Raw genomic sequence first — 72,089 nt, forward strand, 5'->3', positions numbered from 1 at the left:
CACTTTCCCCTGCCAGGGCAGCATCGGGAGAGGTCAGAGGCTGGGCAAGCACAGTGTTGCCTTCATCAGAGCAGAGCCAGTGATGGGTCTTCGGGGAGCTCGGGCACAGCCAGGCCATGCTGCTGAAGTCAGGCCTGGTCAGGGCACAAAGCAGGGGTCTCCCAGGAGTGCAAGGGAGCAGTGAAGAGATGATGTAGCTCCCATCTGTGGTGGATGTCTACATGGGGTCCCTCAGACTGTGGGTTTCCCCGTTTTCATTATTTTTCTTATGACAGTAAGACTGTCTCTTGGTTAAGAAGTTTGGGCAGCCCCATGGTGACATAGAGACCATGGCGTAAATACACGGCGTTCTCATCCATCGGGGACCGTGCCTCTCCACCTAACAGCAGAAGGTGGCCAGTGCCAGCTCTCCAGCAGGGGTGGGCTTTGGGCCCCAGCTTTCCAGGCTCCTGTCCTGCAAAGGGGGTGCTGGGGCCTACGGCCCCCAGCTGCTCTGGGCCCCGTCAGGTCTTCTTGGGTCCCGCTAAGCTGCTGGGGAGCGTGGCATTTTAGAATTCTGTGTCGCAGTCTCATGGAGGACCCCCCACCCCTTCTATGGAGAATTCCCCACCTACAGAGAAAGGAAGCCTTGCCCCAGAGATAAAGCCTCCCCTTTCTCAAGTCAGGACTGAGTGCAGATTTCCCCAGCTTGAGAGAAAACTACTCACTGCGGCCTTCTCGCTGGGGGCCTGGGACGGGCAGTCCGCAGAACTCACATCCTGGCCCTCTGCGGCAGGGCAGCGGCTGACATCACTGACGGGGACAGTGCCTGTCTAGAGCCGGTGCTCCTGGGTTCTTTAAATCAAAGGTAAACCAAAGTGCTTCCTTAGACCAAACCATGCCAAGTCGACGCGTACGTGTTTGCTTCCTCTGTTTGCAAGCCAGGACTTTGGTCCCATGGAGATCAAAGTGCTTCCTCGCCAGACCCCTGCCCCAGTCCTGGTGTTGGAGGAGAGAGCCTCGACCTGCACCACCTGCCCGGCTGCTTCTCCTTGGGTTTGTGTCCTCCCCCGCCCCCCGCCCCAGGTCGCTGCAGGCGGAGGGAGGGAGCCCTGAACCAGCCTTCCCCCAGCATGGGGCAGCGGGGCCTCCAGCCCATCTGCACAGCTGTGTCCCACCACCCAGGGTTCCACCTAAACTCGGCCTCAGCTGCGTCACCCAAAATCCGGCCTCCGAGAACCTGGACTCCTCCATGGAGCAGAACGCTATGTATCCGACTAGAGCAGCAGGTGTCCCGGGATGCGGTCACGGCTGCCCAGCCACGCACCCGAACAGCCCGAAGGAGAGGATCCCGCCGCGATGCTGAGCCTGGCGCTGTGCCGGCCGCTGGCAGGCCTTCCCTGGCTGTGCCAGCCGCTGGCAGCCCCGACATGGGTGTTCCCAGGAGGACGGATGCATCTGTCCGGACACGGTGAAAGAGGACAGGGCAGCGGCACAATGCCCTTCGTGAAGTGGACACAGGTAGGAGCCCTCCCCCGTGAGGAAGAGTATACCTGTCTGTCCACCACGCTGCCAACTTCGTGGCCTAGAGACAGCCAGTGCAGGCTGCTGACAGGACAGGCTGTGCTCCCACAGCAGCACGTAGTGGTCTCGGCCTCCGTGGGCTGGCCACGCACTCGGGCAGATGCTGCTCCATCTTGGGCCCAGAAAGGTACTTGAATGGATGAAGCCACAGCCGCTACTGTGGGCCAAGCCCGGGCCACTCCTGAGGCAGCTGAACAATGCTCGGGTCTGGTGCCCACGCCTGCCAGGGGCCAGCTCCTCTGTCGTTCTCGGTGTCGTTCATGGCTGCACCCCCAGGTGCACCTGCTGGCTGCCCACCGGCCAGCCCAGCCCCACGCTCCCCGCGGCCACCCCTGCCCAGCGCCCCGTTCCCGCTGTGGGCACAGCACCCCGAGGGCACTGGCCCTGTCCCGTGGCACAGCTGTTCCCGCCACTGCCTGTCGCGTAAACCAGTGTTACCGCCTCTGCTCGGAGAGGCAAAGAGCTGAGGCTCAGAGGTCAAATGACGAATTCCAAGTCACTCACTTCCCCGAGAAGGGAGCAGGCGTGGCGGGCACCTCCCGACACGGCGGACAGTTTCCTGGGTTCGAGAAGCCGCTTGCAGGCAGAGCCGTCACACGTGTCTGGGGGTCCGCAGCGGCTTTGTGGTCAACGCAGTGTTTGCAAGAGGACATTCCAGGGGAGCCCGGGCCCCTGAGGGAGCGGCAACGCACGCGGAGAGCCCTGCGTTCACGGCGCGCGATCCTTCGTGTACGTCGTTACATGCACTTTGCTAACGCTTCGTTGAGAATATTTGCCTCTAAATTTACGAGGGATATTGGTTTGTTCTTTTCTTTTCTTTGCCTGTCTTCATCTGGCTTTGCGGTCAGGGTGATCCCGTACCGAATGAGCTGGAAAGCGCTCTTTCCTCCCCTGTTTTCTGGAAGACTTCGGGGAACGTCGGCACTTTCTCGTCTTCAAGTGTTTGATGGAATTCACCAGGGAGGTTATGTGGGCCTGGCATTTCTCTGTGAAAAGAGTTTTAATTGCTCATTCAATTTTTTAACTTCTTAGGGATCCTTTCAGATTTTCTATTTCTTCCGAGGTTTCTGTAATTAGTGTTTTTCTAGGGATTTGTTGGCGTAAACTTGTTCACACTCTTCCCTTGTAATCTTTTTATTTAATTACTGAGCTGTCAGTGATTTCCTCTCTTTCATTCATGGTTTTAGTGATCTGTGTCTTTTCTCACTTGCTCTTCTTTAATCTAGCTTGGAGTGTGCCAATTTTGTTGGTTTTCAGACAAATGACTTTTAATTTCATTGATTTTCTCTTGTTTTTCTGTTCCAATGTCAGACTCTCACTGCAGTATTTATGATTTAATTTCTTCCTCTTGCCTCTGATTTAGCTTTCTCTTATTTTCCAAGATTTTCTTGGTGAAAACTTATTGACTTGTTTCTCCTTTTCTAAGATAAGCATTTAAAGATGTAAACACCCTTCTCAGCTTTGCTGTTGCATATCCCATACATTCTGACACGTTCTCTTTTCATTTTCACGTACAGATCCTCTCCTGAGCTTGTGATGGGGTTACATCCTGATAAACCTATCGTAAGCTGACAATACTGTTAAGTCACGGGTGTGTTTCATATACCTAACCTAACATCCTAGCTTAGCCGAGCCGCCCTCAGACGTGCTCAGAACGCTTCCATTAACCCACAGGCGGGCAGAACCATCTCACACAAAGCCCATCTTATAAGAAAGCCTCGAACACCTGGTGTGATTTACTGAGTACTGTGCTGAAAGTGAACCACAGCCTGGTCCTTGGATACAGGATGGTTGTCAGAGTGTCGCTTGGTTTCCCTCGTGATCGCCTGGCTGATGGGAGCTAAGGCCCCGGGGTCACTGGCCAGCATCATGAGAGAGGTGCGGACCGCATGTCGCTAGCCCGGGACAAGATCCAAATTCAAGATTCCAGTACAGTTTGTACTGAAAATATCGGTTTTGCACCATTATGAAGTCAAAAAATCATAAGTCAAAATGTCCAAGTTGGAGACCATCTTATGTAGTCCAAAGTTCCCCATAAATGAAATTCTACTTTGGGGAAAAGGGGGCCAGTAGACTTTTCTGTAGGGCGTTCCTCCTTAGATAACGTCATAAATACAAACCGATACTGGGAGATCCCAGAGGCGCTGATGTTACCGAGGAATTCCACCTCAGGGGTAATTGGGATCTTCCCTCACTTTACCAATACCCGCACCCCACCTCCCTGCACACCCCATCCCCAGATTCTGGTGGAAGACAAAGTGCCCGGCACCAGTTAAGGCCCAGAACTGGGACAAACCACTTGTAAGGAGACCAACTACCCTGGTTGAGAGGTGAGTAGAATAGGAGGTCAGTGTCTCACCTGGGGTCCCACCGCTACCAAGCAGCAGAAGACAGATTCGAACCCACATCTGTTTCAGAGTCTGAAACCCACGCTCAACACCGTGACTTCAACCTGCTCCCACACACGGTGAGCGCCAGGGGAGTGGGAGGATCCCAGGCTTCGTCACATGGGGAAGGAGCGCCAGCCCACGGCCCTGCTGAAAGTCCACACGTGTCAGCTCGGGGAGACGCATGGGCTCGGGGCGGCTCTGAGCTGGGGTGACCCAAGCAGCGGGATCTGTTGTGCCCTCCTTTCCTGGTGCAGACTGTTGAGAAATGCCCTTCGCCTGCCACCGCGTCCCAGCAGACCACGAAGTGTCTCAGGGAAGCACGACCGCTTCCAGGCTCCTGCGGCACAGCCGGCGGCCCACGGCGGTCACGAGGACGGCTGTGCTCTCCCGGGAAGGCTTGCTGGCCACGTTTCCTGTCCCCGTCACTGGCCTTGTCTGTGACATTCAGACACGTCTTGCTGGCTCACGATGAGCTCTTCTGGGAGGGTGCGTGTGGTCTGATCAGAGTTCACCAATGATTCATAGTTCATCCGAAAAGAAAGAAAAAATGCTTTTGCAAGTGTATTTGTGCTGTGATTAATTGTAACAATATATCTTTTGAAATGACCGAAATAAAATTATAACACAGAGACGCACAGCTCGTGGGCACACGGATTCTAGTCAGCATCATGAATCAGTTGGGCGTCTGCCCTCGGGGCAAGTCACGTTACCGTAGCTTTGGCTAAAGACACGGTGAGTTCTGGCTTCTGCCAATTTTTTAGGATGGCATCCTGCCTCAGGGGTTCCAATCTGAATAAGGGGTGAAGCTAGGAAATCAGAAGAGGTTAATTCAGAGACCTGAATCTGCAGAAAAGCAGGGAGAAGGAAGGCAAGCCCTCTCCACAGGCCTTGGTCCCATGGATGGAGGGGAACCGGATAGGGTCCTGCAAGGTCCTAGCTGGAGAGAATCCGAGATGCACAGTGACGCAAGAACGGACCTAAGGGGTACATTCTAGGCAGGAACCTTTCTGGCCCAGCCTCCCCTGCCCCATCACGGTGGCCAGCCTGGGTCAGCCTGAGCCAGCAGGTGGCCATTGGGCACACTTCGTGGAGAGGAGGAGGACAGACAATGAAGTCACTTTCAGGCTCACGTTTGGGTGAATACTTGCAGGAAGAATGCGCCAGAAAGTCTGTGCCCTGCCTTTTCCACCCGCCCTTCGTTCAGAGACTGCTCTCGCTCCCTGCTTCTCTAGGGCCCTTCAGGGTTTTGGCTCTGAGTGGACAAACCTCTCCAGCTTGACCTCTTGGCACAGCTGCGGACTTCCTCCTGCACACCCACACGACACGGCCACTGCTGACAACCTCCCGTGCGCACCTGCCCTGGGACCAGGGGGGCTAGAATTAGGGGTTACACCCTGTGGAGCCTCACTAGTGCTGTAAGAGGACAACGTTGACAAATGGCGGCTGCCCGGAGCCTGGGGAGTGAGACCTCCCCACGCCTGCCACCCTCACCCCTCCAGCCCTGGCCTCCCACCATCCACCAGCTGCAGGCTAATGCCCGCACGGCTGGAGGCCCCCTGCTTTGGCCATCCCGCCAGAGTGAGTCTGGGGGTCAGTTACCAGGATGGAGCGGCTGTTGATCATTTAGGGTCTTACCTGTTCAGCAGTCCAGGCCCCCCAGGAGGTGGGGAGACAGGGGGACCTGGGGAGACTGGCCAGTAGACAGTGGGCATTTGTGGATAAAATGGCAGGAAAGAGCAGGTGCTGGGGGTGACAAGGAGGCCAGGGGCTGCGAGGGCCGTGGGGGTATGCAGGAAACGGAAAATGTTCTCAAATATTACCTGATGCACTGGAGGATTCCTGCTCTCTCCTTCTCCTCCTCCTCTTTGTCACCCTCCTCCTCCAGCCCCCATCTCCCTATCCTCCTCTTCTCTGTCCTCCTCCTCTCCCTCCTCTTCCCCCCCTTCTCCATCATTACTGTTTGTGCGTCTGAGGCTTTGCCTCAGGGAAGAGAAAGTCATTTTCTTGACTTCTGAGATCTTGAATACTTTTGTACTTGTATGACTAAGGCATTAGTCTGAAAGCTAAAACGCTTTTGATTTATAAGATCCAGGCCCTGTTGAGCGAGAAAAGGTTTTTCTTGGAATTCTGAGAGCCGTACTTTGAATATAAATAGTGAGGTCAGGGCAATGAGGTTGCAACAGGAGGCAGAGCAGTGGGAATGAAGGAGGGCACCATGTCAACAGCGCTCCTTCCTCAAGAGACCTGGGGAAGGAAGCTGGCACACAGAGCTCTGAGGGGTGCCTGGGACGCTCCTGCTACTGACCCTTCTAGGACCAAAGCCCTGGGGACAGGGACAGAGGCTCCAGGGAACAGGACACCCACCCAGCTCCATAGGCTGGGGTCCCAGAGACTGTGAGCCTCAGGGAGAAGTGTGGATCCAGCACGGCCCCTGAGTAGGAGATGAACCAGGGTCCAGGTGGGCCGCAGTGGAGCACCCCCAGGGCATCAGCAGGGAAGGGGGGGAAAAGCCGACAGTTCTCACTTCCTAGGATGCCTCCAGAAGGTGGCAGAGGTTCCAAGTCCAGATGAGAAGCAGACAGTGGCAGGAGCGGGGGTAGGGCCATACAGGAGCAACGGGGCCCTCCCCCCGCCACCAGTGATGGAGACCCAGTAGTGGGATGGCTCGGGCCCCGAACGTGGACTTGTATGCTAACCACCCTTGAACACATTTCATCAGTGCTCTCCGCAGAGTCCGCCCAAGCCCCCCGAGAGCTGGGGTGCCCCTGCACCACACAGAGCAGGGTGGGGTCCCAGAGCAGCCCCTGACTGGGCACCAGCGGCCCCTCCCCGGCCTCCCACGTCTTCGTCCACAGGCCTGTGGGTCAAACGCCCTCCTTCCCTCTGGCTGTTGTTAGAACTCGCTCCAGCTCCCGCGCCGTGTTTTGCAATAACAAAACCCACAGCCATTCCAACAATACCGAGGTTCTCGTGTCCCCAGCCAGGGCCTTTCCTTGACCCCGTGTTCTTTGCTGGGTTTTCTTTCATACATTTTTTGGTAACTGGAGGCAAATCTCAGTGAAGACAAACGATGGACACTGCACCATCTAACACTAGCGTCTGTGAAGGTCATGCCAGCCCTGCTTACGGACCTTCGGCACAGCCCTCTCTGCTCGCTGTTCTTCTGGCTTCTCGTTGCCCTGAACTCTCCTTTCCCTTTATGCCTGAAAAGAGAAAAGTTTTCCGTACCCTCCCCCGGGATGAGAGCAACACAGGGCCATTTATATTAAAAGTAGATTTACTTCGCCTTCCTAGCTCTTCAGAAATGACTGTGCCCACGATGGGCTGCGGAGTGATTCCACGTTGCTCAGTTTCTACGAGTTCAGGTGACAGAACACAGGCTGAAGACGGTCCAGGCATGTGTGTGACTTATCTATTGTGCAGTGAATCACCCCAAAACTTCGTGGCCTCAAACGATAATAAACACGTGTTAGCTTTCCCAGTTTCTGGGGTTCGGGGACCTGGGAGCAGCTTGATTGGGTGGCCCTCGCCTGGAGTTTCTCATGAGGTTTGGAGGCTGTTGTCATGGGATGGGTTGCCTGGGACTGAAAGCCCCACTTCCGAGGTGGCACCATAAAGGGTTCTGGACCTGATTCCAACGGGTGCGTGGTGGGGGGACCCCACACCATCACCAACAAACAAGTCTCCAACACCAGCTGGGAGTCCCACAATTCAACCCAATTCTAGCACGACCCAGAGAGAGCATCAGAAGACGCAGCTAAGGGCTCAGCCCCACAAGAGCGTCCCCTGCCTTCAGACCCCAGCCCCAGGGCAGATGCTCACCTGTGTTTCTGACAGGCCGGCTGCAGAGTGGAGGCTCCCGCGACCCCTACCGTGGGTTTGATTAACTTGCTTGAGCAGCTCACAGGACTCGGAAACGTTTACTTGCATTTCCCAGTTTAGGAAAGGGTACGACAAAGGTACAGATGAACATCGAGACGGAAGATATGTGTAGGGTGAGGTCTATGGGAGGGCTGTGGGCTTCCATGCCTTCTCGGTGCACCACTCTCCCCGAATCTGCGTGTGTTCACTCGCCCAGAGCTCTCCAGACCCCACGCTGCTGGTGCTTTACAGAGGCCTCCTCATGCAGGCTTCATGGGCCATCAACCCCATTCCTGCCCCCGTCTTCTCTGTAACTATGGCGGCTCTTTCTGGTGACCAGGCCGCGTCCAGGAGCCATCCAGAATCGCCTCAATAGAACAAGAGATGCTTCTAGTGCTCTGGCCCCTTAGGAGATTCCAAAGGTTTCAGGTCCCTCTGCCAGGGATCAGGGGCAGAGACCAATACGCATGTTTTTACTGTCTCACACTCACTCTTGTGGCTGGCAAGTGGGACTGGCTGTTGGCAGTAGGCCTCGCCACGCTGGCATCTCCCCAGCATTACTCGGGAGCCCTCACTCATGGCAGCTGCTTCTCCCCGGGCACCCGATCCAAGAGATTGAGGTGGGGGCTCAGCATTCTGCATGATTCCAAAGGCACACGCCTCACCTGCTGCCCTGTGTGGGTCACACAGAACATCCTCGATTCCGCATGAGAGGAGGCTGTTCTGGGCGTGGATTCCAGAAGACAGAGCCACCGGGGACCACCCTGGAGGCTGCCTCCCACAGGATTCAGGGACGTGGTGCGTGGATAGAAGATAGTTTGTAAATGGCTACCATCACTTTTCATTCGTGATAGCCACAGGTTCAAGTCTCGCTTTGTGCTTTCATTTCCCACCTGCCCACTATAACAACAAAAACAACCTTCTCTTCCCTTCTGGACTGAACCATCATTTGGGAATTAAAAATTCTGGTGTCTTGCTGGGATCTGGGATCTCAGATTTACACCAAATGGTGTCATAGCTTTATATTAATCCACAGAATCCAGTGTAGCCAGGAAAATGCGGAAGGATCCTCCATGGCACCGGTGGGTCATTGCTGGGTGGGGAAGGAGGGGCATGAGAATGGGAGAGAGTTGATTCAATTACCAGAAAGGGATCTGGGATTTCAGAGAAGCTGAGCTTGGCTCAGGTGGTGGTCCAAGTCTGCGAAGCAGCAAGAACCACGATTCCGACTCATATAATCATAGTTAACACCAAACACCCACTCCACACCAGGCACCGTGTCGAGGACTTCGGGTAGATTGACTCACTGAATCCTTACAGTGACCTTGAAGTAGATGCCATTATCAATCCCACTTTACAGATGGGGAGACTCGGGCACAGACAGGTCAAAAGTCTCATGGAAAGTGTGTGCTAGCAAATGGCAAATTTAGGGTTTGGATTCAGGCTGCCTAAGTCCAGTAGCTTACACACCCACAACACTAGGTCTTTCAGCTTGTCCCACCTGAAACCTGAAAATACGGAATGCAGAGGATATCCATGACATCAACAGTAGGTGAGGTCATTAGTGCATGGGGCTCCCTGTGCCTCCCTCAGTCTTAACAATGTGTGCACCCAGAAATTCGAACATCCCAGTTGGACAGGTCCAGCCCAGAGCAGGAGAGGAGATGCAGGGGTAGGTCCCAGTCATCACCATGGAAACTTCCTTCTTATCTTAGAGAGAACCCAAGCATACAGTAATGGCCTATCATCAAATTCTGATAAAGCAAATTCTCATAAAGTTTTGCTGCACTTCTGGTCCACAATCTAGCTACATCACACGTATGAAACGTCTCATTTTATCCAGGCTACAACGGCATTCTATTTCAGGGTTGAGCCTGTGGAACACCTGTGAGGTGGGTGAGGCCATGACACAACAAGGTGAAGTTGTTTTGCTCAAAACAACTATTTAAGGCGTGGGATCTGAGGACGGACAGCCGAGGGCCAAATCCCCACTCTGACATGTCCCAGTCTGGTGACACAGCAAAGAAGTTCCTTATCCTTCCCAGCCTGGGACTTGATCATCTGTAAAGGAGGGGTAATAATAGAATCCAGTGTGTAGGCTTGTCGTGAGGATTCAGTCCGTTAGAACACTCAGAACGATGCCTGACGCATAATAACACCCCACAAGTGTGAGCAACGACAGCATTTCATCGAATCTCAAGCAGCCATCATTCCCATGACACACATTACCGTGGGTGCCATCACGAGAGAAGAAATACTGGCAATTAAGCAACACCGCTCCATCAACTGAAAGACACATCCCAGTTCGGGAGATAACAGATCGGGAGAAAGTGTGAGTGTTCGCCCTGCAAGATGCAGCGTTGTTGTGCTCTGAAGCCATCTGCCAGAAAGACGAGGGCGGCAGATGCTGGCCCCACAGCCTCGGCCGCTGAACCATGGCGCACGAGGTGTTGGGAGCAACACCCGGGAACGTAACAGGAGAGTGGTGCTGGGCGTGAGATGGTGGGATGGCAACTGGAAAATACAGTCTCACCTTCACGTGGTCACATGCTTGCTGAGGTTGGAATGTCTGACGACGGGAGCAGAATCAAGAACCACAGTCAATGGTCTAGATGCGGACCTTCATTCCATTTACTCTAATAAAAACTATTAGTCACAGTCTATATACAAGGTCAAGCTCTCTGGATGAGAATGAGACTCCATTTCTGCCCTCAACGAATTTTCTATCCAGCAAGAGATAAACACATAAATAACTAACTTGCAAGACCCCAGTAATAGCAATCTCTGGGATGCAAGAGTGATTTTATCTAGTGTGGGAATTCCCAGAAGAACTCACACATAAGACAGGTTTATTATTATTAAAAAGTTGGATTGGCTACTTGCTGTGTTTTACAGTGATCCAGGCCCTGGCCTTGTCTTATTTCTCCATCCCTATGTGTCCTTTGTCTGAGTTTCCCCAAATAATTTATTTTTGTCTTATTATAGTCCATGTATTTTGGTAAGCCTCTTTGAGTCTTCCCCAGAACAATGTGGAGTATTACTACATAAGAAAACAAAATAACATACCACATTCATTCTGCTAAGGTTTTTAAGGTTAGAAAAATTGTTTCTATCTTCCTAATGCTTCTATCTGTAAGAGCAAAGTGGTGGGGGAAGGGGATGAGGTAGAAAAACCTAGAAGTGACATGCGCACATAGAAATGAGGAGAAGGAAAAGCTCTGTGCATTTCAGTTATGTATTGCTCACTAACAAGCCGTGACAATTGATTACTTCCCAGGCCTCTGTGGTCAGCGCTGACCTCTTGCCCCCATGGGCTGTCCTGTCATGGCATTCTGCTGGGGGGACTGCAGGGTCAACTGAGAAGGCTGACCCCCTTCTCTTAGGCTTCACGACACAGTGGCCCTGGCTCCAAGACATGCGTGACATCATTTTGCCACAATCTGCTGGCAAACAAATTGCAAGGCCAGCCCGGCCCGACCAAGTGGGGCAGAAAAGACCCCTCAGTAGGGGACAGCAAAATACTGCTGTCATATTTGTCATCTGCCATGGGAGACAAGGAGAGGGCCTGTCAGTGGGCTAGAATCAGTGAAAACAGAGGATGAATATAATAGTGTTTCTCCTCTTAACATTCCCTTCAATACTCTGAGAAATCATTTTTCTTAAAAAAAAAATGCTTTCCCCCAAGTTGTAGTCAATTGAAGTACTGTGTTCCTGGCACTCAGGCTTCTGGCCAAGGATGTGCTGGTGAGTAGATGGTGGGGAGTGGAAGGGGTACAAGGGACAGGGGCATGGAGGAGAGCTGAGGGAGAGAAGGAATCAGGGCTGCCCATGGTGTGGGGTTGCATGGTGGACCGAGGAAGGAGGTAAGGGTTCACTCGTCACTGGTGTAGTGCAAAACCAATGTGACTTTCGTGATGGACCAGTTTGCACACTGCTTTAATAGAGATCGTTTTTAAGGAGCCTCAGTCAACTGCAATAAGAAGGACACAAACAGGGGATCGCAGACAATGAGGGGTCAAAACTCCTTAACCATTCATCAAGAAAGGGATAGCTTCTGAAAACAGTGAGTCACATATGGGTGATGCAGACTGTCTCCAAAGGAACTCTCCTCTTCCACTTCCTCTATGGGGTCACTGAATATATATGAATAACCCCCTAAAATGGCCCAAGCTCAGGACTATCTTTAGAGACTCTGGCTTGATAGGATTGAGAAAAATGAGAAAAAACAAGGGGCCTAAGGAAAATAGGGTTACAGTCAGAGTGCTGAAGTCTTTAACAAATGACGACTATTCTGTGCTAGCTATATGCTGTGTGCAGTGGAGGTACACAAATACACCTGCAAAGGCGGCTGATCCTCAAATCACTAGTTGGAAAGATAGAACTTATACTGATAAAACATTAGAAATCAATCACCACTATCATCACCATCACCATCACCATCATCATCACCATCACCATCATCACCATCTTCACCATCATCACCGTCACCATCATCACCATCACCACCATCATCACTATCATCACCATCATCACCATCACCATCACCATCATCACCATCTTCACCATCATCACCATCATCACCGTCACCATCATCACCATCACCACCATCATCACTATCATCACCATCATCACCATCACCATCACCATCATCACCATCTTCACCATCATCACCATCATCACCATCACCATCATCACCATCATATCATCATCACCATCACCACTATCATCACCATCACCATAATCACCACCATCTTCACCACCATCATCACCATCACCATCACCACCATCACCATCTTCACCGTCATCACCGTCACCATCATCACCATCACCACCATCATCACTATCATCACCATCACCATCATCACCATCATCACCGTCACCATCATCACCATCACCACCATCATCACTATCATCACCATCACCATCATCACCATCTTCACCATCATCACCGTCACCATCATCACCATCACCACCATCATCACTATCATCACCATCACCATCATTATCACCATCACCATCATCACCATCTTCACCATCATCACCGTCACCATCGTCACCATCACCACCATCATCACTATCATCACCATCACCATCATCACCATCTTCACCATCATCACCGTCACCATCATCACCATCACCACCATCATCACTATCATCACCATCATCACCATCACCATCACCATCATCACCATCTTCACCATCATCACCATCATCACCGTCACCATCATCACCATCACCACCATCATCACTATCATCACCATCATCACCATCACCATCACCATCATCACCATCTTCACCATCATCACCATCATCACCGTCACCATCATCACCATCACCACCATCATCACTATCATCACCATCATCACCATCACCATCACCATCATCACCATCTTCACCATCATCACCATCATCACCATCACCATCATCACCATCATATCATCATCACCATCACCACTATCATCACCATCACCATAATCACCACCATCTTCACCACCATCATCACCATCACCATCACCACCATCACCATCTTCACCGTCATCATCGTCACCATCATCACCATCACCACCATCATCACTATCATCACCATCACCATCATCACCATCATCACCGTCACCATCATCACCATCACCACCATCATCACTATCATCACCATCACCATCATCACCATCTTCACCATCATCACCGTCACCATCATCACCATCACCACCATCATCACTATCATCACCATCACCATCATTATCACCATCACCATCATCACCATCTTCACCATCATCACCGTCACCATCGTCACCATCACCACCATCATCACTATCATCACCATCACCATCATCACCATCTTCACCATCATCACCGTCACCATCATCACCATCACCATCATCACCATCACCACCATCATCACTATCATCACCATCACCATCATCACCATCTTCACCATCATCACCGCCACCATCATCACCATCATCACCATCATCACTATCATCACCATCACCATCATCACCATCTTCACCATCATCACCGTCACCATCATCACCATCACCACCATCATCACTATCATCACCATCATCACCATCACCATCATCGCCATCTTCACCATCATCACCATCATCACCGTCACCATCATCACCATCACCACCATCATCACTATCATCACCATCATCACCATCACCATCACCATCATCACCATCTTCACCATCATCACCATCATCACCGTCACCATCATCACCATCACCACCATCATCACTATCATCACCATCATCACCATCACCATCACCATCATCACCATCTTCACCATCATCACCATCATCACCATCACCATCATCACCATCATATCATCATCACCATCACCACTATCATCACCATCACCATAATCACCACCATCTTCACCACCATCATCACCATCACCATCACCACCATCACCATCATCACCATCATCACCGTCACCATCATCACCATCACCACCATCATCACCATCACCACCATCATCACTATCATCACCATCACCATCATCACCATCTTCACCATCATCACCGTCACCATCATCACCATCACCACCATCATCACTATCATCACCATCACCATCATTATCACCATCACCATCATCACCATCTTCACCATCATCACCGTCACCATCGTCACCATCACCACCATCATCACTATCATCACCATCACCATCATCACCATCTTCACCATCATCACCGTCACCATCATCACCATCACCATCATCACCATCACCACCATCATCACTATCATCACCATCACCATCATCACCATCATCACCGCCACCATCATCACCATCATCACCATCATCACTATCATCACCATCACCATCATCACCATCTTCACCATCATCACCGTCACCATCATCACCATCACCACCATCATCACTATCATCACCATCATCACCATCACCATCATGACCATCTTCACCATCATCACCATCATCACCGTCACCATCATCACCAACACCACCATAATCACTATCATCACCATCACCATCATCACCATCATCACCATCATCACCATCATATCATCATCACCATCACCACTATCATCACCATCACCATAATCACCACCATCTTCACCACCATCATCACCATCACCATCACCACCATCATTATGACATCATCATCACTACCACCACCAGCACCCCACTATGGCTGAGCACCTCCTGTCGCCAGGCACTGTAGCATCTGAGCTTTACATGCACTGTGGCCTCTGGGCTTCACAAAGACCCTACACCTTCAACCAGGCCTTTTATAGATAAGATGACAAAGACAAAGGGAGTTCACTACTGGACCAAGATCACCAGCTGGTCGACATTAGATCTAGGAGCTGAGCCAGGCTTGGCCTGACTCCAGAGCCTGTATTCCTAACCACTCTGCTTCCCTTCTTTCCAGCATGCAATGACCCCAGGAGAGCTCCTTGCTCAGAGCTGACGAAAAAAAAGCAAACGTAACAGTAGAAGAACTTTTTCTCCAAATATGTAAATGGTGCACACTTGCACTTTTTCTTTTTATTCTACCAACTCTTTAATTTTTGCAAAAAAAAAATATCAATTTGCACCTAAACGATTTATTTTAAAAAATCCTATCTTCTGATTTCATAAGTGGCATGCACAAAGTTGAAACTAAAATCAAGGTGAAACAATTCGTAAAATACTTGAGAAAGATGAAAACAATCAGCTCTGACAAGCCTGGAATTCAAGATGCATTTGCCTGGGTCACCAGCATAACACCACCCCCACATAAATCATCTTCCTCTTCTGCCATCCTGGGTTTATCAGGGACATCCTTGCCCTGTAATTCATCCTGAACCCACCAGGTTTACCTTTGGAAAAGTAATTAAGCACCACCCAGCTAAAAGAGATAAAGATTTAGAATGCATTAGACATGGAGATTAGAATGTAAACACAGAAATCTCCATTAACCTTCTAATCTGCGGGTCAGAAGGAGGGATTTCTGAGCTACAAGGAAAATGCAATGCCCATTTCCTGGAGACCCCAGCCAGCTGGTGACAGAATTCAGGTCACAGAGATTAGTTATAATAACAGAAGGAAACAAAAGGTGCAGTGCATCTCTGAAAGGCCAGTGCCCTGCGGCTGCTCATTGAGAATGCCGAGCCTGAGATGCGCCCAGAGAGAGCCCTCCAGCCAGCTGCAGAACTGACTCTGTCTGGGAGTAACTGCGTCTAGATGGAAGGATGCACGGGGGGAGGGGGGAGAGTGCAGGGGTGGGGCGGGGGGGAGGATGACGTAAACAAGCAGTGGCACAAAGCCCTGGATCGCGCACGATGGCGTGCTGCAGGTGCATCCCGAGCTGCATGCCCGCCTGGCAGGGGCCACGGGACTACGGACGGTTGGCGGGAGTTTGACTTCCAGGCCGCTCATGTACCCCGGGCAGCAAGGGTCCTGTGCAGGCAGCAGGGGAGGTCAGGGGGGTCACAGCAGCTTCCTCAAGGTCGCTGGGGACGCAGGAGGACACACCACCTCCTGACTGCGTTCAGGGCAGCTTGGCGTGCGACTCCCTCTCCTTGCTGCTTCTGCTCCCTCCCCCCAGACCCAGACCTTGCCAATCTTCTGAACAAAAGGTGAAAATTGTGGTCAGCACCTGATGTTGGGTTGGAAACTTAGAGTCAAAAAAACTTATGTTTCCAGCTGTTTTTATGAAAATATGACCTATTTTTGTTCCCCTGTCCTTGAGGTGACTTCCCCCAGAAGAGCTCAGCAGGAGGCAGCCATGTCTGTCTCCATTGCTCGCTCCTGTGGCCTCAGCCCAGCTGGGGGGTATCTTTTCCGGGACCATGGCCTGAGCTCTTGCCCCCCATCACCCTGACCCCCCACACAGACATGGATCCGCACGGCCTTCTCTCGGCCAGATCCGTAGAAGGCAGAACTGAATCTTCTACCATGTTCTGAAGCTTCAGTGACACCATATACACCACACGCCCTTCCAACATTCATGTCCCTCCTGGAACCTCAGCACGTGGCCTATCTGTACTGGGGTCATTCCAGATTTAACTGGTCATAGTGGAGCGTGGAGACCTCGGATTCCACATGACTCGTGTTTTCACTAGAGGGAGAGACACAGACTCAGCGTGCCGAGGCAGAGCGCCAAGCCCCGGCAGCCGCCGCCAGAAGCAGGAAGGGGCGAGGAAGGCCCCCCTGAGCCGAGGCACGCTGCCATCCGCTGCATTCAGTGAGTTTGTGCTGGTCCTGCCACCCGGGCTCCAAGACGGCCACGGGCACCGCGTCTCTCCCCGCGTCTCTCCCCCAGCAAGGTCACTGTTTCCGCCCCACCGTCCGCCTGGGTACCTGTGTGGGTTAGATACGGAAGAGATGGAAAGGTGGCCCAGACCGTTAGCATCACCCCGGGGCCACCACAGGCCGGGGGGAACGTGTGTGTGTCGTTGGCGTGACAACAGGAGGAGGAAGTGCTGTGTAATAAATACCACTCGTGAGGGACGCTCAGCCCGGAGCCGTGGGGTCCAACCGCACGATCGTTGTGGATTTCCACATTATCCATGGAGCGGCGGAAGGTCCCCCAATTCCAGCACACGTGTCGCACTGGCCGAGAGGCCCCTGTGAGCCTCGCTCCTAGAAGGTGACTCCGTAGAGCGGGGAGCTCTGTGTTGGAGAAGGAGGCCTGTCGCGCCCAGCGTTCATCTGACGGCTCTTGTGCGGCGCGTGTCTCAAAAGGTGGCCAGGCCCCCATGGGAGGGAACACGCCGAGGGCTGCAGGTGGAGACATCAGGGTGCTTCCCTGTGGGGCAGCAAACTGAGGGCTCGGCTTGTGAGGACAAGCTCACGCGCGTGCACACACATACGCACACACTCACGCACACCCACACGCACACGGGTTGGTTCTGTTTCTCTGGAGAGCCCTGGCTGATACAGTCTCCCAGCACTCACTTCCCCACAGCCCTGGCTCAGCTGGATGGTTTGGGCTGCGACTACTTAGCCCTGACTCTCAATTCGCTCACCTGTGAAACGGGAACAGCTGCCTCACAGGCTAAATAGATGGAGGGTATGGACGCGCTCTGCCATAAGCCCCCTCTGCAAAGCTGCTATTTCCAGCCTAGGACTTCCCAGAACACACTAAGGGCTGTGTCGCCTTCCTTCGGGCTTGGGCCCCGTGACCTGTGGCCACCTCTGGCAGCCTGGCGGCTCTCTGCCCCGCTCCCCACCTCCTCCAGACCCAACATGCTCACATCCCATTGTTACCTCCACCCCCTCCCCCAACTCTGATGAAATCACGGTGCCTTGTACCCTGGACAGCGAATCAGGACACAGTGACCCGTGGGAAAGGTCAGAACTGTGGGTGTATTCAAGCCAGCCGTTGACTCTGGCACCAGAAACAGACGCTGTTGTCTGCTTGCCACATGCCAAGTCTGCTGGGCCCCTGCGGGGCTGTGACACCAGCCGCCGGGGCTGTGACACCGGCCGCCAGCTCTGGCCGGGTTACAAGCAGGTAGCTGAGGACAGCTGACGCGTGCGGATCTGTTCCCAGCACTCTGAGATGGCCGTCTCAGTCCCAAGCCCCTCCCGTGCCAGCAGCTTCCAGGCTAGAACGCACTCTGTGTACGCACCTCCAGCCCCCAGCGGTCTGAACCAGTTGGAGAACGTGCTCCCCGCACCCTGCTGTCCTAGGGCCCTGGGAGCAGGCGCAGACGCAGTCACTGCGGCAGAGGCCACAGCAGAACACCTGTGCACAGAACCCCCTGCCAGTACCCCCCACCAGGACATCGGCTCTCTGACTTGGGGGTGGTTACAGAACAACAGCCAAGCCCGTTACAAATGCCTATTCCCGGGCCTCTGGCGTGGCCTGCAAGCCCTCCGGTGGTGCGTGCCATGTCTGCAAGGATGGGATCCTTCTCTCTCTGGCCGACTTGCCTGGTCCTGCTCAGGAGGATCCGTCAGCACGAGCAACAGACGTCAGATCCGGACAGTCTGGAAGCACCAGGCATAGCTCATTTCAAATTTGGAGAGACTGCACAAAGTCTTGTGTTCAAATAAACACCTCTCATAATATGTGAATAAATAAAGCTCAGAACAGTCCTTGGAACGTGCTGGTCAGAAGGGCTGGTTGGGGAGAGGAGGAAGGAAAGCAGGAACCCCATGGGCCTTGCCCCAAACTCCAGGGCAGCCCCACGGGTTCCACGGCACTGCCTTTGAGGAGCACGGTCTGAGAACCAGCAACCAGACCCCCGGATGGAGGACGAGGAGCCTGAGGCCCTACGGCTAGCACCGGGTCACAGTGCACACCGGCCGGGGCCACAGCTGGCTCCTCAACGCGGGAGCAAAGGTCGGCAGGACCGAAACGTCGGAGGCGCCACGCGGAAGACAAACACCGGTGCCCTCCCCCCGCGGCTCCCCCACCTCCTTCTGGAGGGTGCCCAGCCTGTCGTGCCAACCGGAAGGTACTCTGACCACACTTGAAACCAGCACCATCAGGAAGTGATCGGTTTGCCGTTTCCGAAGCCACCCCTCCCTCCGATTTTCCGTGCGGAGCGTGCTTGCGGGAAGTGTCCTGTGCTAGCCAAGGCCACGAGGTCTCTATCACCACAGTCTTGGCGCCACTACTTACCGGCACTGTGAGTGCTGACGCGTCACCCCACGTCCCCGTCCTCAGCTACAAAGTGCACTCGTGAGCGGTGTCCACGGTGTCACGATCAGGGTACCCTCCAGTCTCTGGCGGCGGCCTGCACGCGCGCGGGGTGATTCTTCGTGCGGTCCCTTCATTGTCTCTCTGCGGCCCCCAGGTTCATCCTCTCTTCCTCCGCCCCCGCCGCTCCTTATTCTCCGATATCCGGGCGGCCTGTTCATCTAGCCTCCCGCGGCTCCACGATAGAGGCCCTGGCTTCTAGCCGCCCTCTTGCCATCACACCCTTCACCGTTTTAAACTTTCAAATGGCTCCTCATCAGCTACCAATCTAAAGACCAGCGCCCCCCCCCCCCCAACCAGGAGTTCAAGAACTTCTGGAATTGGATTTCACCTTGGACACCAAACCTACTTTTCCTTCTCCCCAACATTAACTCTGCCCCCTTGCCAGCCTGTTTCCTCTGGAGCAGCCCCCTCCCCGGGCCTGCCCCCCGCTGTGCCCGTGCCTCCGGAATCCGCTCTCGCTGGTACCCCTCTGACTGTTGACCACTCTCGAGGCCTCACCTGCCTTGTTTCAGAACAGCGAGTCAGTCCAAATACGGTCCAACCTCCAAATTCAAAGTTGCTTCCTGTCAACAGCTCTCAAAGAACAGGAAAGGAATTCCAGTTCACTCTCCCGACAAGTTCCCTTTTCTGTCCTGGTCGTCCCCTCTCATCCTGAAGCCTCCCAGGCCGCCTGCCTCCAAACCCCCTCCTTCCCAAGACTGCAGCTTATCCCCAGGCAGGTGCTTCTCCTTCCTCCCAAGCCTGCCCACATCCCGAGCCCTCCCAGCCTGCAGCAGCTATGAACATCTGCCCCAGGCCCCCAGGAGGGCTGCTGGACCCCAGCGTGCTTGTGCCCCCACTTTCTGCAGTGGCGTGGGGAGTCCCTGGAAACTGGCTTCTGTCACCATGTGAGAAATTTTCATGGTTAATTTCTAAGAGATAAAATCCTCCACCTCATTACAAGTTTATTGTCTGTAATATTCCAAAATTCGACACTGCCTTAAGGTCACTTAACTGATCTTGCTCATGCCTTCTGTTCCGAAGCAGATGACAAACTCCTGAGATGGGCAGTGTGGGCTTGTTTGTCTGAACGCCCCTTCACAGCCTCGCCCAGCACATCGCAGGGGCCCATCAATACCGAACAGAACAAAAGAAAGCAGTCCTCACTGCGGTCAGGCAGGAGGCATACCTCCTCCGCTCCATCCCTTGCAACTCGATGAGATCTCACTCTAAATCACATTACGGCAAGGCAGAAACCATTTCCAGATCACAGAAGGATTCTGGCACAATTTTGCAGTGACCAGAATATGCTTGGTGATCCCTTTCACCGTGGGGCTCCCCGACTGTCATTAAACACATGAAACATAGTGGGATTCGGCGTGGCTCCAGACATCTGCTAAGCGTCACACGCAGGAGTGTGCGTTACCTGTCAGAGCGCACGGTGCCTGCACACAGTCAGAGACCCCGATCTCGAGCAGCGCGGGAACATCTGGTGTCGGGATGTGGCTTCTCCCTGGATGAGCAGGTTTTAAATACCAAGCTGTGTTAGGTGCCTTGTGGGAGACAGGGATATCGTAAATTAGATTTTTCGTCAAGGTTGCTATTTCATAACATGTCGTAGGCACTCAACAAACATATAGACTTATGTTGCAGGAATATTTATAACTATTAAACATCTCAAATCAGTCACCTGCTCATGCTTATTATTTTAAATACAATCTTTCCAACATTCTTTTAAGGGAAGCTAACATTGCACAATTAAATACAACATGACACAGGATAATGCTGATGTTTCCTGGGAAAAGTTTTAAAAATGCTATAAAAGGAAAACATTCTCATTTGGCATAAGAGAGCAATTGACCCTTAAAATGATGGCTATCCTATGTTCTAAAGGCAAGTCAATGCATTTCTCTCGGACTTTCTTGAGGTCAATAGCAAGGTTGTCAAAATAATTTTGGAAAAAGTGAATCCGCCCACGAGGCCCTAGAATTCCATTCAATAAACATAGAGAAAAGACTGACCAGCCTCACTCATCTGCTGGGGTTGGTTGTGTGTCGGGAGGGGAGTGGAGAAATCACGAAGTAGAGAGTGGGCGTTCCAAGAATGCATTCCACTCTGGGTGTGTGAACAGGGAATGCGGTCTCTCTGCAAGAGCGGGCCCTTCTGGTGCTGGCCCGGCCTCCGGCGCAGCGGGGAGGAGGCGCGATGAGCACAGGGAGTGAGAAGTGAGCTTCATGGAGCTACTGGGGGGAAGGCACACAGACTCTGGTAACAAGTCTGTAGGACCGGACAGGCCTCCCTCTTCATCTTGCCAGTGCGTAAAACATTTCTCAAATATTTCAGTGTTTGATGAATCTGACCAAAATTCTTTACAAAACAGGGTCCCATCGTCTACCTGACTTTCTGAGGGAGTAACGTGGTGGTCCCAGACTCTACTGTTTGTTTGGGGGGTGTCTTCACTGCGGGCTGCAAACCCACTGTAGTTTCTCATGTCCGACGTTGACCTGTTGAGCCGCAGACTGGTCAGACGAGTCCCAGAGGACGCTCATTAAAGCATTTTGTTCGAGATGCAAAACGAGGCTTCTGTTCCGTTACACCTGTGTCAGTAAAAGCATACAAGACTAGTATGAGTATTTTCAACAAAGATTTGCACAACATTTAAGGGAACTTTCAAAAATTAAAATGTTTGCTGCACATATGGTTGGTGGCTTGATGGTACTGTGGTATTTCAAAACATTTTTAACAACCAGTCTACTTTTTTTGTACAAACTTGTCAACAACACTTAACTCTGAGTTGTGAGGAACTGTGGATAAAATGGGAACGTCCACCTTGGGTCAAGGCGCTCCCTTGCACACACAGCCAGGTGTGCCCACTGCTCCCTCCAGGAGGACCTTCGAACCATAAACCCTCCTCTAGGGCTCCTGGGACCTCTTGAGAGTTTGTGGGTCTTTTCCAACATTGGCGATGCTGAGGTCAGTCTTCCCAGCCCCTAGGAAGCCTCTCAGCTCTGTGGTCCATCAAATCACAAAGATTTCCTGCCGGATGTTGCGCATTTCCAGTTTTGACTTCACAAATGGTTCACAATTGAGAAGGTTTTGTATTTTTATTGAGTTCAGATTTTATAGTTTAATTTTCCACTGCCTCCCTCTGTTTCCGGAACAATCCTCACCCCCTAGCTATTTATATCCTCCCAGATGTAGCGAGGACTCAGGAGAAAGTGAAGGGTTTGGCAGACCTCTGTTAGATGCTTTATCATCAGTTCCATCAGGAATACATTTTTTAAAAAAGAAAAAATTGTATTTCATCTCCACACTGTTGCCCTTATTTTTCCACGTAGATAGTTACTAACCTCATTTTTATTATCTAGACACAGGGCTCTTCACATGCACAGTGATCAACATCATTATTCAGACGACGATAATCAGCAGGCGTTATAACTCCTTCAGGTGTAGTTCTTCAGCCAACTTTGAATTCACCTAAGTATAGTATTTCTAACCCCCTTTCCTTTCCCTTGTCCTTAAGGGACATCAATATCTGACCTAAGTTAAGGCACACACAGTTTCTCCACGTGGTAAGACATCACACTCAAGAAATAATGCAACTTTGGCGTGGCGTTTTCTCTTAAGTAAGACGAGCCTTTTTCTTTCTTCCCCCGGCATTCCCCAAACATCTTTTTACATCTAGACTGTCCACCAATAGATAGCCAGTTCACTCGTCTCCAAAATGACCCTCAGCCTCATTTGGAAAGAGAGAACATCTCTCCATCCCTTTCCCCTGGAATCTCCCTCCTTCTCGAGATCCCACTAGGATCTCCTCCAAGAGTCTCACCGTCTCACTTCCAAAATCCTCTAGATCATCTGAGCCAGAGAGCTCATACATTCTTGTGGAAAGCAGGTATTTTCATATTATTTTCTGACTATTTAGGATTTCAGTCCCCACAAGTTTACTCTGTCCTTTCTGTCTGAACACCATTTTCATATAAAGGAAGTGAAAAATAAAGTATAAACTGAGTCATTCTGGTTTCTCTTCCATCTGTTAACATTATACCATCTGCTTCTTGTTTCTTGCACCAAACAAAATGAAGCAAAACAAAAAGCCTGAGATGATTCTGGACTAAAGCGTCATGGCCGTAAAATCAGACAAAGGGAAAGATACGGAGGGATTTATGGATTCCTAAATGCAAGATACAGGCGAAGGTCCTGGCTTAGACATAAGGAAGGCCTGCTGTTGCTCTTCAGTTCTTTTCCAGACTCGAACCAGCTACCAGGTACTCCCAAGAGCAAATGGAAATGTCCCCCAAGGGGCACATTGAGAGGAAACCCAATCCAGTCCCCACTTCTTTCTCCTATAAGAAATGTAAGCTATAAACTTCTGAGTGGGCAGAAAGTCCTGTGGGGCCCAAGTCCAAGCAAAGATCTGCTGTATCTGAGTGAAAAACCACTGCCTCTGTGTAATTACTAAAAAATTTCCAAAAGTGATAACTGGCCAGCTGATAGGTTAAATAAAAAGGAATTATAAAAAATATATTCAAACCCGGGGTGCTTGGGTGGCTCATTCAGTGAAGTATCTAACTGTTGATTTCAGCTTCGGTCATGATCTCAGGGTAGTGAGATTGAGCCCTGCATCAGGCTCCATGCTGAGCATGGAGCCAACTTATGATTCTCTCCCTCTCCCTCTCCCTCTGCCCCTTCCCCTCTCGTATGCTCTTTCTATAAATAAATAAATAACTTGTAAAAATCTTTAAAAAATATATACTCAATCCAAAAGTAGGCAAAAAAAAAAAAAAGAGGAAAAAGAAAGGACAAATAGGACAAGTAAAAAGCATTAAGAAGAGGATAGATTTAAACCCTACCACATCCATAATCATGCAAAACAGAATGGTCTAAATATTCCAATTAAAGTCAGAGACTATCAGACTAATCTAGTCTGACTAAAAAGAGTTAAGGCCACCAGTATCCTGCTGATCAGAAACCTGACTTGGAAGGCATCTTGGCAGCATCTCATACAGCTGGACATCCTCTTCCTACAATATGGCATCCCACACCCCAGCAACAGTCCATGGGAAATGAAAACATACGTCCACACAAGTTCTGTGTGCAAATATCTAAAGCAACTCTATCCATAACAAGCAAAAACTAGAAAACACTGGAATGTCCAAAAGTCGCTGAGTGGAAAAACACACTGAGGGATTCTTCTCAGCATTGTACTGGAAGTCTTTGCCTATGTAATTAGACAAGAAGAGGAAATGAAAGTTATACAGACTGGGAAGAAAGAAATAAACCTGTCTTTATTTGCAGGTGATATGATTATCTATGTAGAAAATGCAAAAGAATCAACAAAGTCCTGGAACTAATCAGCAATCATACAAGGACACAGGCCAATACACAAATCAATCACTTTCTTATATATCAGCAACGAACAAGTGGAATTTGAAATGTAAGACACAATACCATTTACATTAACACCCCCAAAATGAAATAGGTATATCATTATCGCTCAGGTAAAAAAAAAATATGGACAATATCTGTTTGAGGAAAACCACAATACTCCAATGAAAGAAATAAAAAAAGAACGAATCAAATGGAGAGATGTTCTATGTTCATTGAAAGGAAAACTTAATATTGTCAAGATGTCAGTTCTTCCCGTGCTGATCTATAGATTCAATGCAATCCCAATCAAAATCCCAGCAAGCTATTTGTTGATATCAACAAGCTAACTCTAAAATTTGTTTGGAGAGGCAAAAGATTCAGAATAGCCAACACAATGTAGAAGGAGAAGAACAAAGCAGGAGAACTGACACTGCTCAATGTTAGGACTTCCTGTAAAGCTACAGTAACCAAGACAGTGTGGTATTGATAAAAGAATAGACAAGTGTATCAATAGAACAGAATAGAATCCTGAAATAGACCCACTGATCTTTGACAAAGAATAAAGGCAATAATGGGGCACATACATTTTTTCAATGGTTTTGGAACAACTGGACACCCACATGCAAAAGAAAAAAAATGAACCTAGACACAGGCCTTACACCCTTTGCAAAATAACTCAAAATGGATCACAGACCACATGTAAAACATTGGAAGATAACATCGTAGAAAATCTAGGTGACCCTGGAATGGCCATGACTTTATAGATGAGACACCAAAAGCACAATCTATGAAATACACGATGGACGAGCTGGACTTGATTAAATTAAGACCTTCTTCTCTGTGAAATATAAGGTCAGGAGGATGAGGAGACAAGCCACAGACTGGGGGAAAATATTTGCTGAAGGCACATCTCACAAAGGACTGTTATCCAAAATGTATGAAGAACTCTTAAATTCAACAATAAGAAAACAACCATATTAAAAAATGGACCCAAGATCTTAACATGCAACTCACTAAAGATAACACAGATAGAAAATAAGCTTATGAAGAGATGCTTCATATCATGAGACATTAGGAAAATGTAAATTTAAACAAAAGTGAGATACGACTACATACCTATTAGAACAGGCAAAACCCAGAACACCCACAACACCAAATGCTGACAAGGTTACAGAACAGCAGGAACCCTCACTCATTGCTGGTGGGAATGCAAAAAGTGCAGCCCCTTTGGAAGACAGTTTGCTTATTTCTTAGGAAACTAAACATACTCTCACCATACCATCCACAAATTGTACTTTTTGGTATTTACCCAAAGGAGTTGAAAGCTTACATCTACACAAAAACTCGCACTGGATGTTTATAGCAGCTTTATTCAACATTGCCCAAACTTGGAAGCAATCAAGACATTCTTCAGTAGGTGAATGGATGAATAAACCAATACATTCCAACAATGGAATATTATTCAGTGCTGAAGAGAAGTGCTCTCTCAAGCCATAAAAAGACAGGGAGGAACATTAAATGCATCTTATGAAGTGAAAGAAGCCAACCTGAAAAGTCTACAGACTGTATGATTCCAACCATGTGACATTCTGGAAAAGACAAGGCTGTAGAGGCCACAGAAGATCAGTGGTTACCTGGAGTTAGCTGGGAGGGGTCAACAGGTGGGGTCTGCAGTGTCCTCGGGCTGTGAGACTACTCTGTATGCTACCATAATGGTGGATAAATATCATCGCACGTTTGTCCAAACCCGAAGAACGTACAAGAGTCCACCCTAAGGCTCACTGTGGACTTGGTGGTTACGACGTGTCGGTGGGGGTTCAGCAGTTGTAATAAATGCACCATTCTAGTGGTGCTTGTTACTGGGGGGCTGTGCCTGTGAGGGGGTAGGCAGCCTCTGGGAAACTGCAGCACTTTCCTCTCAACTTTGCTCTGAATTTAAAACTGCTCTGAAAAAATAGTCTAAAGCATTTAATGTAAACAGTCTTTCACTATCTTGCTGATGTTCAATAAGCATCTTTTCTTGGCTAGCTCTGTGCTGCTCATTTGAAAGCATTGGTCTCTCAGGTTAGTACACGATGCATATGCTTCTTACTTTCCTATATGCAACGATCTTTCTGCAGAGAGTTCACAACGGAACTTTTGTCTGTGGCTCTTACCACCTGAGCTACCTGAGGTAGTGCCCCCTTGGAATGAAAGCTGGGAATAAGAAGCAGTCTTTAATCACTTGGACTGTGTTTCTAGAAATTCTGTTGCTGGATATATTCGCTGCCATCAGTTTCAGTGTGAAGACAGGCTTGAGTATTCAAGATGAAAGTCCTTTTTATCCTGTGGGTCATGTGGAAGTTGCGGTTGCTAAGAGACCCGTATCTGGGTGTCCGGTGGGGCAGAAGCTGTCAATCACCTCAGGTGATGCCTGATAACATGCCAGGTGCCTTCACTCTCACCAGGGATATTTCCTTTCGCCTTTGCCCGTCCTTCCTCAAATGACTTATCTACAGAAGAACTCTGCTAACTCGAAGAGATAAACAAACAGGAAGACCTTTAAGGAAGCAGGAAGCATCTGTTTTATACACGTCAGCTCTTCTGAGGTCTAACCTGATGCTCAGGCTCGCATGTTTTTAGAGAGAGAGACAATCTTTAAATGTCATCCGAGTTCCCAGACTCATGGATAAGCAGAGGTCTCAAAAAGTCCCCGAAGAAAGGTCAGTGCCTGCCACTTTCAGATAAAAAGTAAGGTACTGCCAAAATGTGTTGTGTGGTTTAGAGAGATAATTTCTGGGGGAAGGTGATCTTTTAGAAGCACGTAGGATATTCCCTACTTCCCCCTTCAAACCAAAAGATTTTTGTGTAACTAATCACTCCTGACTAGAGCAGACATAATCCTCTTCCTAGAGTTCATTAGCTCCACACCTGGTCTACCTCAGTTCCGAATACCATTCTCTAAGGAGAAAAAAATGTCCCAGACAGACCACTGAAGAAGTCAGTTCAATTTCAATCTTTATTTTCCTTGGACTGAAAAATCCATGATTCTAAAACCGACCCAATATTGTAGACAAGTGCTTATCACTAATTCTAGACAATTTTCTGCTCCTTCCAAGCAAAAAAGAAAAGAAGAAAGAAGAGGAAAGCAAGCTGTGTAAATTGGCCCTGGCCGCAGACACGCTCTCCTAGGCTGGGGGGAGCACCCCAGAACTCAGACAACAGACACTCCCAACCTTCACCGTCCACAGAGACTTTTCCTCACAATGACTGCCTGCTGAGGAAAACAAAATCCGAGGCTTGAGGCCAGAGAGTGAGGGAGCCCTCGGAGTCCTGGAACGCTAACAGGAGCACCTTTTGCCCCGAGGCACTGTCATGGAACCCAGTGCAGAGGTAAGTGTTCCAGAACAAAATCCATTCCCTCCACGCACCAAGGTCTGTTTTCCGTGGACGGTAGGTTTGCAACATGAGGTGGTGGAAGCGGCTGTGCATTCGCTGTCCGGCCGCGGGTCACAGTGAGTCTGTGGGCGCAGCCCCCTCATTCACAAAGCAGGAGGCACCCGTCTAGCCCATGGAGCTTCGTGCAAGAGGGTTCAGTGAAATAAGGCCTAGAGCCTGTATGTGTGTTGACTACATTTTAATTGATGTAGATCAAATACCAATCACATTCATATTTGAAAATGAGACTCTTGCTGTAGCAGATTCAAGTAACGTTTTTGTGGTTCAACAGACCTGGCCACCAGCCCGGTCGTGAGGTTCATTATCTGAGCATTCTTGGAAAAGCAAGCTAACTTTTGTGTGCCTTATTTCTCTTTTTTTAAAATGAGAATATCAATGCCTACCTCATTGGGTTGGGAGGATTAAATATGATAATGAACGTGAAGCTTCAACATGGGACCTGTCAAAGCGTCAAAGCCCCATAACACTTGCTAGATTACAGGATGACTGAGTTCTGTCTGTGAGTGTAGGTACAGATACCCATACAGAATCATAATTATCGGGTGCCCCCCAAAGTGGCAGTGTTATGTGGAGGACTCCGTCTCTCAGAGAAGACGAGAGAATCCAGGGCGTCTGCCTGCTGGGCTAGTCAGTGCTCCAAGACAGGCAATTTACCCAGTACATTTTAAAGACAGAAAAATATCTGAAAAATCTGAACGGTGACCTTCATTTCCAACAATATTGTGGATAAAATAGGTTGAACATAGTCCATAGTGACACCTAGAAATGCTGACTAAAGTATGTCAATCATTCTTTTAAATACGTAAGGAGCAAACCCCACAGAGGTCGGAAGACCAGAGGCAGTCCCGCAGCAGCCCTGGGCAGTTGTTGGATTCAGAAGTCCCTAGGAGGTTGGGGATTAAAACCAAAACCCTAACACAAAGACGGGACCTCAAAGATTTCCCCTCAGTAAAAGCGTACACTGAGAAAAATCCCTTTCTGGCAAAAGGAGATGGTAAACGAGCTTCTCTCTTTCCATGGGCTCTGATATGGGGGGAAAAGGGGCTCCCCCGAAAATTCATCACCATAGGCCTGTTCTCACCTGGGACTGGGGTTCAGATTTTTACTATTCAACATTAATAACCACCAGCCATACTTAATAAGGGAACGTTCTTTATAAAAGAAATGTCAGCAGGTAATGAAAAGGAAAAATGGAATTAGAAAGTCAGCTTTCTAGAACACTATGGAAATTACTGATTCAAGCAAGGGTTATCAGTTGTTGATATAACCATCAGGCACATGTCTGAAGGAACCAGGAGTCCAGAGAGTACCAAAGTGTCGCCACACATAGTCCTTTCTAGTCAGATGGGGTGAGGAGGGGTTAGGGGAAATGCCCAGCACTCAGACGGGGCAAAGCACGTGTCCCATTGGCCATGCTGAGCACGCTGTCCCCTACCCACCTGGGGGAATCACATTCCCTAGGGGGGGTGTATCTTTGTTGACTCACAATTCGCTATTGATTAGGATATTTTGTAACTCTGTAAGGACAGGTGTTAAGCTACAGAAATTGATTCAGTGCAAACGATCCTTTCCTCATAGCAATAAAAATGAATTTTGTCCTGTAAAGGTGCAAAAGAAGTCTATCTGGTAAAAAAAAAAAAAATACCCCTAAACTTCACAGTTTTGTCATCCTACAGGACTTTCCCCTGTGCTGTATCTACTTAGCAATCTTACTATAACATTGTTTCTTTCAGTGACTACAAATACTTTCTGTCTTTTCTAGAATCCTTTGAACAAAGATTGTCATACTCCTTGTTGCCTTATTGATGAGTTAAACAAATCTCTGTCACTTCATATTTGTTAAGAGGCATGTTTTTGATTTTTGGAAAACTCTATTGACAAAGCATAATTGTACGATGGAAAGCTCAATCATCATCTTAACCCATCTTAAGTCATTCTTAGCATCCTGAATGATCAAGATACCATGTGTCCCCGATTGACGTATCTTTAACAAATATGTATGTATTTTTGATGTAGCCTAAACAGACTTTGGAAGTAAATTCCAGTTTGAAAATAAAATGGGGACTATGTCAGATTAATCCAGTTTGAAGGATATAATGATCAGAAGTAGTTCCTGGCTCTAGCTGAGGTCCTGGTTTAAAGACACCAATTGCAAATAACATTTTGGGACAGTGGGGAAAATTTGAGATGGACAGTGTATATGGTAAGATGAAAATGTAATTTTGGGGAAAGGTAGAGTTAATTAACCAGAAAAGTTCTTGTGTATGTAATAAACCTATTACATTTATTATATTATTTCATTATTTTATCATCTATCATTATATTATCATAACATAATTATTTTATACATTATAATAAATATATAAAATAATATATCATATAATAGTACAGATAACAACATAATATAATTATTATGTCATATTACAATCATAGTAGCATATAATACAACAATTAATACTATAATAATTGTCAATAATCATTATCATGATCTCAATTTAATAAAAAAGAGAGAGAAAATGCACACTGGGAATACAGGTCGAGAGATAAAAAGGACGACAGAAGGGACACCTGGGTGGTTCAGCCGGTTAAGCGTTTGACTCTTAATTTCAGCTCAGATCATGACCTCAGGGTCATGGGATAGAACCCCACCTTGGGCTCTGTGCTCAGCGCATGCCTCTCTCTCTCTTAAATAAATAAATAAATAAATAAATAAATAAATAAATAAATAAATCTTTTTTTTTTTTTAAAGGATGATAGAAGACAGAGTATATATACTGAGATGTATAATAATAGTGGTAAACTCAGGGTGGTAGAAATATTTTTGTTTTCTTATCTCTTGTCTCTTGTTTTCTAATTTCTAAATACAATTTTACTGTTTTGTAATAAGAAGTGTCTTAAAAATAAATTAAAACACACAAAAACATTGATAATGAAAACTTTCAAGCTGAAAAATTTTTAAGAGTAATCTAAGGATAATAACTCTGTGTCTTGTAGCAAAAGCAACCGCAGGATTTTCTGGGTGGACCCATCCTCCCCAAACCTGGGAAGGTTTTCCCCAGGTATTTCCTCACAGGAGAGCGGCTCACGATCCAAAGTCATAAACACACAAGAGTTTTTTTAAAAGACAAAAAACAAAAAAAAAAAAACTTAAAGCTGGAGAGGAAACAGTACGACATCAACCAATTAAACAGTGACTGTCTCACTTACAATGATGGTTGTCAGAATAATTTATTAGAAGAACTAACAATACATGAATGTCATCATAGAATTCTATGTCCCACCAAACTATCTTCCAAGAGTGATGATGAAACAAGGATGAGCATTTGGGGCTGTGAGAACCAGGTGAACAAATTCTGGAGAGTAGTCTGCAGGCGCAAGAGGTGGCTCGGGGGAGGGGAAGAGGGCTATTGACGGCCCTTAGCGTTGTTAGCTTTCAAAATTCACGCTAATATTTCAAGAGTAAAAAGTTTTTCTATTTTTATAGAAAACACATCTCCAGAGCAGTGCAGAAATCAAAAGAAATATAGGAAACTCAATCAAACAAATTAGAAGAGAGACAAACATGGGATGGGAGGGAGACCAAAAGCAAAGGAGGAATAAGTATAAACCAAAAATAGGGTGATAGAAATAAGGCCAGGTTTTTAGGAATTAAAAATGTGAATGTTCTGCCCTCATCAGTTAAAATACAGAGACTCTCACATTGGATTTTTTAAAAAAGAAGAACAACAAATACAGCTCTCTACTATTTACAATAAATGCTCAAAAACATGAAAACATAGGTTGGAAACAAAAAGCTGAGGGCGCCTGGGTGGCTCAGTCAGCTAAGTGTCTGCCTTCGCTTAGGTCATGATCCCAGAGTCTTGGGATCAAGTCCCACGTTGGGCCTCCCTGCTCAGCAGGGGGTGGGGGTGGGGAGTTGGGTCTGCTTTTTCTTGTCCCTTTGCCCCTCCCCCTCCGCTCAGGCCCTCTGTCTCTCTCAAATAGATGAAATCTTTAAAAAAAAAAAAAAAAACTAAAAAAAGTGTGTATCAGTTAAATAATAAATAAGGAAGCCAGTCTAGCTACATTATTATCAGGGGAAAAAAACATAGAAAATAGAGAATTTAAAGCAGTGGACATTATTAAGGATAAATAGGGCATTATTGTATTCATAATAACTAACATGTAAAATCTAAAATTATTTACACATAATAATTCAGCATTAGAATTTTTAAAACAGAAATTTGAAGAAATCAAGCAGGAATGGACTAGTCTAGAATCCTAGTTGTTCCTATTACGATATATTATATAGTTATTATATATTACATTGCATCATTTTCTATCCTTCTCCGTGGGCCTGAAATACTCATGACAAAGCAGTCATGATTTTGGAAATGGAGGGAGCAGCTGCATTCTACTTCGAGCGTCATGTCTGGCCTGCCAGGGGGACCCAGGACACGGCAGCGTACCAAGAAGCCCCTTTGTGAGGCCAGCTGGGCAGGGCACCTTCCCTCCCACCCCCAGTGGGACTGTCTATAGAGATCCCCCAGCTCAGGGTTGAATTTGATTCCCTAATGGGCACCTGCACTTAAGAATCCGGCCTCTGTACTGAGCCAGGCTTTCAAAACGCCTTCAGATCACCTTTAAACCGTGACCATCAGGAAGGAAATAGGAGTGAGGACACAACCTGACTAAATTCACTCAGGGCACAGACATTTCTAGGAAAAAGCCGAGTTTAGACTCAGCAACGCGGATCCTCAGACCATTTTCCAAAGAAAGTCTGTCTCGGGAGCGGTGGGCTCCTGGGGTCACACCCTGGGGAGATGGACTGGGCGTCGGAGACCGCACCTGGCCGAACCAGCGGGTCTGCGTACCTTCAGCCCTCCCAGTCCATATCTCAACACTTGTCTTCCTCTAGCTGAAAGCTGCTTTTTCTTTCTTTCTTTTCATGGCAAAACTGCATCGAGATACAAGCCGAAGCCTTTGTTATTAATCCCCCACTAACAGTCTCCATCAACACACAGGATTCCTCTTTCACCTTGGGGGGCAGACAGAGGGACTTAAAGTAGCCTCCAGGGGGCTGGGGAGCAGGACAGTCAAATGATTTCCTCTGTTCCCAACAAGAGGAAAAAGAAAAAATAACAAAATCACACACTCCTTTTTTTGCCCGGCAGAAAACATAGATTTTAGACTGGCCTCGTTTCAATGACTCACGCATCCTTGAAATCCGTGTAGAGTTCCTTCAGCTCTCACTCCCTAGCGCCAAGAGTTAAGAAAACAAAAACGAAAAACTGCTAAATGGTTTCTTTCTTATTGTATTATTATTTTGTAATAAACAGCAGGATTGCCGGCCTTAAGCAGAGGCTCAGAAAACGCGCCTGGAAGAGGCCAGGCCCACAGCGGACTCAGAGCCAGCATCGGGCCGGGTGCCCGCCAGCCTTTGTGAGGGGCACGGCCTTCCGAAGGGGACGCTCCTCCTGAGGGTACTTGTGGCAACTACCGGTCTGTTAGATGTTCTCCGCTACAAACCCTGCTCGCAACTACTCGAATTTCCTGTCTGTAACACTCTTTAGGGTCTTTAGAGAAACAAATTCAATTTAGATTATAAAATAATGTTTATTATAAAAATACCTAAACTACAGAAAGTTTAAAAGAATATGGAAATCACTTGCAATAACATGAACACTCAGATTTCTTCCATATAGTTGTCTATTTCTTAAAACATTTTCAAACTTGTTTTTCTCCCTGCCGCTCATCAGGGCTGTTCCCACGCCCAGCGTCCCCATCCTCCCGGAGACAGGGAGGCTGCACGGCCTGCCCTTGGTGAAGGTGGACGTGGCCGGGAGCCCGGCGTGGGTCAGTGAGTTCGCGTGGGGGTGATGTCAGTCACTTCCAGATGGAAACATGTACAGCCCGAGTGCCGTGACCACATTCCCTTCCTTCTGCAGGGAGACTATAGAAGTTAAAAAGCCTAATTTTTAAAAACGGGGCAAAGGGAAGACTGAATTCCTAAGCTCACCTGATCTCTGGCAGGACTTACACCCTAAGTAATGCGTCAAGGGAGAGCCCCCATCAGCCGGGCCCCTGCTGACTTTCACTGGACGGATACGTGATATACACAGAAGCATACAGAAAATTCCGTTGCTATTTACCACTAAGCTTTCGAGCGTGTTTGTTACCCCAGCATATCTAGCCTATCCTGACTGAAACACCTGGAAATACGTTATGTTTCTGGATCATCAACTATACTTTAAAAATATGCTTTCTACTGTACTTGAAGTTCCATAGGACTACTCACCTTTTTCCTACCTCTTCCCGGGAGGGGCTCAGGAGAAGCACCTGGAGCCCAGGGAACTGTTTCACCTGAATACAGATGGCGGTGTGCCTGCCTTGATCACTTCTCTAAAGCCAATCCATCCTTCAGTTATCCCCACTGTTGCTGCCTGTGGTCCTCTCTGACTCACGGCTCCTTTTCTTGTGATGGCTGGGCTAGTGGCTAGGATTTAAGGATGGCAACTGAGAAAGGTGGACCCCCCCATCTCAGCTCCACCGTCAGCCAAATGGCCACAGCCATGGCACGCCCGTGACTGCCCGTCTCTTCCAGCAACACGAGAGTCCCCTGCATGAGTCATCCGATTAGGAGGGCATTCGGAGCCAGCATGCCGTGAGGATCTGCCAGGAGGGAGGTGCGTCCTGCTTCCCAGCTACGGGCACACTCTTCACGTGGGTGGGTCCATACTCACAGACTGACTCCTAGAGTGGGTGCAAGAAGAAAAGGCCTGGCTGACAAGGACGGCCGCACACCCACCTTGTTCTAGCAAATCACCCTGTAAGTTCCGGTGGGCGCTCAGAGCAGCTGCAATGTCTGATCGTTGAGAAAACACGACGCGACAAAGCGGTGGTGAGTTCACGTGTTCATCTGCATGATGTGTCCCCCCACATGGGTTTGGGGAAGCCCGTGGATGTGGTGCGTCCCTGCTTGATCACTGTCAGGGTCGGGCCTGGCAGAATGGCTGAGGGTCACCAGGTGTCCATCCTGGAGGTCAGCACGCTCAGAGACTGTCTTTGCATCGTCCTGGGCAGGGCACACACGCCTTGTCCCCAGCCCACGCTTGCAGCCCTCCACTGGGGGGACCCTCAGGCCCAGCCGAGGAAGGGGGCTACAACATCTAAGGGAGAACCAAGCTCTCAGCAAGTCTGGGTTTTCCAAACCCAAGGCAGGTGTCAGTTAGAGGTGAACGGCCTTCGGGGTCCAGTGCCCACCTAACCTGGGGAGGGAGTGAGACTAAATTGCCCCCCAAGCCTGAGAGCAGTCCGGGACTCTGTTTACTTCCTACAGGTTCTCAGGCCCTGCTGGCCACCTTCAAGCCTGGGTCAGGACCAGGATCAGGTCAGGGATGGGATCAGGATCAGGTCAGGGCTGGAATCAGGGTCAGGTCAAGGTCAGGGCTGGGATCAGGATCAGGGTCAGAGTCAGGGCTGGGATCAGGATCAGGGCCAGTTCAGGGGTGGGGTCAGGGCCAGGTCAGGGCTGGGATCAGGGCCAGGGCCAGTTCAGGGGCGGGGTCAGGGCCAGGTCAGGGCTGGGATCAGGGTCAGGGCCGGGGGGTGACTCGGACCTCCCCCTGAACTGCTGACAGAGCGGGCTCTCCCAGAGTAAACATCACCAACGGAAGGAGGAAAACTGAGGGGAGTTAGTAACGTCGTTCACCAGTCTCTGCTGGCCTGTTCAGAAGGTAAAGAAAGAAATGTCTTGCCGCCGGGACCGGAGAGGTGGGAACCTTGCCCTGGGCCTGCCCTCCCCTTGCCCGGCCCCCCTCCCTCACCTAGGCCACCGGAGGGCTGTGGGAAACGCCAGCTGGACTCTGGCCCACCCAGAACTCCACGGGACAACGGGGCCGTCCTGCTTCCTGTGCTGGCCCCTTCGTCCCGTCCCCTTCATACCCGCTGGAGCACAGCACGGAAGCCCTGCTTGTTCAGATTTGTGCCTGAGCTTTTTCCTACGTGGCTGTGGCCATGAGGCGTCCTGAGCTGGTCCGTGGCGCCCCAAGTGGGGCGGCTACTGTCATCGCCCTTATCTGGGACTGAGGCCCAGTTGAGGGGCCTCGTCCTCCCTCACACCCAGCCTCCCCGAAGGCCCAGACTGCTCCCCAGTCTCACAAGTGGGAAGACAGGAAGGACCCCGCAGGCAACTAGAGGAGGAGAAGTGTTCGCTGAAGATAAAACTCGGCAAACCTTTCTCAGCCGCATTAAAACGCACCCCACCCTGAATCAAATACAAACCCAGCGGCCAGTCGTGAAGGCTGTGGTGTGTGCCAGGCCCCAGGGGAGACATTCCCGCACTGTGGCATGCCGTCCTCACCCAGACTGACCTTGAACCCGGGACTGCGGGGCCCTACAGCTCGTGCCTCGAAACCCTGCTCGTGGCTGCCTGGACAGGGGGCCATTGTGGTGTCAGCTGTGCTCTGAGTCACGGTGAGGGCTGCGCCCATCCTTGTCCGCCCTGTGTAACCACGGGAAGCAGGACCCGGGCAGCATGGCGCCCGCAACGCCCAGCCCCCTCCTTCCAACCTAGCTCCCCATCTCCTCGTGTCCTGCACACAGGCTCACCCCACGGCTTCTGCAATTGGGGTTTTGCTCTGTTTTTCAGAACAGATTTATACTCTGAACAAATTTTATCAATAATTAGAGAAAGTTCAAGCAAAATGAATGTGCTTTAAGGTTGCAGGCAGCTTTGAACATTTCAAGCAAACAATCATATTTTTTTCCTGAAGATTGTGCCCTGGGAACCTGAGCAAACAGGGTCGCCATGGAGATCCCAGATCCTTTCTGCGCTGAACAGAGGCTTTGGTGGGCGGTTCCTGTCTGACCACGACAGCACAGTGATGTGCAGGCCCCTGCTCGTCTCAGCTCAACCACGTTTTCCCTCTAAGGGGTCAAAGAGATCTACTGCGATCGTGCAGACTGTCATCAAACCAAGGTGATATTCGTGCAAAATACACGGTCTGAACAAAAGAATGACTTTTCCACTCTCCCTTTTCAGAGATATGGTGGCCAAGTACAGTCAGGTCAGAGGGCCCATTACAGGAAGTGTCGTTGTCTCCAGTCACGCACGTTCCGAGTGGGGAAGGCGGGTGACCCCCATGCCTCAGGCTGGTCCACGCTGCAGCTCTGCCACCCCCCATTCCTCCGCCCTCCTCTCCCCAGACGTGCAGGTGTGGCACGGGGAATCCTTCCTGGCTTTCCTCGTACCCCGTGCTGACCATCGAGTCCTGGCTGGTGGAAGTGGAGTTACTATTAGCCAGAAACCATGAGCCCTCGTGGGAAGTCACCCACATTGATTCAAGACAAGTGAACCTCTGGGTCAGGTTGGGAGGGACCTCTGGCTTCAGATTCAGACGGCTCGCACTGTCCCTGTGTCCCAGCCTCGGACACGCACTGTGGGCAGAAAGCAGCAGCAGACTGGCAGTCTTGCGCTGATCTGATGTCCCCGCAGGGTGTGAGCAGCGTCCCCGAAGTGGCTCGTCTCCCCGGGTCACGCCTGTCTGCTGGGGCCCTAGGGCAAGAGCTGGTCCACTTCCTCTGCTCCTAAGCGGAGGACCTGGAACCAGGGTTGGCAACCACGGCCCGTGGCACAGACCCGGCCCCAGGCTCGGCACAAGGAAAGAAAGGTTTTTACCTTTCTTTAGGTTTCTGTTTCAAATGACAAGGAGGGAGGTGCTGAGCGCAGAGCACACAGAACTCAGCATTTGTCTCTTTCTGCCTTCTCAGCCGTGGGAAACCCTTGTTTTCTTTCGTGAAACTGGGTCTTCTATTCCCTCCATCCACGTGGGGAGGGGGGTGCCACGTCTTTCTAGAGCTGAGCTCTAGTGCTGATCCCACTTGACGTCCTACCACAAGCGGCCTAGAGTTTTTCCACACTTTTAAGAGTTTGAAAAGTCAGAGGAAGAAGAGTATTTCTTGATACATAAAACTTGTAAAAAACTCAAATTTCAGCGTCCAGAAATAAAGTTTTCTTGGAATAGGGCTTCAGCCCTCTGGCGTGGACGGCGTTTGCGTGTTGGTGGACCAATGCCAGGTGCAGAGCTGCAGACAGCGGGGGGGGGGGGGGTGCCGCAGGGACGCCGAGCCCATGGCCCGAGCGTTTGCTTTCTGCCAGGACCGGGAGTCTGCGGACCCCTGAGCAGCAGGACCACCTCAGCTCGGCTGTCCTCTGAGTCTTCTGTCTTGTTACTGCGGTGACTGACTTCTGCCAAGTCATTTGACTTTTTCTTCTCTTTTTTCATTTTAAAAATAATTCATGTTTGGGACGCTGGGGTAGCTGAGTCCGTTCAGCATCCAACCCTTGATTTCTGCTCAAGTCATGATCTTAGGGTCATGGGCTAGAGCCCCTCATCGGACTCACACTCAGTGCGGAGTCTGCTTAAGATTCTCTATCCCCCTCTTTCCCTCCCTCTGCTCTCTCTCCCAAATAAATAAAGAAATCTTTTTAAAAAATAAAATAAAATTCAGCAGCTGTTTAAAAAGCAATGAGAATAATTCTCCATGTTTAACAAGATTCCTCAAATAAACTCCAAATGCTGAACTGGCCCGACCTCACATTCTTGGGAAGGGCAGGAATAATAATAGTTGTATTGATTTTCTTTCTTTTTTTTTCTTTTTACAAAAAATAAAACTACAAAAGCCTTAAGTGATCTTGTTTCTCTTCAAAGAGCGAAACAGCTTTGCAGGCAGATTTTAGGGCCAACTCTAGAGGAGGTCATAAAAAGCGTTTATTTATTCCCCAAACGCCTGCCATACCTTTGGCCCTTTGCTCCGGCTGTCACCCCGCCCTGGACCACCCTCTCTCCTGCCAGGCGCTATCTGTACCAGCAAGCTGCCCAGCCTTCCTCAGACCGATCTTGGGTCCCTGAGCCCCGGGTGCTGCCCCGCTTTGCCCCGTTTCATTCTTTAAATCTGACTGCACTCTGGTACAAGGAAGGCGAAGTAATTAAACAAAAACCTGACTGGCTTAAAGTAGAATTGTCTTTCAAATCTAACTTATTCCCCAAATTTCTGGTGACGAAAACCAGAAGCAATGCCGTCGAGGGCATGCAGGGCTGCCGGGGACAGAGAGGCACTGGGGGCCGGGGCTGTCGCCGTGTCTGCCTGTGCTCGAACTCACGCACCTGTGGGGACACACAGACGTGTGCGCTCCAGCCAGACTCCCTACGGCAGGACTGAGGGGCCCTGGGTCACTCATGGCTGGTGACAGTGGCCAGGCTGCCCTGGGCTTGGGGTCCTGGTGCCCTGTCCTGGGAGACAGAGTCACGTGACGGCCTACATGGAAGCAGCTGCGTCTTGCCAGTCACACTCTGTCTTCCAAGCATGTCACACAGTGGCAAGCACCCCATTAGGCGCCCCAGGAAGGAGGCCGGTGCGAATTCTTTCTGCAGCCTCGGAAGCAGGCAGAGGAGAATTAAGGGGAAACGTGACTTTTGAGCATTGGGGACGGTCCCCACAATCGATGGGGTCTCCACGATGCACGGGGGTGGCACATAGAGCCTGTGTGCACGTGGAGAGCTCCCCCTTCTGGGACAGGTGCTGTGGGTTTCCGGGTGCCACGGTGGGGCAGGCGCGTCCACAAGTCCCTCCTGGGGATGATGGGGGCAGGGGTTCCTACACACAAGGCACCTCCCACTTCCATGCTATCAGAACTTTTCAAACCTTGTCTGAATTCCTTTGTCAAATGTGGTGAAGGACGAACTTCCCAGGTCACAAGCCCGGGAAAGAACTGTGGAACGAGTGAAAAGGGGTTTTCCAATGTGCATTTCCCTCTCTCAGAAATTAAGGTAAATTCTAAACAAATCAATAATAAAATAAGATGAATAACCCTATAATAAACATGCTGACCTCATCAAATGATTTGGAAAATGCTTCTTCCTCCTTTTCTTAAATTGATTGTGGAATTGATTTTACCTTTCCTCAGAAATCTGTTGGAATTTTGAGGAATAAAGTGAAGCCACCGAGTCTGGAGTTTTCTTTGTGAAAAGGTTTATCGTTATGAATTTTATTTATTTAATAGAATATTTAATATTCAGGGTTTTTGAAATCTTTTCATGACTTAGCTTTGGAAAATTGTGTCTTTTAAGGCATTTATCCATTTTTATATGATTATCATGGTAAAAAAAGACATTGAATTTATCATCTTAACCATTTTTAAGCACACAGTTCAATGGTGACAACTCTACTCAGATTGCCGTAGAGCAGATCTCTAGAACTTTTTCATCTTGTGACACTGAAGCTCCGTACCAGTTAAACATTAATTTGTCTCCTTTCTCCTGGCCCCCAGCCCCTCATAACCACCTTTCTTCTTCAGTTTCTCTGATTTTGACTCCTTTGGATATTTCATGTGCGTGGAGCCATATAGTATTTGTTGTTTTTTAACTGGCTTCTTTGGCCCTAGTATAATGTCCTCCAAGTTGGTCCATGTTACAGCATGTGACAGAATGTCCTCGTTTTTGAAGGCTGGATAATATTCCTGTGTGTGTGTGCGTGTGTGTGTGTGTGTGTGTGTGACATTTTGTTTCTCCATTTAGCAGTTGGTGAATATCTGTGTTGCTTCTACTTCTTGGCAACTGCGAATGACGCTGTGATAACACAGGTGCACAAATACCTCCCCAGGATCCTGCTTTACATTCTTTTGAATATAGACCCAGAAGTGGGATTTCCATAATAGTAATTCTACTTCCAATTTTTTAAGAAACTTCAAAACTTTCCATGATGGCTGCGCCGTTTTCCGTGGTGCGGCGCGGCCGGGCGCAGACTTCTCTGCGTCCACTCCAGCACTTACTACAGTCAGTGCTTTGCCAGTACGAGCATCGTAGGGGACAGGTGCCATCTCACTGTGCGTGGATTTGCATTTCCCTGGTAATTAGTGTTGTCGACCATCGTTGCATGTGCTTATTGGAGAAACACACAGATTTGGGGCTTCTTCCCAGGAAGCCCTGCCCCGTAGGGGTCTCTGACTACAGAGCAAGACCCCCAAGGCCACAGGCATGCAGGAGCGCACGGCCACTGACAAGGCTCTCTCCACGTGATCCCGTCCCCAAGGGACAATGGCACCCAGAATCACAGTAAATGGATTATTTCAAGTGGAAAGATCCTGCCAGGCCATCAAGACAACACCTTCATTTCACAGACAAGGCGACTGAGGTGACTTCCTTGGGGCCACCGGTGAAACCCGTCGGTCTCGGGGGAGAAGTCTGTATTTAAATCACACACCAAGCAGGCCGATCAAAGTACCGAGTGGTCTTCAAAATCCACATTCTTTCTAAGTCAACAAACACCCAAGGAGGTTCAGGAGTGGCTCTCTGCTGCTGTGTTTCATACATCCCATGACTAAGTTTTACATTTGCAAGGCATTCTCCCAGGAATACAGATGAATCAGGGATGATCTGTGCTCTTAAGGAGCCCGTGATCTTGACACGTAGAAATGATGGGGCAAATAGTAAGGGAAACTGATGTCACCTTAATTCCAAAAAGCCCATGGGTGACATTAGGGTGAGGAAGATAAAATTAACAGCAATGAGTGTGCGAGACCGAAGGGCACTGGTGGAACGCGAGGTCCACGTCTATCCTCGCCAGCGCGTGGCTGTCAGAAGGAAGACACCCTCCTGGTCCGCACGCCCAGAAATAAGGGTCACAGGACAAGAGAAGTCATGGCCTCCTCCTTCTGATCACGAGTCATGAGGTGTTTCCTGCTGGTTCTGGGCCCTGGTTAGCCCTCTGACCAGAGCAGCCCTTGAGGGGCTATGAGCAGGACCCGTAAAGGGTGGACACTTTTGAGGAGGAAGAGACGGGTTACCAGCCTGCTGCGTGGCTCCTTCCCCATGTGTGGGGGTAACTGTGTGCACAGGGCTTGTGCTGGGGGTGTGCAGACCATGATCCCATCACAGTGGACACACGCAGATTTCAATGCAGCATTTACACCAACACTTTAGTGCCCTGTGTTTATTGAAAGTGTCTTCACCCATTTCCAAGTTCAGAAAATGCAAAGGCTGGGGCGCCTGGGTGGCACAGTCATTAAGCGTCTGCCTTCGGCTCAGGGCGTGATCCCAGCGTTCTGGGATCAAGCCCCCCATCAGGCTCCTCTGCTGGGAGCCTGCTTCTTCCTCTCCCACTCCCCCTGCTTGTGTTCCCTCTCTCGCTGGCTGTCTCTCTATGTCAAATTAATAAATAAAATCTTTAAAAAAAAAAAAAAAAGAAAATGCAAAGGCTAATAAACGTCCCCATCCATCCAGGACACAAGAATGTTCCATCTCTTGTCTCACCCGATCAAAGAGAAAAGATACTTTTAACACAGAAAAATTACCCTGATATAGATGCCTGTGTAATGAGCGTTTCATCTCGATGGTGAAACTCCACTCGGCAGGAACAGTGTGAAAGGATCAGACAAAAACAGACAAAACGACGTCCAAGTCCCTGTCTCTTGCAGACCCTCCTCCCCATCAGCAGGCAAGTCCAGCATCGCAGGACGCGCTCCCCTATGCTCCGTGTTCTCCTGTGACTCCCGCCGAAAACGCCCATGGCAGGTGAGCGGCCGTGTGTGTCCAAGCCTGTGTTGCCTTCCCACTGCACTGTCTTCTGTGCTTCCCAGAGGCCCTGGAGTTACATCCGTGGACTCTGGGGCTGCCTTATCTCAATGGCTGGCCCCTGAAGTCTGACAGGTCAAGGGAGGCCAGAAGCTGTTGCGGGTCCTGATGCAGCCTGTGTGGTCCAGTTCGCTCCAAAGAGGATGTGGAAAGTAGTCTAGCGTCATGTGTGGCTCACGTTGTCACTCCAACATTCCCACAGCGGGTGGTGCTGCTTAGCTCATGGGTAGACCTCTCACAGATGGACCCCTGCCCTTGTAGGAAGAGGCAACGGAGCTCTCCGTCTCCCCTCCTCCCCTTCCCTCCACCCTTCCTTCTGGCTTTCTCCCTCCCTCCATTCCTCTCCTTCCCCCAACCTTCCCCACCCTTCCCTCCATCCCTCCTTCCCTCTCCCTCTCTCCCCCACCTCTTCCCCTCCTTCCCTCCCTCCCTCTCCCTCCCTCCACCCCTCCCACCCTCTCCTTGCCCCCCTCTCTCTCTCTGTCTCGCCCCTCCCTCTCTCCCTACCCACCCCTTCCCCACTATGGGAGGACACAGCAAGCAGATGACCATCTGCAAACCAGGAAGCGGGCCCTCCCCAGGCACCCACTCGGCCTGCTCCCCGAGCTTGGACTTCCGGCCCCCAGAACTTGGAATGACCGAGACCCTAATGAACTGATGACACTTCGCTGCCTGATTGAGAATAGCCACAACAATAGGAGCTCTTGAAAGATAGTTTTCATAGGGCTTAGTTTGAAATTAAATTTTTCGCACCAAAATCCCTACCCTGTGGCCAGCAATGAAACGGATCACCAAAAGTAGCACAGACTCGTCCTCCGCCAGCCGCCTGCAGCCTCTGCCCCCATGTGAGCGAGCCCCGTCCATGGGACTATGTGCGGACTCCTCTTATCAGTCACCAGGCCCCATGGAGGTGGCTCGATGGCCTCTCTGCACAGACGAAACCACCCCAGATGGCAGGAGCTGAAGGGCTGAGGCCGGGCAGAGCGGCCTTGAAGCGGGAGACCAGGGGCTGAGCACAGGCACAGGTGTGCCCACTGCCAGACCTCGATGCTTTCCAGATGTGAGCGGGTCCCCGCCCCCTGACCTGCTGGCCGCAGCCCACGCATTCTGACCTAGAACATCCCACAGATATTTCCACGCAGGGACAAAGGACTTGCATCAGCGACATCAGGATTCGGGATTAGGGAAGAGTGAGGAGTCTGACCTCAGATCGCCTGGTTCTATCCCGGCTCTAACTTCCGATCGGCAGGAAGTACACCAGCTCCTACGCCCTTTCCCCCCTTTCTGTGCCTCTGTTCTCAGCTGAGAAATGAGGTCCGCATTGCCTACGTCTGCGTGCTGTAAGCTGCCAGGAAGACCCCCCACTGCCGCCTGCCCCAGTGCAGAAAGCCTGTCTCTGGGAAAGCCGCAGAGAGGCAGAGTGGTGGGGCCTGCAGGAGGAGGGAGGCAGGCAGCCCCCGAGGCCCAGGGCAGGCCTGTGAAGCCGCTCGCCTGGGATGCTCGTTCACCGGCCCCCTGTAGTTCCCCTGGACCAGACTGAGCTGGGTGTCCTTCCTGGGCGACTGAAGCGTCCCACCCCAGATGGGGGGCTCGGGAGGCCGGGTAAATGGAGGTCATTTGTGTTTCCGATAGCGAGCGGGTCAAGGGCTTAGGGAAAACTTGCTGCCCACAGCTGTTAAGGCCCCTGCCAGCCCTCCGAGGACGGGCAGGGTAGCCCTGGGAGCCCCAGGTCCACTCTGGTGGCCCGGATTCACTGTCCCCTCAGGGAAAGTGCTGACAACCACTGGGGAACGTGAGGCCTCTGATGTCTCCTCACGGCCAGACCACGAGGGGCAGGAAAGGGCCCACATCAGAGCGGAGATGAGCTTGAGGGAAGACACTGCAGGGCGAGGGCAGCCCTGGGCGGGGGTGCTCCTCAGGACGGTCTCGTCTGAAGATGTTTCTTGGTGGCACAGGGACCAAGGAACCTGCACCCACCTAGGAGGGCAAGCCCCCCACTTCGCCTGCGGGTTCCATCAAGGCAGGAAGGTGGCATCTACCGGAGGGCTCTCGTGGACTGCAGGAGGGCGGCTGGGGCTGCGCAGCCCAACCCGGAGAGCAGGTGCCTGTCACCGCTGGGCCCCCTGGGAGGCGACTCGGAAGGGAGGCGGCCGGGCTCCGGAGCCAGCACTGTGGGCAGAGGACAGGTCCAGCTGCCAGGCAAGCTCTCTGGACAGCTCGCCCCTGAGTGGGAGACACGCGGCCTCCCTGCCACTGTTCCGATGGTGCAGGCGGGGCCTGAGGCTGCGTGCAGGCTGCTCGCGCAAGTCGGCGGGTCGCATAGTGGGATTGCGCGTGGACCTATGGCCCTCGAGCCGCCTGAGGCCTTTGTGGGAGGACGGAAGGAACCACGCTGTAGCATGTCTGCCGTGGAAAGTCTTGGGGACAGGGTCACGTGCTCCTACCCGACCTTCTGGAAACAGTGGTTCAGGCTGCCGCTGTTTGCCACGGACCCCGGCAGGCCGGGCCAGGGAGAGGAGGCAGCAGGACAAAGATACGTGAACCGTCGCCACCGCCGTCTGCTTGAGCACCAGGTACGTGCCGGGTTCTGCGGCTCCATGAGCCCCGTGGATCCTCACGGCAACCCTGCAAGACCAGAAGGACGCCCCCATTTCACTGGTGAGGAAGCTGATGCTTTACGAGGCCTATGGTTCTCGCTCGTGAATCAGGACGATTGATTCACACCACATGGGCAATGGAGTCCGTGCCCTGTCACCTCCCACCTTGGCCACACTTACCTTGTTGTTGTTTGGACCCGCAGTGGCTGTGGAGAAGATGTGAGGCAGTAGCCTTGGCCCCAAGCAGACAAGCTCCCAGTGCTCGCGGGCACCTTGCTGCGGGCCGGGAGACTCACTCCCTCTCCAGCCCCATCACTTCATACAGAACATCAGGCAGCAAAACTGTGCTGAAAGCAGGGGCTCCTCCGAACGAGGCTGCAGGTGATGCCACAGAAGCATGAGGTAACCCCAGGTTAGCCTGCGAAAGGCTCCCTGGCATGTCCCCCAGCAGGGTCTGGGGTGCCCCACCCCAGTGCTGGGCTGCGCTCTCCCTGTCGGGAAGGCTGCGCCCGCCCGTACCCACCGAGGCACGGCGCACACCAGGCTCCTTCCGCACCCATGCGGCGTCCCCAGGCAGCACGAACGCACATCTACTCCATTCATCCACGCGCACCCAAAGCCCTGGGTCTTCGTGGCGCGCCGTGTGCGCCCTGCATGCCCCTTGGGGAACGCCGTGCGGGGGCTGCCTCCTGGGAGGGGCGGGAACCACGGCCACAGCCCCATGGTCAGAGGGAGGCTGCTCCAGCCACGGGATATGGTTACCTTTTGCCCTTACGCATGAAAAGATCGACTGAAGAGCCTGAGGACTTGCTCCAAACCACACCCATGTCCACCCCAATGGCTCATGCCCAAACAAAAAGCGTGCCACGGGCCATCGTGAGGGCTGCATTGCTTCAGAGACCCTCAGTAAGAGCTGAGACGGGCCCACGTGACGTGTTACCCCCCCTGCATGGAGGAAGGGCGGCCTTTCTCGAGGCGACGGGGAGAGGGCCCTGCAGGGGTGCCAGGTAACCACGGACGAGAGACTACGCTCCGAGCCTCGTCGGTAACATGGGAATGACGGTCTCCTCTGCGCAGCCGGACATGTGCACCTGAAGAAGGGACAAGGGCTCAAACGCGCAGTGGTCACATTTGCTGTCCTGCCTTCTGCGAGCCGGGCTCTGGCGGGGCACAGGGTCACGAACGGAGCAGGCGTGACTCTGTCAGTGAGGACAAGGAGCTGCTGCTGATCCCACCGGGGGCTCCCCTCCCTGCACACCGCGTGCGGTGCCACCCAGAGCACCTGCTTTCGGGGTGCAGACAAGGGCTGCAGGGGAGCCGGTGAGGAAAGCACCCTCCCGGGGCGAGAAGGGGCTGGGAGCACATCTCCCACGACGCTACTGTGCCCCCAAGGGTCCCCTGGTAAAGAAGGGGAGGATTCACAGGAAGAACAAGCAGAAAGAACAAAGGGGCAGACGTGGAAAGTGCAAGAATGTTCTGGAAACTGCATCAGTCTGGCCGGACAGAGTGTGAGGACAGCTGTTATCTCCGGGCACTTGGCACGGGGGTGGCCTGAGTGACACTGGGAGGGACCAGGGGTGTTCCCAGGAGGACACGGCAGCAAAGGCCATGCTGCAAAGGGCGTCCTGGAGTCCAGAAAAGGGAGGACAACATCCTGACTGTTGATCCCAGTGTGACCTGAAAAAGCCTGGGTCCCCCGTGGCTCAATCTTTGTTTAAAGTCACATTCAAGGGGCGCCTGTGTGGCTCCGTCGGTGAAGCGTTTGCCTTCGGCTCAGGTCATGATCTCAGAGTCCTGGGATGGACCCCCGTCGGGCTCCCTGCTCAGCGGGGAGTCTGCTTCTCGCTCCCACCTGTGCTCTCCCGCTTTCTCTCTCAAAGAAAGAAATAAAAATATTTAAAATAAACAAATAAACAAAATCACATTCAAATTACAAATGTTAGCTGCTGAGAAAGAAAGTTTTCAAGTGAATGAATTGTAGGTTTTTGTCTTTCTCTGCCTCCCACCTTCCTCCTGCTCCCGCCAACACACACACCCCCGGGCGGAAATAAAGGCCAAATTCCCAGCAGCACTCCTTAAAATTCTTAGCTGACATCTCTGCCACTCCCTAAAATTCCACACTCACAGCAACTACTAAAAATCTTTATTTTTCTTTCTGCTCTTAAACCTCTTCACGGGTCACGTTGTGGCCACAACACACCCACGTCACGCTCTGCTCGAGCCTCTGGAGGCTGCGAGGCCTGGGGTCCCCCAGCCCCCGGCCGGCAGACCTCCCCATGCGTGCTGTCCTGTGTTCAGGATCCGAGGGTCCTAACGCCAGCACAGTGTGGGGACTCTCTTCAAGAAAAAGAACAAAAATATGGGCACAGAGGGAAGCACGAATGAGAAAAATATTTAGAACAGAAAAGAAATCACAACAGATTATAACTATTCGAAAGCTGGCAAATGCAATAAGCATAATAAGAAAAGAGAAAAACTCACCCTTTCTGCTAATTAAGTGCCTGATGATGACTAGCATTTTGAAGAGTTTCCTGCAGAGAGATCATCAAGCCCTTTTCCTCCCGCACAGCTTGAATTAGCTCCTCCTCCACGGTGAGGGAGCTCGTCACGTGACCGTGTCCTGCGTGGGCTGTGGGCGCACCCCCGTGGGGGTCTCTGCATGGCGCTGGCCCGGTTCTACCTGGGGCCCTCAGCCGGGCCGGGCCCTGGGAGTCTGCAGCCGCAGCTCCAACCTTCAGCGCCTGTCAGAATGGCCCGGAAGCGCTTGAGGTCCAAGCCTGGCCCAGCCCGGGAGGCAGTCTCCAGGCCTTTAGAGTCCACAGTTTAAACCACGAACCTTGGGGGCCAAGGACCCACTGAGGCAGACCTGCTTCCTAGGAGCCAAGAGGAAGGTGTGCTCACCAGGTTCAACGTCCGAGCGTGAGAGGCACATCAGCCCTCGTCAATATTCATTCTCCCTCCGCATCCAGGCAGCCGGGCGGTTTCTCTCGCAGCACCGTGCACCTCGGGGCACGGTCCACAAACCCGCGGCCGTGGCTCCTCATGGCCGTGGCTCCAGTGCCTCCACCCCAAAGGGCTTAGACTGGGGGGCAGCCCTTTCACCAGAAGGCAGGCGAAGGGGCTTGTTTTAAAACTGAGTTTGCACAGCGAATACGTGTTCGTGTAGAACAGAAAACAAACATTAATTTAGGTGATGTTCCTAAATACACTTTGATTCACAGTGTTCCTACCACAGACGCCCACGACTTCACAACGGGTCGCCTTGACGGTGTTTGGACTTCGCGGCAGTGCAAAAGGAAAGCATTTCACCACAAATCGTACTTGGAGCTTTGAATTTGGATCTTGTCCTGGGCGAGAGGCACGCGGTCCGATCCTCACTCGGACGCTGGGCCGTGGCTCCGAATGGCAGTTCTGCACCAGCCACGTGACCACGGGGGTCCACGGCCAACACAGGTTTACTAGGAGGTCACCCCCTCGTCAGTCGAGGAAGATCGGCACACTCGTTTCCCAGGGCTGCCGTGACACTTTGCACGACGGGGGTTCGAAAGGGTAGGAGGGTGTTTCCGGTCCTGGAGGCCGCGTGTCTGAGATCTGGGGCCCGGCGGGGACGAGTGCACTGGCCTTGCTGGGGCCCACAGCAGGGCTTCTAGAGGAAATGGGAGTGCACGGGTTTTGCTCTATTTCCTCTAAACTGACAGGTGAAGTCTCGCACACCCGTAGGCCTTCTCTCCAGGGAGCACGGGAAGGGTGGACAGGAAGGTCACGGTCACCTTGCCCTTCCTGCACCTCCCCCACCTGCAGGCCCAGCCTCCTGTGAGGCTCTGTGGAGAGGCCCGAGGACCACGAGCAGGAAAGCATCACATGATGACTGGATTGCGGCTCCTCTACGGCTGAGGAGTGAAATCTCTGCGGAAAAGCTTCGAAGCAGGTAAATATGCTTTCTCAGACAGGTTCCAGGCCGGCTGCAGGGGTCAGGGTGATAGAGACGCACTGGCCTGACCTCCATGGCTCGAGACAGGCCTTCACAGGTGTCCTGGGATCTGCAGCATCAAAGAGTAGGAACACCGTGCAGAGAGGATTTGCCGGCAACACGCAGCCACACGGAACGTGGGCTGAGAACGCCTTGCCACAGCTCCACCCTCTCACCCTGCACCGGCCACGGCGTGATCCGTCACCCCCTGCTCTGTCTCTCTCGCTCGCTGTCTCTCCTCTCTCCTTGGTTAGGCCCTCACTCCTGCAGGTAACTAGCCTTACCACCTGCCACATCGTACGTCCCCTTTCTGAGCCTGTGTTTTCATCTATTAAACGCTGGCGATAAAAACCTCTCTGATAGAACGTTAGTGAATATAAATGATAAAATGGAAGAAAAGCGGTTAGCACCATGTTGGTGTGCAGTAAGTACTCAAAAAAAGTGTCTCGTACTTTAGAAGTGAATGAGTTAATGTTGTCAGATCCGGAGAAACTTCCCCAGGGTGGGAGTGCTATTTAAAAACAAATATTTTTTTTTCTTTTCAAATTCTAGTTTCACAGTGCCTTTCAAGTGAAAAACGAGCAGAAAGGCTAACCTTTCTGTGTCCTTGGTATCTGGTTACAGACCAGGAGTGGGTAAAGGCCAAGAGAAACCCAGTCTTAGGAGAGGATGATTCTGGACATGCGCCCCGGCCATCAGCAGCTGGCATCCCCTGGACCTTTAACAAAGGGGATCAGATTCCCCCCTCCCCAGCCCAGGTTGCGGGCGCACAGAGCGAGCATTCATCCCGCAGCCCTGTGGAGCGCGGAGCTCAGTACGTGTGGGCCTGGCGCTGGGCTGACATCAGCGTCCGCCTGGAAACCCAGGACACACCTGCTTCGAGAGAGTGTGTGTGCAGACCTTTTATCCCAGACCCAGTCCTGCAAGTGTGGGAACAAGAAAGCTGGCATCAAATCACCCAAGTTTGCGTTAGTGGGTGGGACCTGCCAGAGATGTGCCTCGGGAAGGTCAGGACTGAGCGCCCAGGGACACGCTGACTCCCCGCCTCTCCCAGGGGATCAGCACGTTGGAAAGGAGGCTGGCCGGAATGAGCTCTGGACGTGCCACGCGTTACATCGTCTGCTTTGCAGCCAAGGTGGTCTGATTCTGGAGCCAGAACGCTGGTTGAGACAGAGTGAGGGGGTAACACACACGCTGTTCTGCCAAAAACCCAGGAAGGCAGTAGGATCAACACCTAAACCCCTTCAGCTTCCCAAGCGGCCAGACAGGGACCGCCAGGCACGGGAGTGGTCCGGGGCGTTGTTCCGGAAAGGTCCAGCGACAAAGCGCCTCCCATCGGCCAGTGCCCGGTTGCTGGTGTGGCATCGGTCAGTGAGAGTCTTCTGAGAACAAAGGAGCCAATTTTGTAGACCTCTGATTTTTAAACTGGGATTTCAGCAGGAAGCCCCAAACAAAACAGATTTTAATTCTCTTTAGTGTTGCACACACAGGGGCCATGTTATGCTCTTCTGTGTTCTCTCAAACTATTTCCAAAGCTGCTGATGAAAAACATCTACAGCTGAGTCACCCCACACCGGCCATAAGTTCGGGTTCATTTCAGTCCAGGAGTTCACTGGCTGTAGGGGCTGGATCGGTGTCCTGGTGCCGCCCAACAAAGGACCACAGCCTGGGTGGCTGAGAGCAACAGAAACCCAACCCCTCCCAGTTCCGAAAGCCAAAGGTCTGGGTGTGGGCAGGGCCACACTCTCCAGGAGGGGCGGAGGGGAGGGTCTGCTCCCAGCCCTCTGCCCTTCCGTCCCGGGCCTCCTCCTCCCAGCTGCCCCATCCCAGCGCCTGCCCGGGTCACCCCCTGGGCCCTCACACGGCATTTCCCCTTCTCGTAAGGACTCAGTCACACTGGACAAGGGTCCCCCCTAACGGCCTCATCGTAACTTGCTAATGTCCACAAAGACCCTACGAATGAGATCACTTCCCAGGTACAGGACTCAGAACTTGGGGTGGGGGGCACAGGTCTACCCCTAGCAATTACAAACTTAAAATTTGAGGTATGTTTAAAAATAGACACACCCTGTGCCTCTTCCTCCGAGGACCGGCATCTACTTGAATTTGTCTGTTCTCTGTTTATTAGCTCACGCCTGGTAAACTGAAGTCCCTAGAGGGCACAGAGCAAGCATTTCACCATTAGCCCTGGATCACCTTCTGCTTCCCACCGAAACCACCCCAGCCCGAGCCTGGTGTGCCGCTCCTTAGCTTCTCACCGAGGCCACTCGCTGGAGGACCAGCCCAGCGCCCCAAGCCCCACGTTCAGAGTCTTTCCCTGGCTCATATTTTCCTGGTGGAAGCTCTTAGCTCTGTCAGTGTGAGCACGTGAGGCCCTGGGTTGAGCTGCCCCCCAGGAACGCTGGGGAGGTGAGGGCTGCTTGGGGACGGACAGCTGGATGAGGGCTGTGGTTTGGAGGAACAAAGAGTGTAAGGACTTGGTGTCTGCTCTGTGGGATGGGAAGACCCCACCACTGACCACCCCTGTGTGTCAGATCCCTCCACAGAAGGGCTGGCACCCGCCACCCTACGGGCTGAGCACGAATGGGAGGCAGGAAGCCTGGCTGCGGGTTGGCCCCAGTACCAGGCAGGAGGAGAAGCCAATAATAAATATTCATGTTTTCTACGACTGACACAGTCTTCATTTGCATGTCACTCATTAGAAATGCTGGTTAAAAAAAAAGCTCACAATGTAAAAAAAAGAAAGAAAGAAAGAAAAAAAAGAAAGGAAAGATTGCTGTAGTTGAAAATAAAGTGGTTTGTCTCAGTAGAAGATGAAATAGTCACATTAATTTCCAGGATTTCCCTGTGATCCTGTTGGGGTCTCAGATGCTTGAGGCAGCACAATGTGCACATTGCCATTTCAAACAAAGTCAATGTCAAAAATGACACTCTGCGATTTTTTTTTCTGAAAAGCAAAAGATACAAGAGAAATTAATTCACGAAGACATTGAATGCTAAAAAAATCTGCAAGCAGTCAATAGATGAAGACTAGAGAATGAAAGACTCATTTTTTGAGGTTGATAGGAAAACGAGTAGCAGAACCCACAGACTGAACCCAGCAGGAGTGACTGTGTCTCCCCGAGCGAGAGGAGTGAACAGCCGGGGACAATAGTAGAGAGCGGGTTAGGAAGCTCATGGAATAACTACAAAAAAAAGAAAAAAAAACCCACCCCCTCCCCGAGATTGCTGAAGATATTCTTCTATTCAAAATAGTGATAAAGACAGTAATTGCCAATCAGATAAAGCTGAGAAAATACCATTTTTTGGAGATGGGCACATAGGTCGGGCAGCATACATGTAGACAACCTTCCCTGTGAGGCTGCCCTCTGCAGAGGTCCCTCCGGAAGCGTGCCCACCCTGAGGCTCGTGCCCATTCAACCCCCTCCTTGAGGATCTCTGTGGGAGTGCAGGGATCTGTGCATGCGAAAGTACCTAACTTGTGAACAGGGAGGAGCCTGCTCACAGGTTTCTACTGAAGACCTGTATGTGTGGACATTGCCCAGAAGCCTGGGGGACAAGATGGCGGAGACGAGGATGAAGTTGGAAGAGAAGTCATTACAGATCCACACGCCGATGACGACGAACGTCCAGTTAGAGCAAGTAAGTAGCACCATCCGCATGGGCTGCACGGTGGTGAAGTCCAGCCGGACCTAGGAGAGCGGGTTCTACTGTCTAGGGATTTTCACTGTGTGGGAAAGAACTTTAAAGAAAACAAAACTCTAAGATGATTTTTTAAATAAAGTGTATGTGTTTAGAATTCAAGATTGGTTTTTAAATGAAGTAAGGTTTAAAGGTTATTTGTAGATTTAAAACTTTGTTTGCATTTAGTGTAGACTGTGATTTTATCTACTTTGGACACTGGGTTTTGACAGTATATAATATATTCTCTGTTCAAAGACACACCTTGGCAGAATTTGGTGAGTGAGGCATTGCTGCTTCAGATCAGCTGAGAGGGGGAAATGTGATTTTGTACATTTGTGTTTGGTTTTTGAAGAATCGTTTTCTTGAAGGAGCTCAAACCCTGTTACAAGTGTTGGCTTCATAAGCAAAGACAGTGGGACTGGATTCTTTGAGCTGATCTTAGATTTCACTGCTGATTCCCCAGGCTCTGCCGACAGGTGGGAGCTGGTGCAGGACCCAGTCACCGTGCCAGCATGGCCTCCAGCTCAGACCACACCTGGGACATGATGGGGCCCACAGCTCAGCCCTCCCCTCAGTCCCCACAGCGGGAGCGCGTCACTCACAGGTGCTTTCAAATGCGGTTGCCTGTGCATTGCTCGGGGTTTCATTCTCCAGATCCTAGGACACTCTGCGTTGGGGTGGAAGGGGGCACAAAGAGCCCCAAGCAGCATTCACAGTGCGTGATCCTCTCTGGAATTTGATTTCAGACAAATAGTCTGGAAGCGTTTATGTTTCATTCATCAACTTCGTCAATGTGTGTCTTGGAATGGAGACTGTATTACATGCTGTCAAAAAGCCAGTGTTGGAAGCTGATAAAAATCATACCTGTGCTAAATGCAGAGAAAGTTTTAAATCTACAAATGGGCCCAGCCATGGTCCTGGGACACCCTCCCTCCCCAGAGCTAGCGCCTTCTGGAAACACTGCTGCCCTCCTGCAAACCAGGAGAGGCCCCACTGCCCAGGGGTCTGTGAGTGTCCACATCCTTGGGTGAGTCCAGAGTTGGGGTCTCTGCCATGTTTCCAGTCCCTCTGCCTCGCACAGCTTGAACTTCTTGAATATTTTCACGTGAAATCAAAATTTTCCGTCACAAGTAGAACAGTGGTCCCATGTTACATGTTATGCCAAACTGAAGTCACCAGAGTCAGAAACAGTCAAGGCCTCCTCCTGCCAACACGAGGCCCTGCTCCTGCAGGGGCCTGGCAGCCTCAGGCTGGATGGCAAGCTGGGTCCCTGTGGAACCCACCATAGCTGGGACAGGAGGCCAGTGGTAAGTGGCCCCAGGGCTCCAACACCACGACCTATGAATTGGGATGGGGTCTCAGGGGTTCTCATGCCCAGTGGCTGAGAGGTTGTCCAACTGCATGCCCCGGAAGTGGTGGCTGAATCTAAAAGAGATCATCACCATCAGAATCTCCTTAGACCCTCTCCTTCACAGTTACTCAAAGTTCTTTCACATTTTCCTTAAGAATCAAGATCTCTTAAACCATTAGTTCATAATTTAAAGGATCAGTCAGCCAACTCAGCACTTCCATCCAGAGGCGTTTGACCACAGACATCAGGCACCCACCTGGTGATGGAATTTAGCCACATGGAGCTCCTGCGACTCAATCCCCTGATGAGTTTCTATTAGGTCATGGAACTGGGAGCCTGGGAAGGGTGCACCATTAGACTGCTCCTGCCTCCAATACCATGAAGGGAGTGTTCCATTGAAATTCCAACGATTATCCTCTCTTCCTCTAATATGTAATCATCTGACACGTTCAAAGAGTGTCATTACAGGCAATCACTTTCCATTAGTTATTGATCCCCAATGTCCCTGTGGTTTGGCATTACCAGCCCACTTGCTCAGCTCAGCAATCCAGTGCAGGAAAAGACTCACTGACTTTCAAGAACAAACTAACACAAATTGAAGTAAAAGAAAAAAATTCTCTTTCCATGTTCCCAAAGTTGAACAGAACCTAGGAGTCTAAAACTAGTAGTCCTTGTGCTAGGGCAGGGTGCCATGTGCTGCCAGCAAATCACACTGTACCCTTCCTAATAATGTCTCCCAGAAGACCTCCATGGCATGTGTGTGCACACACACACACACACACACACACACACACACACACATGCAAACACCATACCACTACCATCACCTCCCTACTCAGAGAACACACACACATATTCACTACCACCAATACCAGCACAACCACCATCACCATCATCACCACCATCACCACCACCATCACCACCACCATCACCAGCATCATCACCACCACCACCATCACCACCATCATCATCCTCACCAACATCACCATCATCACCATTGTCATCACCACCATCACCATCACCACCATCATCACCATCATCACCACCACCACCACCATCACCACCATCATCATCACCAACATCACCATCGTCACCATTGTCATCACCATCATCACCACTACCACCACCCAAATCACCACCACCATCATTATGATCACCACCATCATCATCATCACCATCATCACCATTACTATCATCACCATCACCAACACCGTCATCAACATCACCACTACCTTGGGTTGTTTTTTTCATTTCTTCATTCAGAACTGATTAAATATTTCCTCACATACACTGGCCTCCTCCATTCATTCATTCAGCATTAATTAAGTGCTTCCTATATGTATTTATCACTTTGCTAGGCCTTGGAGAGACAGAAATAAATAACCCATAATCCCTGCTCTCATAGACTATAAGGGACACAGAAAAATAAACTTTGCCTTACTGTATAAATGCCATCTCTTATACAAGTCAGACTCTAAAAAGCAGGGTAAGTAACAGAGGTCTAAAAGAGAGCTCTGCTGTTTAGATAAGGAGTGGTACTGCCTGACTGAGAGAACCAAACCCAGCAAGCTGAGAAACATCCATCATCACCACCTACCCTCCAACATGGATTTCAATGCCTCCACAGAACACTTGTGGGGGCTGAGATCTTATAACAGGGAAGGTGCTCACATTGAGATCAGCGCTGGCCTACAGGTGTTCGTCAGGAGGAGGGGTTTATGAAGGTGTTTCTCTTCACCAGGACCGGTCACCAGGTCCCAGGAGGCTTACAGAATCTCCAAGAATAAACAATGTAGCTTTATGACACATTCCCCCAGGAGCTAATGAGATACTCTTAGTCTAATCACATGGGCATGAAGTACCAACCTCCCAACCACACTCCGCCTCCCTGAGCTAGCTGTCATGGCTGCAGGAACAGGAGCTCTGTGAGTTCGTTCATCAGACTGTCGCAGAAACAAATTGGAAATTGATCCGCAGATCAGTCTCTGGTGTCCTGAACTTACATGTGGAGTATGTGTTCGTCAAGTCAATTTTTTCAAAAGGGTGTCTCCTTTTGGTAGTTAGTCAATAATGCTTCACCTTTTATAGAAACCAAGACACACCCGAAGCTCAGCTGTCCTCCTTCATTTGCATGGGGTCACTGCAAACCGGAAAGCATTACAAAACTCTCACAAAGTACAGTTTCAAAATGCTGTGATGCTCCCAATTGATGGTCATGACACAGCAGTGCCAGGAAGTTAGAGCTCATCTCTCTAGGTGATTAGGCCAAACTCCTGAAATGTTTCCCACACTAAACCCCCCATGCTACATTGCAAAACTGACATGTTTAGATCTCCAAGATTCGTGGCTGAGTGACAAAAACCAGTTGTGGAACAGCGTGAATTGTCTGAACCTACCTATGGAGACCTGAGTGTGTATGTGTGTGTGTGTGTGTGTGTGTGTGTGTGCGTGTGTGTGTGTGTACAGAGGAAGAGACTGGAAGGAGCTCCTATAAAACGTTGATGACCCCTGTCTTGGTGGATGAAACTGGGTGTAGGGAGGGAGAACTCTTGCTCCACAGCTGTTAAGAGTATAGGAATTTTTTAAAGATTTGTTTATTTATTTATTTTAGAGACAGAGTGTGGGTGGGGGAGGGGCAGAGGGAGAGAATCTCAAGCAGATTCCCCGCCAAGCGCGGAGGCCAACATGGGGCTCCATCTTACGACTCTGAGATCATGACCTGAGCTGAAATCAAGAGTCAGACACTTAGGCGAGGGAGCCTCCCAGGTGCCCGTAGAGTCTAGGATTTGGAGTCAGAACAACTAGAGTTCAAATCCTCGTTCTGAGGACACTGGATTCGCTCTTTGACAGGCATGCTTTGAACCGTGATCTTCTCAACGGTAAAATGTAAATAACAACAGCACCTTCCATGTAAATTTATGTTAGGATTAAACGAGAAGCCCGTTACCATGTCATAAATACCCCATGATGATTGGTAGGACTTCAATTTTTTCTATTTTGAAGTAGATACGTGCCTGTATCTAGAAAAGGTATTGGTTGTTGTTTTTAGTCCACATCACTTAAGGCCGGGGCTTCTTGTCCTTGTCTCTTAAAGACAGTGCGACCGAACGCAGTATTTGGGACCCTGCAGATCAAGCTGGATGACACGGTTCCCAGAGCCAAGCCCCACAGATTTGGTTCGTGATGTCAACATCAGAATGGAGGAAGAGTTGGTGTCTTCCCCACTGGGATTGCACAGTATCTCTCCCACCCTCTCTATTCATAGAGATGCTGTTTGGAGCTGCCACGTTTGAGAGCTGGGTGGCAGGTGGGCTGCAGAAGATGGCCCCAGCCTCGCAGAAAACACCGCAGGAGCTGCGCTGCACGAGGACCGTCGGCTCCATGGGATGTGGAATACCCCGTAAGGAATAAAGAAGCTCAAATGCTGAGTGGTGGCTGGTTTGCAAGGTCTGGTGACAAGGGGGTTCTTCACCCTTCAGCCTCTCCTCTCCAGCAAACTCATCTCTCTAGTCTGGGGGGGAGGACGCTCTCCTGCTCCTCACAAAACATCGATGACCACAGCACCTGCCAATCACCCAGGGAACATTTTCACCGAGGGTCTTCCATATTATAAAGCTGGTCTCCCACTTCAGCTCACCAGTTTACAATAAATACTGAAAATCTCAGCACCTGTGCTGAGTTACGAGTTTTACTGCGTAGTGTGAGGTTCCCCCTAAAATAACAGGAAGCTCCCGTGTCCAGGGACGTCTGCACCACAGCCCAGACTCGGGAACTCTGAGCCAGAGACTTCCCTGGGCACAAGATGGCCCGCTCCCCACTTGTCTGAGGAAACCCCGGGAGAGTTTGATGGGATTTGCCTCCCCTTATCACACGTTGCCTTTACTAGTGAGCTCCCAGTACAAGGCTCTTACTAGGAATCAAAAAATAACATGCTTCAACCTTAGCCTGCTTTGATAAGCCAGTGGCCAATTTAGGTCACTCTTAGGCAACTTTAGCCAGAAAATAAGAATTAGACCTTCCTTGTGGAGTGGACAGCTCACTCCGAGGGCCCACCTCCAGCTGCTATTTTGTATTTTATATATGCACACATACGCATATTTGTATCACAGGTGTGTGTTGAATACATAGCATGTGTTTATATTAAAATAGCATTTGTATATGTTATTTTAAAATATATACTAGATACCTAATATAATTTATATTATATATATATATTTACTTTGTACATGTTAGATGCACACATTTTAAAATACGTGTTGAAATACTGAAAGCCTTGGAGCTATTTGCTATCTAGACCTCAGGGGCCGGGAGGTGTGGATTCCGGGTCTCTGCTGGACTGTGGACTAGGTCACTTTGGCAGACTCTCATAACTCTCATAATGGCTCTTGACTTCTGTTACAAAGAAAGAGGCACCTCCCAGAGAGGGGATAGGGGTCTGTGCACCGTAGCAGAAATGGAACTGGGGAGGGAGTTTCTCTCGTCTGGGCTGTGAGCAGTCAGGGGACAGTCAGGACAGAGGGTCAAACGTGAGAAAGGCTTCAGTCTCTAGAGGGAAGAGAGGAAAGGGGGCTGGGGAGTGGACATGTCCAGGGGGTGGGTGGGGTCCATGGACCTGCTGGGGGGGGCCAAGGCCCCTCAGCAGCCCTGCTGCACGGGCCACCCTGCCTCCCCTAGGCCAGGGCGTCCCGCTCCGGGGCCGGCTGTGTCCCGCCCACACTGTCCCCAGGAGTCACGTCACTGCTGGCAGTGCCCTGGCCGCCGCCCCAGGGAGCAGGGCCTGCAGCTCAGGCTCACCTCAGCGACCCCTCTTTTCCTCCCTCCTTCTCAGACCCTGAAACGTGTCCTTAGCGTCACCTGCGCTGGGACTGGGCACGAACACGGCTTACAAACCTCACACTTCAAGTTATTTATAGCTTTTCATCACAGCCCTAAATAACACAGAAAATTATAACACATCACAGTTATTTGAAGCCATGAAAACGTTCTCTCAGCACTTTTTATTTGCAGCAAGGCCTTCAGACTCTAAAGCCCATGTCCTGTGTGGGTGTGTCCCTCTTGGGGGGGGGCTGGCTTCCTCAGGAGGTCTGTTCTCTCTCCCCCTTTTCCCCAGGGGCCCCGGCTCCCCCAGGCCCCTCTCCCGAGGCAGCCTCACAGGTGCCCTAACAAAGAAAATCCCAGCTGCTCAGATCAGAATGACCTCTGGTCATGTAGTAGGATTCCATTTCTCCCTAAGTAAACTGTGGGATTGTTTTTCTGATTATAAAGGTACTCCATGCTAACAGTGCCTAAAGCACGAGCATTGTTCGTGTGCTGACAATTTTTTTATTTGAATTGTTTTTCTTTAAGGAATACATGGTTCAAAATTTAGAGCTACAAGGGGGTCCCAGTGCAAAGTCTCCCTCCCACCGCCATTCCCAGCCACCCACTTTCCTTCCCTGGACACATCCAGTGGAACCGGCTTCTCCTGCACCTTTCAAGAGATATTTTGGCATAAACAGATACACTCACATAACGTAAGGAACTGGGAGCTGCCCACAGCCTCGCGGTCGGGGGATGACGACATCAGCGCAGTGTGGTCGCCGCTGGACTTCCCAGCTCCTAGCCCTGCAAGCACGGGGACAGGCCTCTCGGCACTGACTCCTCTCTGTCTTTCTGTTGAGTCTGGAGCCTGGGGCCCATCAGCAGCCCAGACCCGGTCCAGCCCAACTCACCCAAGTCTCTGCTGACTTCACTCAAGTACAAGAGGGCATGACGTTTCGTTTCCCACTCGTTCTGAGATGCCCTGTTGAACATGATTAACAGTCTGTTCAACCTTCAGAACTCCCCCCAAGTTTACTAGAAATCACCATGTTTTCTTTTCTGTCCTTTTTTTCTGCCCCAGTTCGAGCTTCCTGGGGTTGTTCCAACGGTGCCGGTCCAACGACCTCTAATGGTAGCATCACTTACCCCCAAGCAGCTAAAACCAAAAGGGAATTTAAACTCTACTCGAAAGAGTGCTAACGGACACATACCCCGTGGGGAAAAGATACATGTGTGCCAATGTACATGAGCCAGTCGCGTCCACAGCAGAAAACAGAGGAGTCTCAGAAGTGTAGCACTGAGCCGAACACACACGCCCCCGGAGTGCACACGGCGCTCTCCTTTTACAGACGGGACCAGATGGGCGGGACGCACAGCATATGCAGGGCGCTCTAAAGGAAAGCAAGAAATGTCTCCCGAGGACGAGGTCAGCACTTCCCCGCGGGAGCAGCTGTGGTGCAGGTCCCCCCCCAACCACTGGGCCCAGTCACCTGCGGTTTGTTGAGCTGGGTGATAACAACACAGCTGTTCACCTGCAAGTTATATTTTCCTAGAACATGTTTTAAAAGAAAAATATCACATCTGGCACCAGAGAGAGAATCCATATAATCCAAGAGAAAAGTTGGCAAAGGGTCAAGACGGACGATTACAAGAACTTGTTAAAATTGTGATCAAGTTTTCCAGCATTTCACTTTCTGGGTATTTGAATCACCATTCAGCTTTTTGTTATCATAGAAAACTTTAATATTGAACCATACTCTCTTCAGGGCTGTTCAGTCAATAATTCTCAACGCTGCATCATTGCCTCAGAATCTCATACGTGTAACTGCCCCTTAAGCCAACTAAGGATGCTCCCGAATCTCACCAAGTGAATTGTAAAAATTATCCATATGGATATTTAAATCATCCCCCTGAATTTCAAGTCAAACGTTTCTTTGGGTCATAAAACGTCCACAACCTTGTTGAGGTGCTAGGAGAAGATGCGAAGGCGCCCACACCGTGGGGCCGCCAGCCCGTGTCGCGGGGGTCCCACAGTCACACGACATGCCCATCCCCTGAGCCCCTGCAGTGACTCCCAGGCATTTCTGGTCCACACTCAGAAGTTTATGTGTCCTTGGGGCGCCTGGGTGGCTCAGTCGTTAAGCGTCTGCCTTCGGCTCAGGGCGTGATCCCGGCGTTCTGGGATCGAGCCCTGCATCAGGTTCCTCCCCTGGGAGCCTGCTTCTTCCTCTCCCACTCCCCCTGCTTGTGTTCCCTCTCTCGCTGGCTATCTCTCTCTGTCAAACAAATAAATAAAATCTTTAAAAAAAAAAAAAAAAGAAGTTCACATGTCCTCCTAAAACCAATGCTGGTCATTCAATAAACAAGAGCTGCAGAAAAATTCGACAGTTTGTTATGGGAAGTCATGGCTCCACCACCACATCCATCATTTGTGATCACGTCACAATGAAGATGGAGGAAACGGTCACTTTCCTCGGGGTGTGTGGGGAATGGGGGGCAGCCCCCACAGCAGGATGTGGTTTTGCCAAGATTGGAACAGGCTCATCAACCATTGCCCTTCGTTGGCCCGAGCTGGGACTAGCAGTGGACGCGGAATTGCCAGCGACCACTCCGGTCGCTCTGCACACACGATTTGCTGAGGGGTCGCTGTCTTATCGGAGCTACACAGAGTTTTCATTTGGCTACGGAATTCGTGTGGGAGAAGTGCCACTAGCATGAAAGTTGCTTGTCTTCAGGGTAAGGACACAGACGCCACAGCCACCAGCACTCTGAGCAGGGTCCCATCCTCACCGAGTCCCTGTCTCCTTTCCTACCTCCGCTTCCTCTCCAGTGACTGGGGAGTTCAGCTTGGTCTTGGGGGCAGAAGGAGGAAGGGTTGGGGCACAGGGACTCGGCTGTTTTGGAAACATGTTGGCAAATTTGAATAACTTATTTGGACAAGGAGCTGTGCCTTGGGTGCTCATCTCATGGTGCATAGCAGGGGCACATGGGCCCAACCAAGCACACAGCTCATATAAAGCTTGTGAGGACGTCACGCCCCCTCCCATTCCATTGGCCAGAACAAGTCACATGACCAAACCAAAGTCTGCAGGGGGGCTTCTACGCTGCCCCAAGGAGGGGTGGGCGTGTGCGGAACACCACTCCATCTACCACAGGAGCGTTGCACAGACGCTCTTCACCCGTCAGTGAATGCCGAACATTTCCACACAATGCCAAATAACTACACGGCAGGAGGCATCATCCCATGGAATCAATGAAAATAAGCCGTGAGAGCTATTCCTCTCTCATACAAACACACACGTCTGTGACAGTCATATTCAGCTGGCAATCGAAAAGAAAAACAGGGGCGCCTGGGTGGCAGTCGGTTGAGCGTCTGCCTTCAGCTCAGGTCATGATCGCAGGGCCCTGGGATGGAGTCCTGGGATGGGCTCCCCGCTCAGCGGGAGTCTGCTCCTCCCTCCGCCTGCCACTCCCTACCCTCAACTCAGGTTCTCTCTCACTCTGCTCTCTCTCTTAAATAAAGAAATAATCTTTTTTTAAAAAGAAAAAGAAAAGAAAAACATATAGATCATGAAACAAATACAAATTCAAAATGGAATTTTTGGGTATCAGAGAGGCCTTTGGGAAAGCCATCTACACTCTTGCAGAACTTACGTGCTCTGTGATCATGCTTCCAGACGCGGGAGGAGAGGCGATGATACACCACACTCCGCTGAGAGAAGTTACACCAGAAAACCCCACACGACGTTTGATTCTTTCCTTGTTTTTGATAAGGATTAGTCACTAATGCAGTGAACACCTAAAGTTTGCTAAATATGTGAGAAAATAAATGTGCTAGTCTATCTCCTGTTTTCATTTTTCAAGATAATGTCTCAAACCAAAACTGTTTCTATTATTCGTTTTGAATTTTTGGTGCCCACTTTAAGCAAATTCACTTTAAATGGATAATGAGGACCTTCTGAACAGGGGCTCAGGGTTTAGGCTCTGAGACCAGGAGACTTAGGCTTGAACGTCAGTGTGTCTATGACAGCTGTGCAACTCTTGTGACTTTCGGAGTGTTATTTAGCCTCCCTGTGTCTGAGTTCCCTCACCCACCCCTCACTGACCCTGGAAGCGAGGTGATGTGTCGGGAGCAAACATGATACCTAGCGTGTAGTAGTGATAGGTATCGCTATCAAGATTTCCAGGCCACCCTACATCTGAGTTTAAAATTCTACTTAGTGTCTTTATAATTTTATGTATTATTTTAGGTTTTCTAATTATAGTAAAGTTCATATAAGTAAATTAAGCAAATGTGCTGAACTAAAACAGCCTACACGTTTCAGATGATACTTCCACCTGTTCTGGAATCTATTGTATGTTATATAAGAAAAGGAGGATAAAACTCAGAAGAATATAATATTTATGCAAAAAATTAACATGCACTGAAGGGATATAATTAACTAGACTCAAATAGTTCCTGTGCAGCAGGGCATAAACTCCTGTGCTCAGTGATACTTTAAGGTGCTGTAGAGACAAAAGGAGAGCTGGAACTCACATCTACACACACACTGTAAAGTGTCTTTCCCAGCTTGCTCTGCACTCCATTCACCTTCCTTGTCACCTCTGTGTGGGCATAGTGGAGGAGCAGTTGTGGGTGAACAGATGCCAGTGTAGAAAAAAAAAAAGCTAAAGAGAAGAAAGGAGGGAAGAAGGAGGGAGGGAAGGAAGGAAGGGAGGAGGGAGGGAGGGAAGGAATGAAGGAAGGAAGAAGGGAAGAAAAGAAGGGAGGGAGAGAAGGAAGAAGGAGTGCACTGCTTCTTAAAATTTATATTGCAAAGACATTATGATATATTTGGTATTTTTCATTATTTGAAATCAAATAAATTAGTCAAAACGTGAAGGCTAGTTATTACGGCAGATGACTCTCAACACTTCTCAGGGTGAGAAAATGTGTTTATAAGTCATGCCAGCACGGACAGCCAGGAAGGCATTGAGAAGATGTTCTGTATCTGAACTGAGAAATCAGCAGGGGCAAGAAACTGCATAGAAAATCCCTGTGTCAGGAGAGAAGAACAGTTCCGGGGGGAGGAAGCTGTCTGAACAAAGCCATGGAGACATGGGAGAGCACAGTGTGTGCGTGTGCATGTGTGTGCGGTATGTGTGTGCGTGCGTGTGTGAGTACATGTGTGTGCATATGTGTGTGTGCGTGCACCCATGTGCGTGTGCATGTGTGTAGGTGGACTTGCAAGTGATGTATGTTGCCAGTGTGTACAATACTAGATGGAAGAGTAGAAAATGAAGTGGAGAAGAGGGCAAAGGTCAAGCCATAGGAAATTTGCACATCGTTCTAATGGATTGCAATGACACCATCAAGGTCAGTATCAAAATACGGGGTGAAGACTGGCCCTCTCTGAACTGGATGAGAGCCATGCACCCTCCCTGGAAAGTGCCCATATGCATGCTCACACAGACGCACGACGCCCAGCCCACAGATGTAGATATTCATATACCCACAAGCTAACAAGGAGCTCAAGAGTTTCACTAGGTTGAGGGCCATGGGGTAAACAGCTCATCAAAACTCTCACTCCAGTGGGAGAGCGGAAGTGCAAGTGGAAGGGAAAATTGGGAGAAAGACCTCATGATGGCCAAGAAACACCACCACATACACATACAACCACCACCAGGATGGTGGGATCCACCCTTCTCCCCCCGCCACCATACGCTCCAGGACTTCAGACTACATAAAAGAGGAAAAACAGGAAACCCCAGTGCTTATCTGTAGCTCAGAGGAAACTTGAACCATCTTAAGGAGAACGGAAGTAAGAGGAGTGCCATCTACTCTGTGTCAGAACAGCCAGAAGGGGGGACAGAGCAGATAAGAAATAACATGGAGACTGTGAACACCAGACCCACAAGCGGGAGAGAAGGAAGCACAGTGCTGAAAGCCAGACTGAGACCCAGTCTGGGAAGAAGCAAACCTCAAGGACCAGATGGAAATCCCCACCAGGATTTCTAATTTAAGAGGGTTGGTCGCCCTGACCAGACAGAGCCGTGAGGCAGAGCTATGGCTGGCAGCGGGAAGGGAAGGATAGTAATAGTAGTAGACTGGACATCCATGCACAGAATGCCATGGTGTTGCTGTGGGGGCACTGAGTAAGCAGTGGCAGAAAGGCAGCCTGGCCAGCCAGTGACTCTGAGCAAAGATACACTTAAGAAATATGATGGGGACACATGCTGCACATGGGACAAAGACCTGTCATCCCGCCTCATTCTCTGCCTTTGACCTCAGAGACATCTCTGGCCACCTACTGTTGCTTTCTTCCTGATTCATCTTCGTCTGCTTGTCTATTCAATGCTAGACTCCCTAAATTTTGTTCCTAGTAATACTTGTCTTCGTATCCTGTAATCCCTTCCCAAGAAATCTCATCTATGATCGTGCCTCCAGTTACCCTTAAATGAAGACGACTTTCAAAGCCTTATCTCTAGCCATACCTCCTCGATGTGCTCAGGACCTACCCATGCACCTGCTGCTTACCATTTCCACGTGGGCATCATAACTCCAAGTCAATATACTCAAGATAAAAGTAATAACCCCCTTCCCCAACCGCTATGGTTGTCTTTTGGGGTCTCAGTGCTGGTCCATGGCACCACCACCAGCACAGTTCCACTAACCAAACCAGACCCACTCTAGCAGCCTCATATCCAATCCATGCTCAGCATGTATCAGTTATACCCAGATGCCCCTGGAATTCACCCATTTTCTCCATCTGCATGCCACCCCTCTTGTCCAAGATGCCTATGCCCATCAGTCCTCCTCAAGGACAGTGACCACCCTCCTGACTCTACATGGCTCTGCTCCCTTCTGAACCATTCAGGGTGCTGCAGCCAGAGTGACGATGGGGACTCCCTTCCTAATTTCAACCCAGATGCTCAGCCACGCTCTTGGGGTGTGATGGCCCCATGGACTAACTGGCATAGCCCATGGGGATTTTTTCAAAGTCAGAACATAATCCAAGACAATTCAATCAAGATGATTTAAACTAAATTCTGAGACTTTTAAAAGCCTCTCAAGGAAGCAGACTTTTCTTCCCCACTGGCCAAGAAAACAGAGCCTGTACCCAGATGGCCATTTTGGAACCAGCCTCCCTGCCTCCTGTCTCCGTCAGGAAGGGAGAGCCTGCCTGATAACAGAAACCATTCCAAGAACCGGAGCCCAAAGTTAGAGACACAAACCAGGTCACAGTGTTTCAGCCTGGATCGAGCATCCCTGAAATTTTTTTAGCGACTCGGGCCAATAATCTCACCCACTTTGTTTTCCCAAACCAATTCAATTCAGGTTTTCTGTAGAATAAAGCAAAAGCATCATGGCTGTTACAGTTAACATGTGAGTGATCATATATCATTTCCCTCTTGACAAAAATTCTTCAGGTGTGTCCTGTTACTCCTCGTTCTTAAGATAAAACCCCAAAATTTTTAACAGGGTCTCCATGGCCCTGATCTCACCCATTTACCTTTCCAACCACATCTCAAACTGCTCTGCACCTTGCTCTCTGCACTCCAACTGCACAGAATTTATTTCAGGTCCCTTACCACATTCCTTCATACTGTAACATCTGTGTGCTTAATTTTTTGTCTGGAACGCTGTCACTTACCCATCACCAGGTGACTCATTTTTCCTCCAGGGAGCTGGGCAAAGTTAGATTCCTATAACATGCTTTATAGAGTTGTGGTCCTTCCCTCCAAAATACCTTCCACAGCTGGTAACTAAATACTGCTTAGTGTGACTATTCCATTATCTGCCTCCTGCACTCTATGGCAAGCTGTGAGTCATCAGGGACATCTGCTGCTCACAGCTGCACCCTCAGCACCTACCACGGCAGCACACAGTAGGTGCTGAAAAGTGCCTGTTGGTGGATGGATGGATGGATGGACAGATGCGTAGATAAACTGTCCCTGAACTCTGGAGGTAGGAGTCAGAGACAAAGAGTGAGAGGTTTCTGGCTTGCGTTACTAGGTGGAGACGGTATCTTTAACTGAGCTAGAGAAGGAGAAACTGGGCAAGGACGTGGTGTGTACATGTTACTATTTAAATAGTGAGAGGAAGGAACAAGTGAAATTAAGGTTACAGATACAGCCCATGTTCCCCACAACTACTGAGGGAAATGCGTTGTATCCGTCACAGTCAAGTAAGAAACATTCGATTTCAACCAGCAGCTGTCTTTGTTCCACACATCGTAGCTACCCCTGATATGCATATCTTAATCTGTTTCCTACACCGGCCTTGTCTGGTGTACACAGCCTGGCTCCCCTCACTGCGTCTTCCTTTCTGAGCACTCACTCGGCTTCAAAGCACTTCATTCCGTCCTGATTGTCATGGATGACACCTTTCTGTCCTTGGAACAATAATTCTGTGTAATAGTGTGGAAATCTAGCATGTTTGCCAATGAGTAGAGCAAAGAGTGTTTTTGCTCAAGACTGAAAAGGACAAATTGCAAAGCTTTGGCACTCTTGGAGCTGAGTGGGAGCCCACGGAACTGGAGATGGTACACATTGCAGAGCGAAGGTGTCATTCAAAAATAAAATACCAAGGCCTGATTATAGTCAGTGCTGTTCACACTGTAACCTTAATCCAGCTGGTTTAATTTCCCTTAGCGATATCTTTGCAACCTATTCTTCCTGATTATTTAGAGATAAGTGATTACAAAGACATATTATTTCAAATATTTTATACAATGAGAAAAATATTTATGTGGATTTTTCATTTTTGAGATTTTTTTTCTGGTAGGATTTTCATCTTGGTTATTTTTTTTTAATTTTTTAAAGATTTATTTATTTATTTTGAGAGAGACAGAGGGTGTGTGCACCCAAGTGGGGGGAGGGGCAGGGGAAGAGACAGAATCCTCCGGCCAACTCCCCACCGAGCACAGAGCTCAACGAGGGGCTCAGTCTCACAGCCCTGAGATCGTGACCTGAGCCGGAACCAAGAGCTGGACACTTAACCGACTCTCCCACCCAGGGGCCCCGGTTACGGCTATTTTAAAATATGAGATACAAAATACTATGTGACACACCATTATTCTTAAATACAGTTCACACTTGGTTTGTTAACACAGACATAGAAAGTAGAAATCTTTGACGCATTAAAAAAATGGATACAAGAAAATAGAAAAATAATTCTTTCAAATAACTCAGTCACATGTGATTAATTATAATCCACATAGTTGCATCAGGGTCTGAACCTCCAATTGGTCTCAGTAAGTTCCCCACAGAAGCCACGCATTTAAACCGAGGGGGAAAGCTTCAGTGAGTGAAAATATGTATGGAAAGTATCTTGTACGGTTACTTTTGGTTGGAGCACGGGGCATCGAAAGTGGCCGAGTAAGGAATGAATGAGCAAGCTGCTGCGTTGGGCCGCAGAAGGGCGGGGCAACGGGGACCGTGCCCGGGGCCATGGCGGAAGGAGGCTGAGAAGCAAGCCCAGCAGTGGGTGGAGAGCAGGGACGACAGCCGGCCAGGACTGCAGGTCTGAGTGGGGCCCCCAGGAGCCCCCACACTCCCTTCTCGCTCAGTAACAGGACTATCCAGAGACGGTATTTCCGCTGAGCACACGGCATCCTGGAGGCGAAGACCACTTTCCCCGCCTCCCTTGCAGCTCAGGGTGGTGGTGTAGAATGCAGAACAGTGGGAAACACCCACAGGGGCCTCCGTGCAAGGGGGTGCACCACCCTCCCCCCTTCTTCCTCCCGTCCTTCCGGCTGGAATGTTGGCTCCGGCTTGAGCAGTCCTCTTGGGCAAGACATGGAAGCTATGCACTGAGATGGTCTGAGCCGCAGGAGAGAAGGAGCCTGTGCCCTCGAGATCCCACGGCCTGCAGGGCAGCCCTGGGCTGCTTGCTTGAGACTGTGTTCAGGACCACGGGTGTAAATGTGTGCCAGTTGTAGTCACACCCAACCCTAAATAGCAGGTGACCTAAGCACTGGAATACACCTGATTCTTGACGAACACAGCCCTCTAGGGTTTATCTGGGAAAGGGGTCCAGGACTCCATGCAGGTGAGCCCTCTCCTTGCTCCTAAGTGCTGGGATTTGCAGGATGACAGAGTGACTTGGCAAATGGGCTGAGATGTACACATGCATGTGAACACAGACACGTGAACACACAATACACACATGTGAATGCACATGTGAACATGTGTGCATACACGTGAACTTGTGTGCAAATGTGTGTATGCATATGGTTGCAAACATGGTCACACATGATGCCTGTGAACACGCCCATGTGAACGTGCGCGTGCATGTGTGTGTGCATACGTGTTGTTCCTTACGCCAAGTCGTCATGATCCTTAAGCACAAAGGTGACAAATGCCTACTCGTTGCAAGGGACCAGATTTCGTAACTAACTAATAAATTCTCACTAGGTGTCAGAAGCAAATTGTGGTAACCTGAGACTTCCCAGTTATAACCAGGATGGTGTGTTTACAGAAGAAGAAAAGGCAGAAGCTTAAAATAACTCTATGTGCACCATGCGTGTTCTAAATGCATGGAACAGTCTGCTAGTTGATGAATTCGGGGTGTGTGGAAAGAGGAGTATTTAAATTCCTTTCTTATTCTGAGTGCTGTAGAATTTTCTTTAATACAGAAAGATTAAAGCAAATGAGAGAGAAGCTGGTTCTAATAGGAACATTTATGAAACAGGAGAACGGCTTGCCCTGGTTCCCAGGGCCCCAGAGAGATCTCTCTTCTCTGTGGACTGCAGAACGCCCCTCTTTCAGTGAACTGTTGAGAGTTGAACAAGACAGAGAATGACAAGGTAAATCTCTTTCTGATCGTCCCACATTTGTCCCTGCATTTTGCAGGCCCCCCACACGGGCATCCCTAGTCTCCCTAAACTAGGGGCAGGGATGCGCTGAATGTCCTTAATGCAGCCGGAAGTTTACACGAAACCCGAAAATTCTGACGTCAGTAATGTGAGAGCTGAGAGAGGTTTCGTTTGTGCAAGGCGACAGTGAGAAACAATTTAAGAGTAGATCACGTGTCAGATATAATAATGATGCATTCATTGAGGAAAGTGGGCACAGGGAGGCAGCTCCCTTTGTCACATCCCGTGGAGCAGCGCCCACAGGCTATGGGCAGACGTGGGGGCTGGGCGGGAATCATGAAAGCACCGGGGGATCAGTGGACATGCAGAAAGGAGTACTGGGTGTTTATCGTTATTTGTAATTGTGTGCTTCACATTCCTTCTGCCAGAAAGATTTATTTTACACACACACACACACACACACACACACACACACACACGCACTTATTTGAGAGCCAGTTGTTAATCATTTCCCAGCACGGCTCGTCCCACCCACCCGCCCTCCCTCGGCTTCTCCCACACACTCTTTTCCCTGATCTAAAAATAATTTTCCTGGTATCAGACAGGGAGTAATCCTATCCAAGTTTCGAGGATCTCCAGTGAAGGAGCCATTGTCTTGCCTTGGAAATCTTCCAGAGACAGAAACATACCTATTCACTTCTTTCCAAACCCGCCTGGGGCCCATAGGCTGGCCGGCTGCGGGCTGCGGGGCTCATTAACATTTCAGAGAGGAGTGTTCCTTCTGCAGTGCGCTGCCGGGGTGTGTGTTCGCCGACTGCGGCTTCCCCAGCCCGCTCTTGTAACTCCACGTCCAAGCACGCGCCTGCCTTCCAAAGAGCTGCCCAGGAAGCAGCTCGTGGATGCAGAAGCTTGAACATTCTTGGAGGCTCCCCCCACCCCCCGGTTTGCACCTGCCCTCAGGGCGGCTTGTGAGGCACCTGCATAAGCGGTCTTCCTTCTGGATCTCCCCCGGTTTGTGTTATCCAGCAGCATCATTCACTCTATTTACCCAAAACGTTCCCAACACGTTCTGCCTATTTGTAGAAGGAAAATCCACTTTCAGACTTAAAACGTGCCACCCCGGACGAGGGTGACATGGACTAGGACAGATGTCTTGTCTCTGGGACGCCTCACCCTGGCCACACAGCTGAAATAAAACAAATTCTGGAGGAAATTTCTAAAGAACTTGCCACCGTTGTTGACCGAGTCCTCGTCATGCAGAGGAGTGTATGACCTCACACGCTGACGGGGCTCCGGGGGCAGAGCCACGAGCACGCAGCGCTGACAGCACACATGGTCCTAAACCCACAGCTGCTTCATTCCTCACCAGTGCTTCCCAGCCTGGGGTGGGACACGGTGGCAGCCTCCTGAATGCAGGCCTCTGGGACTCCCTCCAGCGCCGCCCTCCCCAAGCAGGCCCAGATCGGGCAGCTTTACACACCCTGGCTCTATGCTCCCGAGCTTGATGGCCTCGCCTTTGTGACACCTGCACAGCCCCAGATGCCACGTGTTTCCCGCGCAAAGGGCCAGCTCTCAGCTGCACCCTCCGCACGGGGCCGGCCTGAGCCGCTGGGGGCTGGGGTGCCGATGGCAGCAGGGAGCCCAGTGGTGGGGCTGCCCCTTGCTGAGCGTTGGTGGGGGGTGCCAGGTGCTGGGAGGACCAGCATGCCATGGACAGGAAAGGGAGACCCTTGGCCTGGCAGTGCACTTCTTCCTTCTCTCCGCATGTCCCCATGCCAGGAGCCCCGGGACACCATCTGACAGGTGCAGGGGCAGTCAACAAAGTGCCATCTTCCCAGACGCCAGCAGCACTCACTGTGCCCTCTGACCCTGCTGCTGACCCAGCTGCGTACTGGGCCCTTACAGGGGGCAGGCCGTAGACCATTGGGGCCTGGAGGTCTACACTGACGTCATGCAAGTCCACGTCCTCCTCCTGCTCCTGCAATCCATCCCCAGAACCTTCCTCCCAGAGA

General features: G+C 50.4%; 1 long non-coding RNA gene across 1 annotated transcript; it reads right to left on the minus strand.

Moving 5' to 3' along the window:
* Positions 1-43,578: 43,578 nt before the first annotated feature.
* LOC148109302 (uncharacterized) lies at positions 43,579-46,780 on the minus strand. The gene is made up of 2 exons (XR_015726175.1): positions 45,654-46,780; positions 43,579-45,501 (listed from the first exon to the last, which is right to left on the minus strand). It is a non-coding gene; the product is annotated as an uncharacterized LOC148109302 (long non-coding RNA).
* Positions 46,781-72,089: the final 25,309 nt, after the last annotated feature.

The sequence above is a fragment of the Ursus americanus genome, chromosome 11, assembly GCF_024610735.1.
Source record: "Ursus americanus isolate L20-20 chromosome 11, mUrsAme1.1.p, whole genome shotgun sequence".
NCBI lineage: Eukaryota > Metazoa > Chordata > Mammalia > Carnivora > Ursidae > Ursus > Ursus americanus.